The sequence below is a fragment of the Rhea pennata genome, chromosome 3, assembly GCF_028389875.1.
Source record: "Rhea pennata isolate bPtePen1 chromosome 3, bPtePen1.pri, whole genome shotgun sequence".
In the NCBI taxonomy this organism is placed as follows: domain Eukaryota; kingdom Metazoa; phylum Chordata; class Aves; order Rheiformes; family Rheidae; genus Rhea; species Rhea pennata.
In genome coordinates this window covers 2,820,871-2,892,507 of record NC_084665.1, presented here as the reverse complement: position 1 = coordinate 2,892,507, position 71,637 = coordinate 2,820,871, and the positions used below count along the sequence as shown (strand labels likewise).

The window sequence follows — 71,637 nt, the reverse complement described above, 5'->3', positions numbered from 1 at the left end:
TGCTATTCTCTCCCTCTTTCCCTCTTTCTCACTTCCTTTCATTCTCTTGTTCTCTTTCTCTTCCCTCTCTCTCCTTTTGTCTCTTTCTCTCACTCTTTCCTTCTTTCTCTCTCCCTTTCCTTCTTTCTCCCCCTTGTCTTCTGGCTCTTCTTCTTTCTCCTCATCTATCCCTGCCTATTTCTCTTCCTTTCTCACACTCTTTCTGTCGCTTTCTCTCTTCTCTCACTTTTGCTTCTCACTCTTTCTCTCTTTCTGCTTCCTTCCTCCTTTTCTTCTTGCTTTACCTCACTTTCCCTCTCTCTTCCCCCTCTTATTTTTTTTCTCCCTCACTCTCTCTCTCCTTCCCTTTCCTTTTCCCTCTCTCTTTCTCCCTCCCCTTCTCTCCTGCTCCTTTGCCTTCCGCAGGGCCCTGCAGCAGTGCTGAGGGGCGGCAGGAGCTCGGTGGCCCTGAGGGGTGGCCCTGGGCGGGCGGCATTGCCAGTTGTGGCTGCAGCAGGGCCGGGCTGGGCCGGAGCTGGCGGAGCCCCGGGGCTGCCGGCAGCGGGGCCACCAGTGCCCAGGGGCCAAGCGAGCCAGCCAGGCCAGGGCGACAGGGCTGGGGGGGGTCTCTCCACATGGGCCTGGGAGCCACGGGGACCCGTCCTCATACAGGGCTGCCACAGGGGGCTCTCGCCGGGCCCTCTGCCTCCCTCCACCCCAAACAGGCACCCCCCCCCCGGGCCTCTGTTTTTGCAGTGAAACAGCCAGAATCACCTCTCTTTCCAAGCCCCCAAAATGCAGGCTCCATTTCTGGCCCCAAACATGCGGGACTCCGCCTCTGCTTTTGCTCCCCAAAACACTCCATCTCCCCTCCCTTTTCATGTCCCAAATCCACACGTCTCATTCTCTGTTTCATGACCTAAAAACCGAGGCTTCAGTCACTGCTGCCGACTGCCAAAGCAGCCAGCTACAAGCTCCTGTTTCTGGCCCAAATGCAGGACTTCACAGCCTCTTTTCAGACACTACACAGCCAACTAAGGCTCCATTTCTGCTCCTCAAATGGGCCCAACTAGCCTGGGTTTATGGTCCCAGAAACACAGCATTTAGGCCCCATTTTGGACTCAAAAATGGGGAATTCAGTCTCTGCTCTCAACCAGGAAAACAGATGGTTATGACCCTCCCACCGCATTTCTGAGCTCAAAACCACATCTCCAGGTCTCCGTTTTCAGCCTCAAGACCTCACGACTTTCCCTGCCTGCTGCCCTGGGAGATGGCAACAGAAGCCTCCGTTTTGGGGCTGCAACCTCTGCTCGCCCCTGCCTGCCGGCCCACATACAGGGCTTGGGCCCCAATCCCCACTCGCCCCCAGGTGCCTCTGGCCCCCCACTGCCCCCACTTACCCCATGCTCCCTCCTCTCCCCAAGGGTTCCTGGGGCTCCTCTCATCCTCCGTCCCACCCCATTGTCTCCCAGTATCCCCAGTGCCCCCTGGTGGCCTCAGATCCCCAGGTGCCTCCCAGTGTCCCCAGTACCCCCAGGCACCACTCAGTGCCCTCCAGTGCCCCCCAGTGCTGCCTCACCTCAGCAAAGAAAGCCGTGGCTGTGAGACACAGGTTTCCTGAATGCGAATTCAGCCACGGGAAGAAGCTCTGCACCAGGCGCTGTGAGATGAGCTCTGCGCGGAGCAGGACGTTGTGCACAGAGCACACACAGGCTCATGACACGCAGGATAGTCATGGGCTGAGACGCCCAACGTCTCCCACTCTGACATGGACGCTGCTCTGCACCACGGCAGAGCTCCCAGGTGCCCAGGAAGGTCTCTGAAGCCCTTTTTCCGCAATGCAAGGCAGGGCGCATTCCAGGCACCTCCTGGTTCCTTCTTCACCCCCACCGACCCCGACTCTGCCCTGGTCTCCCTGCTCCCCCATGTCCCTGGTGAGGGCAGGTCTGGGGGCACCAGGGCCATGTTCTGGGGGCAGCAGGGCTGAGGCTGGCACCAGACCCCTGCAGAACCCAGACATGGCCACTGCTTTCCCTACGCGCATGGAGCTTTATTGCCCTCCTGCTCCAGGGAGCTGGGGCCCCCTGGCACAGGGTCCTGGCGCTGCTTCCTGCTGTGCGTGGGGGGCCTCGGCACACTGCCTCCTCTGCTGAGCTGCAGTGATGATGCAGGGGGTCACATTGGGGCTCAGCACCATTTACCCCATGGCCCCCAGTGCCCCACAGCACCCATCTGGGGGTGGCTTCTCCAGCCAGGAGCCTGGGGTCTGTCCGAGCCCCCTCTCCCCATGCAAGTCCACAGTTTTGGCACCAGCATCCCTGGACCAGCACCCACGGGGCCCGCAGATGCCTTCCCAGGCCTTTGGGGTGGGAGCGTAGCTACCATTACCTACCTCCCACCAGGAACGCCAGGTCCTGCTGCTGCAGCCACTCAGCTGGCACTGTGTCCAAGAGGACGCCTGGCACATAGAAAAGGCAGCTCTCAGGGCATGGTCATGGACCCAATCCCCCACCCTGGCCACAGACCCACAGCCCAACCCTGGCTGGGGGGAGGCAGCCAGGAACAGCGCCAGTGCCCAGTGCTGCCTCTGACCCAGCACAGTGATGGCTGCTGCCTGCGATGCCTGGGAGCTCCCTGTGCAGCAGCTCCGGGACGTGCTGAAGAGCCTCTGCAGCAGCGCAGGACAGTTGGGCCTGGGGAAAGCAGGGACTGGGGCGCTCATCTCAGGCTGCAAACACCCCTCTATCTGCCCACGGCCAGGTGGCACCGTGGCGCAGTGGCCATGCGCTAGGCAGCCCATCACAGGGATGTAGGACCCAGCGCAGAGCTCACTCACCAGGTGACTGCAGACCTCGTCCTGCAGCTCGGCGGCGCTCAGCCCGGTGCTCACAGTGATGTGCTGCTGCAGCCTCTTTGACCCCAGGAATGGGGCGCACAGCTGCAGAGCCACCTTGCATGTCTGGAAAAGAGTGTCAGGCCCTGTCACAGGGACACTGCACACCTGCCCGGTGTGCTGAGGGAGAAACCTCGCTGCGGCAGTGCCAGTCAGGGTCTCCAGACACATTGTCAGCCCTACGTGGACAGCAGCAGCACCACAGCTCTGCTGGCACTGTGGGGCTTTCTGCAGCCCCGCAAGATGCTCTGGGGGTTCTTACATTGGAGATGGCTGGGGCCAAGTCCTGGAGGTGCAGCACCAGGCTGGGAAAGGCTTCCTCCACCTCTCTGCGGAAGAAGGACCTCCTCCCTGAGGCAGACGAGGCCAGGACACCGTAGAGGGCGAAGACCATGCAGTGCAGGACCTCTTCCCCGTGCCATGGAAAAACCCTGTCTGGCAGGCTACTAACGAGGCTGCCATGTACAGACCGTGCGGCAGCAGCTCTCCACCAGCAGCCATTGAGTTTGGGCTGTGCTCAAAGACCAGCAAAGGCCGTCTCACCTTTGTGGGTACTCCTATGGCCATGTTTCCCATGCCTCTCATGGCCGTTTGCTGAACCATGCTGATGGGGTCTCATGATCGCTCCCCAAAGGCCTTTAACAGGGGCTTCAGGACCTTCCTCTCCTCCGCTACTTGGTCCTTCATCAGCTGTAATACAGCCACATACAGCCGCTAGCATCAAGACATGATTCACACCAGGCAAAAAACGTAGGAAACCTCTCAAGCCCTGCCCTGCCTGCTGCCTCACCTCAGCAAAGAAAGCCGTGGCTGTGAGACACAGGTTTCCTGAATGCGAATTCAGCCACGGGAAGAAGCTCTGCACCAGGCGCTGTGAGATGAGCTCTGCGCGGAGCAGGACGTTGTGCACAGAGCACACACAGGCTCATGACACGCAGGATAGTCATGGGCTGAGACGCCCAACGTCTCCCACTCTGACATGGACGCTGCTCTGCACCACGGCAGAGCTCCCAGGTCCCCAGGAAGGTTTCTGAAGCCCTTTCCCTGCAATGCAAGGCAGGGCGCATTCCAGGGGCTCTCACCTCACCAGGAGACACACACCGCTGCTGTGACCCTGGGACTCTGCAAGGGACGCCCACGCTCCCTGCTCCTGGAGCAGCTGCAGGCAGTGCTCCTCCAGGCACTTTGCCAGTACCAGCTCCAATGCTGCCACAAAAAGCCTGGTGAAAAAAAACGAGGAAATCTCCAGAGGTTTGAGAGGAGATTTCTCCTTAGCACAGCTAAACCAGCTCAGCTGCTATGGAAGCCATTCGCTTGCTCATCGTAAACTTCACCGAGGGAGAGGCAAAGCACCCTTGAAATGACACTCTGCAGTCTCCAAGTCTCAAGCTAACCAAAAACTGGCATTTCTGTCCTTTGTCCTGCCCCAAACCCATGGCCACTAGAAGAAAAACCAGGGTCCCTTGGCTGACTCCATGCCAGGCGCCAAGGCAATTGCCTCAATGCAAAGACCTGGGCTCCAGGCCAACCCCTGCCCCTGCCCTGCTGCTCCTCACTTGCCTGGCGGGTCAGCGCTCCTCGGCTCTGCAGGGGACTGCGCCATCTCCTCCCCCAGCGTCTCACTGACCTGCCCCAGGAGGCCAGGAAGCAGGTTGGGAAGCAGATGCTGCACCAGTGTCTTGCTCCACAGCACAGACACCACCTAGCAGAGGGCGCGGGCGATTGACAAAGAAATTCAGCCAAGAACCCCCGGGGAAAACAAGGGCTTTTCACACCCTCCACGTCCCCCCCCCCCCACTACCCTGGGGAACTTTTTCCATCACCAATTCTCACTGTGGCAACAGCCTTGCAGCCCCGCAACAGGAAACTGTCCCAGCACCCCATACCGCTAATGCTGCAACTACCCAGGCACAGCACCTATGAGGCTGCTTCAGCACTTGCGAAGAGCACAAAACTCCCTTGCGCTGAAGCACCACTTGAAAAGAAGATGCGAGGCAGCACTAATGCCTCTGCTGCTGACTGTACCGTGCAAGGCTCCAGGGCAGCCTGGCTGCTGCCCAGCTCCTGAATGCAGCAGTTGCTCCTGCGGCTGCTTTCTCCAGCTGCCCTGAATACGTCAGCTAAATGCTCCAAGATTTGGCATCCCAGGGCGCTTCTCCCAAGGCTCCTCCACACCTACACTGTGTCGCTGCAAGGGAACAGACATTTGCCCATGAACCACTCTCCTCAGGTACCCGCAACGTCCTCACAGGAGCCCAAATGCTCTCCTCATCACCAGCAGGACAGGCAATTCCTGGGTCTGGACAGAGACACGAGCCCACTATCCTGCAGTGCTCAGCCTTTCCCAGGGAAAAAACACCTGCTTCCACCTGGGACCCCCACAAAGATGTGCCCTGGGGCTGTATCTGATGCCAGAGGCAAGGGTGAGGGCACAGACCTGTCTGTGGGCACGTGCTTCTGGTGCACTGGTTGTTGGTGAGAGCAGGGCAGGAGGAACATCGCCCACAGCACAAAGCGCCTGGGGGTGCTCTGCCGGGTGCTCCGCAGGCAGGTGTCAAGGATGTTCACAATTTCGGGCACCTGAGAGGAGGAAGGCGAGAAAGAATGGCTTGGTGAGTCCTTTCCCCATCCTGCTTCCGAGTCAATAGCCAACATCAGAGAGCAGCCAAAGGCGAATGCAAAAAATGCCTCTCACTCCTCCTGCAATAGCTGCTCTCTGCACTCCCCCAGAAATGTGAGCGCCCAGTGCCCGGCAGCCCGTGCACACACAGGCCTGGCACACAGCAAGTGCTCCATGATAGTGCTCAGGAAGTCTGTGGCCTGGCCTAGGGGGAAGGATTTGCAAACAAGTTGGGGAGAAATCAGAAACACAAGAGGCTACCTTACAGGCTGCTCAGATCCTAAACTCAAGTCCTGACAGCAGCACTCTCACACACACGCACACATATCAGGGCATCTGCTCCTTTCGCCCTGGGTCCAAAGGACAGACCTGTCTCCAGCCTGCTGCTGCATGCTCACGCTACATGTCCCCATGCAACAGCTTGCTCAGGGAATGGCGCGAGATGCTGCTGGGAGCAGGGAGATGGGCAGGAGCCTGTCACCAGGCCCCCACCCTACTTTTCAGGGCCACTGACCTTTGCAATGTTGGCAGAAGTCGCCAGCAGAGATTCTGAGGTGACGGCACTGAGCCTCTGCTGCAGGCACCCCATCTCCTTGGTCCGGGGAGCCATGTCTGTGCTCTTGGCTGGAGCCAGGAGAAAGGAGAGTCATGTTTGCAGAGAGCCAACCTCTGACCCCACGGGTGGATCGTGAGGATCCAGGGAAGGGCAGCGAAGGCAATGAGAGGCCAGAGCCCCCCAAATGTAGTGCTGTGGATTCACGAGCCTGGCAATGTGCCAGCCACAGAGTGGGACAGCCCCTGGTGCTGGGGAAGACATCCTGCCCTCAGACAGCAGCAAGGACAGGCCCGCACCGCTCTCCTCACCTCTGATTTGGAGCAGGCAGCCGAGGCAGGTCACTGTCTGCTGTCGGAATGTGGCCGAGGTGTCGCATGTCAGAGGCCCCAGCAGTCCCGCCAGGGAGCTGAACTGCTCACAGATGCAGCCTTGCTGCGGGAGCAAGAGGCAGGCAAAAAGGTCACCGGTGGCTCTGCAACCACTAGCCCTCTCTTGGTTGGGCCACCCAAGTCCGGTACTCGTCTGCACAGAGCCCTGGTACCTGGGGTCCCTGCTCACCCTGTGCTCATGTCCCTCTTTGTATGTGCCCAGCAGCTGGATGCACACCTGCAGGGCCCTCTCCCGCTCGCACGCATGGGCAGAGGCCAACCAGCGCTGCAGGACCTGCCGGGGCAGACCTGTCTCACCACAGGCATCTTGCTGCCCAGCGCCCCTCGCCGGCCCCCTCCCTTCCTGGCCCTGCTGCCTCCATGGCCCCAATGGCTCTGAGTGCCCGGGCCCCAGGGAGGAGCCCTTCCCAATGGGACCTTCCCTGCAGGACACTGCAAGCAGCCTGCAAGGAAGCTGCAGCCAATGGGAAAATCTTGCATGTGCAGTTAAGAAAGGTGTTGCACCTAGTTACAGGGAAGCTCCCCTTCTTGGAACAGCCCCGCAGATGGGATCCCCATGGCTCTGCCCTGCTCTGCCAGCGGTGAGGCTTTCCCCATCACCCTAGGGACACTCACCTGCACCACATCCTTGAGGCGGACGGGAGCTAGCTCTGCATGGAGAAGGGCTGCCATGAGCTGGCCCAGCGCTCGCAGGGACACCTGCACACCCTGACACCAGAAACAGGGACTGAGGCCGGGCAGCCCATGCAGATGTCAGCAGAGCTAGCAGCTGCCTCAGCATGAGGTGCCCAGAGCTGGGACCCCACCGAGGGGCAGCCCAGAAGGGCCAGCAGTAGTGCACATGGAGCAGCTGCCACCATCTCTCCTCTCACTTCTGTCTGCTCTGGGCGACGAAGGCTCATGATGCCCTGGCAGCACTAAGCCAGGAAGCTGCAGCTCTCCTCCCTGCTCAGATGGGGCTTCAGCTTGCTGCCAGGAGAAAGAAGGGAGAGGAGACAAAGAGGGGCTTACTAGGTGCTCTGCACAGCGAGTCAGAGGATGACTGCCTTTGTCCCAATCCACGGCCCCAGATCCAACACCCACGGCACCAGCCAGATAAGCCAGCTCTGCTGGGACACACAATGATTCCCACAGCCTCAGGCCAGACGCTACCTCAAATACTCCATAGCCACCATGGCCCAAGGGCACACTGGGGACTGCTGGGGCTCCCCCTGAATCACCTCCTGCAAGTCAGAGGGAGAGAGAGAGACACGTGCAAGGTGTGCAGCATGCAGGGGCACTCAAGAGACTTCTTGTGGGCCCAAGTGATGGGCTCTCCTGCTAGACCCCACAGGCACAGGCCCCAACACACCCACACCTCCTACAAGGGTCCTACAGGAAGAGGTAGCAGATCCCTGGCACACAGATGCACCACGCTCCCCTGCCACGGCCCTGAGCACCAGCACCCAAGCGTCCCATTGATTGGGGACATGGCTTGGGGCCCCGGGAGACCATTGTGCCTCTGAGGAAACTTGCCCAACAACAGAGCCAAAAGTTCCCCTGCATGACAGCCCCAGCTCCAAGCACTCACCAGCAGAGTCTGCAGCAGCTCACACTTGAGCCAGCAGCTGCTCCCTGGGGGTGCGCAGTGCCATCCTGCCGTACATCACCATCAACAAAGCATGAGCAGCGCAGGTCCTCACTGAGTGCCTCCACTGGGGGTTCGCCGGAGAAGCACCGAGACTTCAGCCCACAGCCCCACTATGTCCGGGACTCTGCGCACTCCAGCGCCTGGAGCTGCCCCATGCCCAACCAGTGCCTCAGCTCCCCACGCACCTCCTGGCAGCTCCCCACAGTGACACCTGGGCCCTTCTGGTGTTTCAAAGTCCCTGTGAACTCCTGCACCAAGGACAAGGCCAGTTGGAAGTGGCTCTCGGCACAGCGGGACACAACTGAAACCATTCCCTGCAATCCAGTAGAAATGGGGAGTCGCTCCAGCCCTGAGGCCTGGCCCTAGCCAGCCCCACCAGCTGTCCAGGATCTTTCCCGAGGGAAACAGCAGTGAACAGAAAAGCAGCAAGGGCTGCAGCAGGGCATGCAGAACCCCTCCGCCCTGGGGACACACAGGGGACATGCAGGAGACACTCAAGAAAGCAAGGCAACACGAGGAGACCTCACCCTTGCCTCCCACAGCTCCAGGAAGTTGGCTGCTTTGAGATGCTTCAGGGTCTGCTCTCTCACATGGCTGAGACACCCACACGCTGCCAGGGCCATCCCGAGAGCCTTGTACAGGAACCGCTGCAAGAAAAGAGGATGAGCCCCGGCTGCGGTGACAGCCTAGCCTGGTGGCACGGGGCCAGGTTGCAGTGGCCCCACTGTGCCGGGACACACTGACATGCTGCAGGCAACAAACCTGCTCCCAGGACCACTGGGGAGAGCTGCCCAGCTGCTGGCTCAGCTCCCAGCTCAGCTCCATGGTTCAGGTCTCATTCCTGATGAGCTCCAGCGATGCTCGCAGGAACTAGGGTGCAGCAGGAGGTGAAGCAAACACTCCCCTACTCTTGGCCAGGGCCTTTTGCACATCCAGGCGGCCCTGGAGACTGTCAGGGCAGAGCTCCCCCTCGCTACAGCCCGTCTCCTGCCTGCCCCTGCTCTTGTAACCTGCCTCTCACTCTTACCTAATGTGCCACGCGAGACCCTGGGCTCAGCCCATGCCAAAGGTGGCACTGCCATGGCATGGGGCTGCACCAGAGGGCTCTGTTCTGGCCTTTGGCTGCCTTCGTGCTCAGCCATGCCCACACATTGAGCATGGCTCCTTTGAGCAAGCAGCTCTCATGGCTGGGGTGGGTGCCAGGGGCTCCGGAAGTGTCTGCGCCGCTCTGTGCCCAAACAGGGAGCCCCCACGTTTTTCCCACCGCTTGTCCTGTCCCCTTTTGCCCTATGCAGCTGGGGCCCCGCAGGGATACTACACCTCCAGCAGAAGGTTCTCCCACTCTGCCACATCACAGCTATTCCTGCAAAGCCAGAGGAAGCAAAAGCCCTTGCTGCTATTTCAGCGAGCACCACAGAAGAGCTGGGGCAGCTCCTTTGCAGTGCACCACCCCAAAGCCTCAGGCCATCCAGCTGGCAAGTGCCGGCAAACCCAGGACATGGGTTGTCCCCTGCCAGGCTGGGGAGCTGCAGGCATTTTGCTGCCCCCTCCGCCCCCAGACTCTGCCTCCCACTGGCACTTTACCTGCCAGGTGCTGCAGCAGCAGGGGGATCTCTGCAGCCCAGCTCGCCCCCACAGATCCATGGACCATGCCGCAAAGTGCCTGCAGCAGCTGCAGGGCCACGACTCCAGGGCCACCACCCACGCGCGGAGCCACTGCTGCCACCACCTCAGTCAGGGCAGGAGAGAGATGGGCTGGTGCCTGCTCCAGGAGCTATGGCCACCCTGCAGGCAGGCAGGGAGGTCGGCGCTGCCCTGGCCAGCAGCAGACAGCCGATGGCTGCTCCTGGGTGCTGCTGTCCCCCAGGAGAATCAGGAGCCCCTGACAGCCAGGGGAGGCTCGGACACCCTCTGACATGCTCCTGCCTTCTCCTGAGGTGCTCAGCACCAGCTGCAGCACCATCTCCCCCAGCATCTCCCCTTGCCCCGGCCACAGAAGCTCTTTCCCCGGGGCCCCGCTACTCAACAGCAGGCGAGCCAGCAGGGCCTGGAGAGATGGCAATGGGGCTGCGGGCACAAAGAAAGGCTCCGTGAGACACCCACCTGCCATGCCCTGCCCACCCCATGTTCCACATTCCTGTATGGGCTGAGGGGACCCCAGCTGCACCGCCTCCTCGCCAGTCCTACTCCACACTCTGCCCTGCACTGCCCTGGCCTCCTGCACGGGGCTGGCGGGGGACACAGGGACACAGGCTGCCCTGCACCCACCTGGCCCAGCACAGGAACCCGGGACTTTCTGCTCCCCACCTTGCTCCTCAGGCTCCAGGGCATTGGGCAACACCTCCTCTTTCTCGTGCTCAGCTCTCTCCCATTTCTTGGCTAGGGCACGCTGGCAGTGGCACAGTGAGACCAGCATGCCCATATACTGGGCAGGCACCACATACCGCAGCAGCCTCAGCCACAGGAGTTGCGGGTAAGAACCAGGCCATGCAATACGATGGCATTTCCACCTCTCCTTCCCAGTTCTCCTGTCGCTGATGCTTCTCCAGCACTGGACCAGCCCCTCGGCCCTGTCCCTTCCCTAACCCACTCTCACCCTGGCTTCCTCCTCCACCCTCCCTCCTGCTTGCCTCCCTTGCTTCATGCCCCTTTCCCCTCCCTTTGGCTGCCTATTTGGGGAGAGCTGCTGGCACAGCTCACCCCCAGGGCTAGGTCACCTCCCCACTACAAGGGGATGCAGGATCCGCATGGCCCCACCAATCCCTATATCTCATTTATGGGACGCAGCCAAGACATGTGCCCAGCAGTGCCCATACTGAACAACCAGGTCTGGCCCCACAGAACTCAAGCCCAGCTCTTCTCGGCTGCTTCAGTTTCTGTGAGCCACGTGAGCCCTGCAGCATGTCAGGGCAGACATTTGGGCCACCGTCAGGGCAAGGAAAAGTGTCCCCAGACAACAAGTAGCGGCATGCAGAGGATGACTTACTTTGGCCACTGCTTCTGTGGAGAGGTCCAGTGTGCGCAGCACGTGTGCGCACAGGCACTGAACAGCCCTTTCTTCCTGGGCTTCCACCACACAAAGGTTTCCTGTTGCCTACAACACAGAAGTGGGGAAAGGTAGGAAACACCCACCACTGCCTGTCCCCACAGCTGCTGGTGCACTACACGGCCAGGCTGCTCACACACTAGCACTGATGCTGCTGGTCCTGCTGCACCAGTCTCCCTGCTGCCAGGGACGCCCACTGCAGCACAGCACCGCTGGGGCATAGGATGCAGCCTCGGCACCACACTCGGCCCTCACCAGTCTGCCCGAGGCCTGGCTGAACTCGCTGAAGATGTGCCCCACCACGTCCTACATCTAGCAGCCTGGGGCACTGGAGTGCAACAGCTTCCCAATGAAATGCAGAACTCGGCCAAAGATCCAGGGGAGTTGCCTTCGCAGAGCTGCAGCCCTTCTGGCTGGGCTGAGATGACGAGGGCATAGCAGCAGCCCTTCCTCCCCAGCTGCTACCAGGCCCTGCCTTTGCCTACAGCTATGGCCTTGACAAGGTCTGCCCCAAGGAAAGGGCTGCTCTGCCCCCATGGTGGCACTATCCCTGCCCAAACCAGCTCACCTGGGCCCTGGAGTCGCAGCTCACAGACTGTGCCAGCTTTGCAAACAGGAGCAGCTGCTCCCTCATGCCCGGGGCTGCAAGAGACACAGAGAAGTGGGTGCTGAGGCTGAGCTCCCATTCCCAGCGGGATTTGTCACAGCTCCACAGCCTTTTGTACACAAGGGGATCAGAAAAGTGGGGCCAGCTTGTGACACTAGAGGAAGCAGCAGCATCCCAGAGGGACTCCATTTCTCCAGCCCATGTTACTGACCGTCAGAGTGGACCAGAGCTTGCAGCATTTCCATGGCTCCGACGAGATCGGCCTTGCTCCCATTCCTAAGAGAGGCTTAGTTATCTAGGACTAATTAAGCTGCCTAACACCTTTGTACACACAGAGGGCCCCATGCAACTTGGCAGTAGTTGTCCTCACTTCACTATTTTTCTGTTCTTTTGACTCACCCTGATCAGAGCAGCCCTCAGGCAGTAACTGCCACAGGCATCACCAGCTCCTTTTCAGGTTGCCTGTTGTTTCTCTTGGAGGAAGGGTACTGCCACAGACAACAGGTGGGTCTGCTCACACCCTCAGAAGCTGGTACGTTGGCTTTCACACTCATCTTTAGTTTGTTTTTAATCTAAATACTTACTTGAAGTGCAACTCAGTTTGGCTTACTGTCCTGAAGTGTTTCAGTACTATTACAGTGGTACTTTATTCACCACTTGCTTATAAAAAAAACACCTCTCAAAGCCAAAAAGCAATCCTCCTGGTACGCTCCCCAATTTTTTTTTTCTTTTCTGACTGGTCCCTTATTTTCCATAGACTCTATCATAAGTATTGTAACTTGAAAGACCCATGTTAGCATATCTTTTAAGCTAAGAGGATACAGAATGAATGTTCCTAAAGGAAAGCACAGGATATAGTAACATTTGATACAATAATCAAGCCACTTCAGGGTCAGTCTTAAAATTTCAATATTTTAATAAGAACAATTCATACAAGTAACTCACTTCTGTACAGTCATGGAGTACAAAAGCTTCCCTGTCTATAGGTACTAACGCTCAGACTTAAATATATCTACAAACTCTTTACATTGGTCATTGGGAATACTGAGCTTTAACAGTAACATCGTGCTTGAATAAATATTTCAAATATAACCTCTTGGAAATGTTCTCTTAAAAAAAAATCCCTTTCTGTAGATTAAGTTATAATTCCATGGTAACATCAGACATCCCTTTAAGGTTCAAAAATAGCTCTGTGCACAGTTCGGATATCTTTATTGCTTTGCCAACCCCCTAAGCCTCAGAATGGGCCATAACAAGGCTTGATTGTGCCTACCTGTACAAGCAATCTTTCAGTAAGCTTTTCTAAAAGCTTCAGATGAGAACGTTTCCGTGGAAATACCACTTTTATATTGAAATAAGGAGAAACAGAAAAGCAAAACAGAAAAATGAATCAGAAAAGCTCCAGGTTTTTATATAGTGGCATTAGAAAACTAGCCCTCGAGTCTGAAAAGTTAACCATACCATCAATTTGGTTTTGATTAACAGCTGCTTCCAAAAGCAAGAGTTGGGCCAGTTAAATGTTTCTTTCTCAGTGCAAATTATTTCAAAGATAGCTCTCCAGATTTCTTCCATGGGAAAAAGCCCAACACCCTCATGAGTATTCCAGCCAGGTAAACCTTGGGTCAATCACAATAACTTTGCTGACATTAGAGGTAAAATGATACAAGACAAGCAGCTGGCCTTTTGGTCAGCTTTGTGCTAAGCACAAAGTTCTTAGCACGGGCAGAAACTGCTTCAAAGGCTTTTGCCTGTGCAACAGCTTTCCCAGCTACTAGACATGACTGGGGAAAGCAAGAGTATGTTCTCCCTGGGGAAGGAAAGGTATGTATAAAAGGAAGATCTTGTTGTGTCAATAAGAAATGCCCAAATAGAAGCAGGATCTTCCTAAGAATTGCTGTTTGAGGGATGTAAACCCAGTGGACAATGGAGAAGGCTGTGTGAAGTTGAGGTTTTAGAGTATGGGCTGAACAGGAGTCATACTTAGGAACCTTAGTGCGTGAAAAATCATGGGCCTCACCTTGTCACACTCCTTACTAAAAAAAAGGCACATTAACAATAACACAAAGGTTATTCTACTAAAAGTTAATAGCAGGTGCTGATGAGGAAAAGCCTCTGAAATAAGTTTATGAATAACTTATGTTCTTAAACCTGCCTTCCCTGGGACAGTTAAAAAGATGCTAGCCTAAAACTGCCATTCAGGTTCCACCATATTCCTATTGACAAGGTATTCACAATTTGGGAACTAGGTGCCTAAACCCCTTGAACTGTCCAGCACACTTCTCAGTTACTCCATATTTTTATTCCATTACTTGTATAAGCACTATCATCTCCCTTTGCAACAGAATCTACCCCTGGAGACTCTTGTACTAGCAAAACTAGCTGTAGCAACTCAGCAGCAAAATAGCAATTAACTTTTCCCCACCAGAGTATTACTGATTTAAAAGGAGGTCTGCAGTTCTGAACAACAGTGACTTTAAAGTGATGGTGGAAAACACAGCACTGCTGATTTATCTGGACCAACAGAAAGCTCTTTAGGTAAGTTTTAACAAGAAAATGCTGATGGACTGTCTTTCTAAAGAGGCTTTTGTTACTCTAGCTTTTTCAGCAGAGCCCAAGTACTATTTTTGGTAAAACACTTTTACAAGACAGATTTTGACCTCCGATTTCCAAGCTTTATGTTGGCTAGAGCAGTTAGAGATGAAGCATGTCTGACTAAGTGTCAAGCTGCACCAAGTTTTACTGAAATGCAGCAACACCATCACCTGTATAGACACTTTGGTTTGCTTTGCTTTCACTTGCCTCATTTTTGCTGCTATAAAGAATCAGAACTGATAGAATGAAACTAAGTCTTTCCAAAGCTTGCTCCCACTTTTATTTCCAAAGAGTGAGCTAGCTCACTGTTTGAGTCTTTGGCAAAAGCAGAGATAAACCAACATTTCCTGAAATGCAGTTTAGCAGAAGTTTATTTTTTATGTACAAATTTCTACCCTGGAAAATGTAATTAATCTGACTGAACTACTGGGCCAAGAAACACAGTATCATTTCTCTTGACTGTACATGCGTGCAATCAAATCAACTGCAAATCAAACTTGCACTTTCGTTATAACCTGTCTTAACGTAGGTGCTTCCTTTCCTTGCAGATCACCTAGTGCAAGCCAGATGATCTGAACTATACCAACTTCCAACCTCCTTCTTTTCCTAGGATGTAAACTTGATGGGATTTTTGTCTCCTCCACCACCACCATGTTATGAGGATCTAACTTGCTTCAACTGGTAAAGCCAATTTGTATTCTGTGTTATTCTACCCCACTTTCAGGAGATGGAGCTGTACACATTGGAAGTGGATAATGAATTTTGCAGGAAAATTCAGGAAAATCCTGTGGATGTCATTCATGTCTAGCCTTGTTGCCTTTTCATAATGTTTCCTAGTTCCCTCAGTAGATTACTGGTAAAGTCAAAGGACTACACAAAGGTGTAGCTTCAACTGAATTTGTCAATATCACATTATTCCATATTCACTAAAGCATGAAGCTGTGGCTGAATAGAGTCTGTCTGTGTATGTAGTACTGTCAGCTCACTTAAAGTGGTAGCTATAAGGGCTTCTTGGGGTCCCGGAGTCCCATCTGACTTACAGTCTGTCTCTGTGGTAGAACCACTATCATGCAGTGCAGTCACACCACCTGGGACAGCAGTCAAGTTTTGATAGTGTCCATTTTCAGAGAAAGACAGCAGCTTCTCAGGCATTTTAGGTGACACATCATATTCTTCATCAGGAAGCTCTGTTTTATGACTGTCATCATTCTTAGATGCACCTTCAACAATGACAAGGAAGGATTTCCATGGGGTGTTTTTATCATGTATCTGAAAATAAAAAGTTTGAACATACAATGACTGCCAGGCAGGCAAAAGTTTGAATCTAGTTCATGTATGTGCACTGAAGAAAAGCTCTCTCTTTCCATTCCACATAAGAATCCCCAAACCACTTTGGTATGCATCAAGGCACTGATTAGTTTCCCTTGTGGGTTTTCTTCCTCTGTTTTCTTAAAGCATCAAACTGATCCAGCAGAGAGTTGACCCAGAAAGGGAAGACTCCTATCACTTTCCAGTTGTATCAGGAACAAACCTGTGAGACTGAACAGTCTTCGCGTGTGATCTCTGTGAGCTCTGCCATAATGGATTAAGAATGGTTTTACTGTAGATGCAGGACTGAACATAAACCACTCCAATATTTTTATGCCAATTTAGGCAAAGGACTATGTGCTAAAACCAACAGAAACTGGACACGAAGCTCCCTTTCAGGCCTGACAAAGTTTACACGTCAGCACCTGGACACAGAACAAGGCTATAGAGCTACAGATTCTTACTGAAGTATGTCGTCTGAGGGTGGACTTGTCAGTAAAGGTTCGCCCACATGCATTGCACATGAATGGCTTCTCCCCTGTGTGTATGCGATGGTGACGCTGCAGTGCATTGAGCTGTGTGAACTGTTTACCACACTGGTCACAGCAATAGGGTCGTTCACCTGAAAGAAATGCACAACATTAAAGTGATGACATAGATGTATTAAGAGTGTAACAGGGTAACTTCAAGTAACACCTAAACTTCACTAAATGATAAGGCAAACAAAAGCATCTTCAGAAAGCACCAAGATGCTTTTAGAACTCTCACAGTTGGGTAAGTTTTGATGCATCTGGAATAAAGAGCTACTTATAGCTTAAGGGCTAGATTCATAGCCTGCATTAATTTTTGCAACCACTGAAGCCTACATATTTTTTTGCATATATTTTACATCAGCAGCTGAAATTTTGTCTTGAAACAAGTTTTCTCATTTACATAATAGGCTGTGTGAGCACGAATATCAGAACTTCTCATAAACACTAGGTTCTCTCCAAATGTTATAAACTGAATAACACTAGATGAAAGTAAGCTATTTTTTTACATTATCAAAGTAACATGAACATTTACAAATTGCTGTAGTGCTGAATAACGTGGACTTTGAGCGAGCAGACAAGAAAACCAAAAGCATAACGAAGATTTCAGTATGGTTGAAATTTAGAACTAACATTATGAAGAAACCGGAGTTCTATTCCTCTAAAAGGGGCAGGATAAGGTAAAATGTAAAATGTAAAATGGGTAGAAATGTCAGGGTTTCAAATAGTGAAAGTGACTGTTCGCCCCTCCTTCCAGCACTGATACAGAGCTTACATGCTCCAGGCAGCATTAACTGGTCAGTGTTATTGCACCTATAATCACTGTTTTCAGTTCAAAAAACAGAGCAGCAAGTGGAAATGAAATAGAGACTGAAGAATAAAACTGAGTGGGACAGAATGCAAACATGAAAGGTGGACAAATAGAAAAGAAAGACAGCAACTCTCTGCAGGGCTCTGCTCAGAGCTAAAATGGACATATTTTTTTAGTCACTAATAATACTCTGATTTCTTTTAATGCATGAACATTATTAGCAACATCTGCACAGCTTTTAGAAATACTTCAAAGAACTGCTGTCACAGTCAGTAAGAAATACAGAGAGTACTAAGAGAAGTACATGAAATAATACATTGCATCAAGAATAAAAACTTGCACACAGAACAGAAGTTAAAGAAATGGAAAATCCTAGTCAAGAAATTCCTCGTCTGTGTTATGATACAGAGATGTATGTCTGTAAATTATGATGATTTGTGTAAAAAGAAAAAAAAAAGAAAGTGCCATTACCTGTGTGCACTTTAATATGCTGGTAAAGTGAATTTCTCTGTGCAAATGTTCTGAAGCAAACTTCACATTTAAACGGTTTGGATCCAGTATGTATTCTGTTATGGTGTTTCAAGTATTCCTTAGAGGCAAAGCTCTTCCCGCACGTTTCACACATGAAAGGCCTTTCCCCTGCAGCAAAGGTGAAGAATTCAAACAAAGTAGCATTTGAGAATGCTATTAAACATCAGATGAAAGAGCTGAAAGCTATTTTTTAGATAAAAATGAACCACAGGCCAACTTCAAAAAAGAGTCTAAATAGAATACAGTAACAAAGACCTCTGTATAAGGACAGAATTTTCCTACAAGAAATCTGTACAAAATACTCATATTACAAGGGTAACCATAACTATCTACAAGTATAGTAATATCTTTACATAGTATGAGCAAAAGCCCAGTGAGATCTTCAGAGTCTTCTCAGTATATCTGTGGTATTCTGCTTCACTGTCATACTGAATGCAACACTGCACACCTCTGATGAAAGGCCTCCATCTGAAAGAAGCCAATTTTAGTTAAAAGGCTCTGGAAAAAAACAAAAAAGTGTTCCTATAATTGTATTTCATTGTAGTTTAAAGTAATTTAAAGTTAAAGTTTTCTGTCAGTTGCATTTAGTTACATGTCACAGATGTAAGGTGGATGCTTCAATGACAAGTCAATTAGAAATGCAGAAGTACCACACAACACTGCTGGTAGGAACGGTCAATTCAAAACAGTGATGTAGACTACAAAGTATACTCTGAAGGATGAGATGTGCCTTTAAAAAAAATTCTCTGCAAATCAAGATGAGCCAAAAAAACCTGTTTTATGTTTGCTGGGTTAACTATTTCAGGCTTCCCAAGAGAAAAAAATTTCTCTATATTTCAGCTAGAACTTCTACTGATGGTAGAACTGGGAGAATACCCAAAGCGCCCTCAATTTACACTTTAGGTACTGAATCCTACTCAGAAGGAAATTTCTTCTCTTCAATAAGCTCCTTTTTACTATCTGCCTATCCACCTATAAGAAGCTGAGATCTGAATAGCCCAGTGGAAGAGGACTTAAAAAACAATCAACCAACCCCCAAATCCTTCCCCAACATTACAGGATTCCATGAAGTGCTGTATAATAGAAACCATGATAACAAAGGTTTTCTTTTAAAAATAGATTGAGAACTCTAGTCAAGAAAGAGGATTTCTGAGACCTCTGAAAAACAGCACATTTTAATTTATTAAAAAATGACAACACATTAAGAAAAAAAATACAGTGGTTATCTGCAATCTTTTTAGAAGTACTCATACAGCTATAAATTAAATAGACCATTAATGTAATGACTTGAAGTATTTTTCTAATGTACAGAGTACTGCTACAGAAAAGCCAGATTTTCTAGAAAAACACATTTACCTCATACCAGTAGTCTAGTGGTATACAAGTGCCATCAATGATACAACTGATATTTCACTGAAAACTAATTAATGTTTTTAAGGAAATTCTAACTAAATAATTCTTGCAACTTTATTTAAATCTAGCAACCTGGATCAGCATAAACGTTTCTCATAAAATTAGATTTTCTCATTCCTAGACATCATTTTACTACCAAATGTTATCAAGAGCATTTGGCTTCTGGAAAAAAAAAAAAGGATCTGGTTTCACAGCATGTCTGCTCTTATACACAGTGCACTGTAAAAGAAATTCTTACCTGTGTGACATCTTTTGTGATATATAAGCATGTGATTCTGGGTAAATCTGGCACCACATTCGTCACAGACAAAAGGTTTTTCACCAGTATGGATTCTGAAATAAGAAAGCAACAGTAAAATACCAAGGTACATGTCTCTCCTTTGCAGCACAATGCAAGTCATCTTTAGTTTGGGGTTGTTCTCTGAAAAATGTCTATGCATCTTCAACAGATTCTTTTTGTCTTTTTAAAAAGACCTTCAACTGGGCCCTATTCCGCATCATGGTTTATGCAATGCCAGGTTTATTTTAATGTGCTGCATAATCCATGCCAAGATGTAGATTTTTTTTTTTAATAGGAAAAAGAGACTTTAAGCTAGAAGATAAGTAAAGCTTAGAAAACTTATATGTGTCTAGAAAGACTGAAAGAAAAATGTAACCATCTTGGGATATGAAATAAAGCAATTATCTTTACACAACTGACACTATCAATAAAATATTCTACATTGAGAATATGACGGAAGTGTTCCCTGGCACACTACGACTGCATCTCTTCTGCAGGGTCATCAAGTAGAAATAAGTCACTGGCTACATTTGAAAGCAGTGGCACCCAAAGAGCAGAGCAAAAAGATGTCATTTTTATACAGACATTTTTCTTATTTTCATCTCAAGTTTGCAGTGAGATTTCCTAGGGAAGACTGTGTGTACATGAAAAACAGTTTACTGAACTGTTGTCTCTACCAGTGTTTCAGTTTCCTCTATCATAACTTTTCGGTCTATGCAAACTTCAGGAATCTTTCACATAGTGTTGCAGACAGACAACAGTAGGCCAGCTTTCATGGTAATACGTCAAGAAGAGGAGCTTAGACATAAAAATATGTATGAAAAGATTAGAAATTCTCATCATGAACCGTCATGAGTTAACCACATTGAATATCTAGGATTTAAGAAACAGGCTTATGAAATATTCAGAGTTGTATGCAAAGAAGGAGAAATGGTATCCTCAATTATGCCAACAACTTATTTTCAAGAAGCACAAAGCAGTCACTTAAGCTTAGAAAAGAACCCTTGATGAAAAAGAGATTCTATATAGCTTCATCAGCAATAATATATGAATACTCTAGTAGCAGTTTGCTACTAGAATAAACCCATTGACTCCAAAAGGCCTAGTGAGACAAAGCAGTGCTTAATGAACTCTCTGTACCTTGAAGGAAATGCCATCTAGGAATATGCTTACACTACTGTACTCTCTTTTTGGATCTCTGAAATAATAGTCTGAGATTTTGCTTCTGCATCTCTCTCTCTCCATGCTTTCTTCATGTCTACAATCTGCACTTTGTTTTCAAATCACTGCTTTGGTAGACTGAAGCCAGTGCTGCTCAACACCAAGCAGGATCAAGTCCTTAATGAGCAGAATTTCTGCCTTCATAAAAATGCCTCTGCCATCAACTTCTAAGACCATGCGCTTGTACTTCTAACTTCAGGTCTCACTGGAAAACAAGTGCTACAATTGAATTCATCAATTCTGCTGTGAGTATTGTCTGTGCTTTGCTCGCCTGCACAGACAGGTCTGCTTCTAGCCAAATTTCAGCTGTTTTCTATGCTTAGCTCCCTACATTTGGTGATCTAAAAAGATTTGCCCACATGTTAAATCCAAGAATATTTTCATACTTATTGCAAAACATTCTTCTATTAAATTTAGAGGTTATCAATTTAGCTGAAATCACTACAGATCCAATCCTACAAATACTGCAGCATGGCGGCTCTTCTCATGCAAACAGTCCCACTGATTTTCAATAGGTCTCTCATTAGAAAAGTTAACTGTGCACTTCAGCATTAGCAGGGTTGTGGCCCGTGCACTTTCACTTTGGCTTAGGGAGAAATACATCAACTCTCTTAATCTGAAAAGCAGAAAGAAAAAAAAAAGCTATGAAAAAGGAAATACTGAAACATTCTGGTCAGTTATATTTTACATCCCCACTTCACTTGAAGGTTCAAGATGTGTTCCAGGGGATTCTGCTTCTCCCCCCAGAATCTAACAAGGCCAGTTAAGTCTGTTCATACCTCATGTGTGTTTTAAGTGCAGAAGGCTGAGAAAATTTAGCCTCACACTCTGTGCACCCATAAGGCTTGTCGCCTGTATGCGTCCTTTCATGAAGCCTCAAGGCAGTTTTGGAGCTCAACCCCTTTCCACACTGTTGGCACTGATGACGCTCCCCACCACCCTCATGAACCTGGAGAATGTGCCTCTTGACGTCCTTCTTCCTCTTGAACTTCTTACCGCAGAGTTCACAAGGGAAGTGGCGCTCGCTGCTGTGGACATGGCGCTGATGGCTTTTTAAGTTGCATCGGTTGGCAAAGGTCTGACTGCAGGTTTCACATCGATAAATGATTTCAGCTGCAATACCATGGCTATGTTTTATGTGCTTGAGAAAACTTTTCTCGTATAGGAATTCCTTCTCACACGTGCTGCATTTGAAGTTACTGCCTCGTTTTTTTTTATGCTCTTCAGATTTTTTCAGCTTTTCTTCTGATTCAAAGTTGCCATCACATTCTTCACTTTCTGGTTTAATGCTGTTCTCTGCTTGCTCCTCCTCCCTCTCTGCATCACACATGTTCTGGTCTTGTTGGCATTTGTTTTCTTCAACAGTAACCTCTTCATTCTTCTGCTGTTCTCTCAGTCGCCTTGTGTATTTCTTTTTAGGGATTTCCACAAACACTTTCCTCCCAGCCAGCCTCCCACTTGCTCTTCTGATTTTGACATAGGGAGACTTCATCACTTCTTTCTTCTTGTCTATTTTCTCTTTTGATTTGGCAGCTGACACCTCCAGAGCTACTCCATTACTAGGCCTGTCTACTGGGGAATCTGGAAGATCCAGAGAACAGTCTGCCTGGTCAGCTTCTGCCTCAGCACTTGCCTTTGTCTCAAGCAAAATGCCTGGCTGAGTACCATTCTCTTCCTCAGAATTCTGTGATTCAGAGAAGTTTTGCAACTCCAACAGCACCGATTCAAGCATCTGCTTCTTTAACTGGAAGCAGGTTTCTGAGAGGTCCAAGCACTTCAGCTTTTCAGCTATTTCTAGCATACGCTGCACTCTGTCTTCTTCCACTTCCACCTTAGCAGTATAGACAAACTCAAGAAATGAAGCAAAATCAGCAACCTGGACCTCATTCAAGAACACATTAGTTCTTGGGCCATCCATACTCTTCTCATTAAGAAACACCTCCTTGAAAAACTTGCTTGTTGCTGCCAATACAGCTTTGTGAGCAACAAATTCTGCCCTGACACCTTGGTATTCCACGCTAACCGTCACGTCACAAAGGTGGCCGAGGAGACGCAGCTGATGCATTTCATTCAGAAGGTTCATGGGAGAGGACTTGGATTCCAGTAAAACGGCATTACTTTCCATCTTTCTTCTCTCTGCAAAAAAACTGTTAATAACATTGCACATTAATAATTTGCTATGGAAGCTAACAACACTCAAAGATTTTAGCAGCCAGAAGTCATGTCCAAACTTTCAAGAGCACTCCACTAGACAGTTAGGTACTTTAGGTGCTTGAGCTTAACTGATCAGACTTTCAAAGGAGTACTGAGAAAAGTCTGGCTAGAAGTGTGGAAAGATTTTCAAAGTATGCAGTAATACTTATAAACATGCTGTCAGTCAAATGAATAGATTTCTCAGAAGTTAATTTGATGTTAAATCTCAACTATAGCTAAGACACTAGAGACAAACTATTATAAAATGTCATAGGAACAAAGCAAACAAAGATTAAAGAAATGTTCTGATTAAAGTATATGGAATTAAGAAATTCTCTTTCATAATCAGATGATAAGAAAAAGGGAAGATTAAGTAAAGGTAAACTGATAAGCCAAATAAATGCTTCTTTAAATAGGCTTTTGAGTTAAGACTTTCAAAAAATTCTAAATGTTTCATAGCATAGAAGACTGCATAATTATATCCTCAAATCGCAAACCTAAGAAATCATAAAATTCCTCCGAAGTGGTTTTGTTTTTTTAATTCATCACTCAAAATGAGTTAATAGCCTCTAATTTTTTGAATGCCCATATGTACTCTATAAAGCTTCATCATTTTAACTACTGTTCAAGTTATGTTGTATTTCCAAGTAATCTTTTAAGTTACTCAGAAGTTTTCAAAACAAACCTCTCTCCTGGCTAAGAATTTTTTTTAAATGTCAGATCCCAGAAAAATCAGTATTTCTGTGGGACCTTAAGGAAGCCCTGAGCAAAACCCTTTTCCTTCATAATGTATTCAATTTTACTGTCTTCATAGTAACTGCATATATATCCATTTTGAATCTGAAGAATTTCTTTCCTGTTTCTAAAAATTAACAAGAGTTTCTTTTCTTTATACAATCTCTCCTACAGTAGATTTGAAGTCTTTTACACATGGTACACTAGAAATCTTGCTCAGAAAGATAAAAACAAAAAGGACACAAATGGAACAAAAATTATATTAATATAGTGTTAAGGAAACCATTTTAAGTACGAGATAGAGACATGAGAATAATGTTCATAGCATTAGAAACATCAAATTCACTTTTTCCCCCTGATACTCAACATCGATTTTTTTTTCTTTTGTTGAAACGAGTGTGGACTAAAACTTGAGTTTATAGTAATCTCACATCCTAATATAATTTTCTGATAAAATAGTTCTGATAGAATATTTTCAGGAAGTCCTAATATTTATGCTGTAAAAGACAGAGCCATAAAATACCCAACTTCATGGAGATTAATAGCAGTCATAGAAAATTAATGCTTGATGGACTTGATTCTACAGAAGCCAAAAAGCTATAGGGAGTCTCAGAACTAAAGAGTTCACAAAAAAAAAAAAAAAAAAAAAAAAAAAAAAAAAAAAAAAAAAAGCAGAGGAGGAGACACAAGAGAAGTAAAAAAGGTTTTCCCAATGTTGCGCAACAAGTATGTGAGAGAACGGTAAACACAATCCACCTCAGGCACCCAAAACACAATCTTAGATTCTACAGAAAAAGATGATCCTCAAAATCCAAACTTTCCTATCTCCTAACCTTTGATTCTTTAGCTTCATAAACTTAAATTAAGATTTAAGTAGGTCACTCAGCATTATTCTTAAAAAAAAAAAAAAAAAAAAAAAAAATATCCCTTTTAGGGAATTACACTTACCACATCTAAAATAAAAGTTTTAAGGAGGGGATGAAGAATCCACTCACCTCTTACCTGTGCCAGCTCAGAGCATGGCAAGGATCTCAGAATTCTTATTTTATTTATTTATTTTTATATATACACATTAAAAAAAAAAAAAAAAAAAAAAAACCCTCCCAGTTTTGATTATAATTTCATATAATCAGGAATGACATGATTTGGCTCTTAACTGAAAGGCTGACATTTCTTAATATGTATAAAAAAAGTGTCTAAACTTCATTTCCTTCCTCTACACTTACCTAGATATTTTTCCTTACAGTCATACGACACATTGGTACTTCATGATTTTTAGGGTGAATTAAAACAAGATTGATTATTTCAGATAAAGAATTTAAGAATATCAAAACTTAACTTTCCCCTCCCCCTCCCAAAAGACTACCTTAAACTATTTATCATGTTATTTCATAATACTCATCTATTTTTATTTGAACAAACAGAAAAGGCTGTGGTCACATACAGACAATAGCGGACCCCAGCAGGAAACAAGAATCCAAACCACAAACTTCTTCCACTGGAGTGAATGAACTTCCTAACTGTACTCAGCAGGCTATTTCTTTCAGAAGCGAACCACAGACATGTGTCAACAGATGCATTATGCCAGTACGTTTTTATTAACACTGCAAAGCAGAAGCCTCCTGTTCTTCCCACCATGGTATTTAAAAAAACAAAAGCCACTGTAAGAATACATCACCTGCTTACATCACTAGACTTGCACTCTTTTGGAATTTGTTCAAAGAAGAAACAGTAATTCAACACATACAATAAAATATATATTATACTGTGAAGACTTTTAAATCTCAGTTATCTCCAGTGGTAAGTATATTAGGGTGCTGATCACCAAACTGGCAGAATCCCGTCAACAGATCTACCTTTATTTACTTACCTTAAAAAAGACAAGGCCTGAAAACCTGCAAAGTAGCCTGCTCACATGGACTAACCTGCAGAACTGCCATTCAAAAAAAGTGACCCTTGCTTACTGTCAGGCATGATCTACCATGCTACTGTTTCCATCTAAAAGCAAAACTAGCTGAAGGGACAAAAAATAAATTAAATTAGTTAGATTTAAAATTGCCTGTAACCGAAAAGCTTGTCTCTTTCTCTGCAAAAACAGTTCCATTCAGTCCAATAGGAGAAATTACTGCTACACACCAACTTGCCTTAGGATTGCTGCAAGTACTCAAGCTGCTATAACGGTACCACAGCAACAGAAGCCACAGGCAGGCTCCACAGGGCGGAAGCAGAAGTTGAACCCGGAAGGCGAAGGAGAGCGGGCTGCGACGTTTGAGCTGACCGGCAGGAGCGCTCCGTGAAGAGCCGGCAACCCCACAGGGAGGGCGGGAGCACGGACACTGGCGCCGGACACTCCCGCAGCCAGCAAGGACGGTGCGCTGCCACAGGGCTTCCTGCAGCTCACGTGACGCAGCCACCTTCCTCCTCTTCAGCAGCCCCCCAGCGCTCTCGCCCCCCTCCCGGCCACAGGGCAGGGCGGCACGGCGGAGGCGTAACAGCGAGGACGGGCGGCGGCTCCAGGCCGGCTGCTAAGGGAGGCTCCTCCCCGCACCCTCCCCACACAAGGAACAGGGGAACGCGACCCCCCCCCCCCCGCCCCAGGGCGTCCGTTAACAGCGTGGGGGAAAGGCCGCCCGGCTCCCCCGCACTCACCGGGCAGCCCTGCGCCCGCCCGAGGGGGCCGGGCCGGGCCGCTCCTCAGCACACAGGCTCCGGGCAGCGGTGGCCGGAAGCGTTAGCGCACGCTAGCCCCACCCGCTCCGACAACGGCCGTTGGAAGGTGGCGGCAGCGACGCATGCGCGGCGAGGCGGAAGTGGCGCGGAGCAGCAGGGAGCGACGGGAAGGGCGTTGCTCGGCAACGCGGCCCCACGGCAGCCGCAGTTGCTGCCTGGCCGCCTCGGGCTGCGGTGGGCGGAGGAGAGAACCTGGGGCTTTGGCGTCCCAGGCCCCCTGCCCAGCCCAGCGGCCGAGGATTACCGCAGCCAGAAAGGGGGTGTGTTATAAATCGTGGCCCTGGCTTCTCCTTTCCAGAAGTGCTGACAGTCTGCATCACCTGCAGAGTAAAACCATGAGAACCCCATTTCCTTTAGTAGTAGTTCATATTTAGGAGCTGTGCTTGACTAGACATAAGCCATTTTATCCAGTTACCCACCTAATTATTGTCACTGCAATAGTTGTACCTATTCTTAGAAGTTTACCTCTAACTTCTGGGACTTTAAACCTTAAAAATCTCAGTCATAGCATTTTATGCCTGTTTGGGACAATAATGAAACATCTGATTTCAACTTTTTTAGATCCTAACCTTCCAAGGAAACCAAATGGAACTGTGAATTGTCAAGCATTCAGACCACTAAAAATACAACAGACATTAAAGACCAAATCAAACTTGTAAATTCTGTGTTCTGCATTACAAGACTAAGCCAGTAATTTGATAATTAGTTTATTAAATATGTACAAAGTACTGTATGTCCAATATTAAAAAATAATATTGAAGAATTATGAGAATATTATGAATATGAATATTATGACTTAAGATTGTAACAGAAATTATGTTTAAAAGCTAAATGAAAAGATCACCATATCAACTCAAAATTAAGCGAATAGAAACAACATACACCACAACATACACCACAGCTGTATCACCAGTTAAGCACTCTCTAGTCAGTTTAAAACATTCCACAGCAACATTAACAATTTTCATATTTATCAGGGAAAATCTTCTACAATCAAATACAAGCAAACATATTGGTTAGAGGATGGATGGTCATTTTATGTTATGAACATGGCTTTATTAAAAAGACAGTAATTTATAATAACAGAACAAGCCGTGCATATATATATATACACATGCAAACACAAAATATATGCTTTCACGAACAGATACTTTATCATATGATGTATTCAAGACTTTGTAAAAATAAAATTATATAAATATTTAAAATCTTAACTCGCATAAATTCTTTTAATAAGATTTACAAACTTTTTCTCTGACTACAATGTATATAATTTCAGATCACTTGTAAAAAGAAGATACTGCACTATATTAATAGCTTAATGAGGCAGTTACAATAAGCAAAGATTTGAAATAGTTTAGGCTATTATAACATGGAGAGACTGTACAGTTTTCTGGTGAAAAACTGATGTTATAAGTATAAAAGAGAATGATCAGTGTCTTGTGCATTATTAACACTAGATGGCATGTGTTCTACTCTTTTAAGCATAATGCTTTCTGGTTTATAAAGTTTACCTTGGTCAACTGACCAAATTTCAGGTCCTGAGTCTTCACTCATACAGGCTTCTGATAATGTTTCTATTTTGGACCAATTATGGTCTTTTTTGGTTGTAAGATCTATTAAGAAACTTCTCCAGTGAGCATTCCTGTCATGAATCTAGGAAAAAGGGAAAGAAAAAAAGAAAAGATAAGAAAATTTTCATTCATAATCTTTTAACAGTATTTTTAAAAACTGAGGATTTAATCAAGCTCAAAATCTAACACTATTAATGTTAACTCTCTGATACTGTGCTTGAATGTGCTAACAGGTAAAGCAAAAGCTGAACTTTGAAAGAGAAGAATGGATTTGTTTTATTAACTCTGCTCTGCTTTTCTGGCTCTGTTGCCAGGAAGTACTTCCAGAAGAAACTAGATCTTTAGTATATGAACAAACCTTAGACTTAAAAACTTGTTATTGGAAAAAAACTTGTATGTTCTCTCTTAGCAATCACTTCAAGAATCCAAAGGTCTCTGAGAACAATTAATCTCAGCAGTCCATTTTTCAGTGTATTGGAACTCTGAAAATATGTAAAATCATATTCATGTACAATATGAAGATGTTGTAAACCATCATGTTATAAGCTTTCTATCTCCAATAAGAGGCATAAAACACCAAAGAAACTTTAGTAATACAAAACATGATAGTACCCTATTTGTTAAATTAGTGGTAAACATTTTAAATAGCCACTATCCTTCCTCATATATTTTCATAAGATTAGATTTTCCTTTGAAGACAAAGATACAACTGTTTTGGAAATGATTGGTTTGACTATAGAAACTGCTGTGCTCTTGCACTGAGGAAAATTCTGCACACTTCAGAAATGTATTTTAAAAGGCCATACCAAGCTAGTATGTTAACCTCCCAGACCCAATCTTCAATCTCTTATAATTTCCTTTTCATAAAGATCAGAAGTTAAGGACAAACATGAACCCTCAGTAAGCAAAGAACCTTCTTTCAGCTCGAGAAGTGTAGTCCTAAGTTAAATGTCACTATACCACAGTTTAAGCGCCAAAAACGTATTTGAGAGGCAGCGTACCAACACATGTCTCCGCAAGGTGGACATATCTGTGAAGGTTCTCTCACAAGCTCTGCATTTGTATGGCTTTTCTCCAGTGTGAATACGCTGGTGGCGTCGCAGAGCACCTTGTTGCGTGAATGTTTTTCCACATTGTTCACAGAAGTATGGACGGGTCTCTGAAAACAAAACAGGAATCTCAGACTTCTCGGACAGGTTCTTTTGGTCCTGACTTAAATGTACCAAAAAGAGCATTCTGAACTTTTTACAAGAAGTTTGAAAAGAGCAGCATTGGGATAAAGTGGTGTATGTAGGAGGATCCGTGCTTTGGGATCTTGGTTTCTAAAGTTACATTCCTAGTTTCTAGTCTATCCTGGCTGTGAAGGAAAGCCTAAAAACTGCTCCCTGATCTTTCCAGGGAAATAGCAGCAATTACAATAGCTGCCTGTTCTAACATTTTTCAACAGCACAAAACAGGCCTCAGTCTTCTGGACAAGTGTCATCTGGCTTCTGCTCTGACATTACGCTGTCCTGCACTGACTGCCATGCAGGAGAGAAACAGCAGGGGTTTATGGGTCCCAGACTTTTATCCACCCTTTGAAGGGACCAAGAGCAAAAACACTGGCAGAATCAGGGCCTCCTAGAAGGATTCATAGTCCATAAGTCATCTTCCTCATTGTACATTTGGTCCAGTTAACATGTGTTCTCCACCCTGTATCAAAAGAGAGAATCCATTTGATATATAAAAATATCTACCTATATATGTACAAGATATGCTATGATACAAGATGATATTATATCCTGATTTAACAAGTCAGGATCAGTATGAACCCTGCTTCTCCTCATCACCTAATTCAAGAAGCTTATAAAGTGGTTCTGGAATAAAAAGATAGCACCCAAACTGAAAAAGCACTTCATATCCAAACTTCCAGTGCTGTTTATTCTCCATAACATGATTTGTTTCATTACCTGCATGGATGTTACTGTGCTGGGCTAGCGAGGCTCTCAATCCAAATGTTTTCCCACAAACCTCACATTTGTACGGCTTAGCACCCATGTGGCAACGCTTGTGGCATTTTAAGTATTCGTTGGTAGCAAAGTGTTTTCCACACACATCACATTTAAAAAGGCGTTCTCCTGAGTAGAAAGAAAGGGCATTCTAAATTCTTTCATCAGTTTCTCCCTGTAATTTTCTCCTGAACAAATTTTAAAAGATTGTTTCCTGCACGTTTATCTCCCTGTTTTTAACATATTATACATTCATATATTTCTCTTCTCCAGAATTATATACTTTATAAGCTTTTTCTAATTTCGTATGCTTTGTTTATCCCTTGATTCTGTCCTTAACCCTCTGCGTACTCTGCGTCCCTTGGGGTCTCACTCACTCACTCACTTACCCCTTATTACTGTTTCAGTGCACAGGACTCTCCAGTTCCCCATACTACATTTCTGTTCAATTATGTACTTCAAAGTTGCCTTTCAAATGTCTTTCTCTCCCTGAAAGTTCATTTCTGATACCTGAAGTCTCTCTTTTGAGTTACAAAAATGTATCTTCAATTCCCTGTTAGCTCTTTTCAGGTAGTAACAGGAATTGAGTTTTTATTTTTCCTCTGTGGATGAACTCAGTAGGACCAGAGAGAAGAAACATGGGTGTTTAATGCCTACCTGTATGGGTCCTTTTATGGCCGGTGAGTTTGCCTTTATCAGCAAAGCAGGCCCCACAGTCCTCACAAATATATGGTTTTTCCCCTGTATGGGACCTAAATGAAGTGAACCACAAATAATTATTGATAAAATAGTTCTTATATGCTGTTCATAAAATACTGCATCTGAAATTATATTGTACACATTACAGGCAGCATACTTACATATTTTAAATGAAGGAACTGCAAAGAAGTATGTTCTGTTCAGTCAGGAAATGGAGTGTTTACCTCTATATGTGCTACACTAAAAATTTCTGCAGACCCAGATCCCAATGGGTAACTTTCTGTTGCTTGATAACAGAACTAAACCATTCCTCTTCACTAAAAAAGCGGGGGAAGTTTTAGCACAGATTGTTACTTAGAATTGAGTATGTGTACTTCAAATGGAGTGAAGGACAGTAGCTCCATTAAATTGTGTCAGACCAACTGATGGACAAGTCCTCTAAGGGGACCTCTAAGTGAAGCCACACTTTGCTTCAAGCCATTCCTTTTTTCCCCTTCCTGCCTTAAACTCCAGCTAAAAGACTGTAAAAACTACCGTGTTCTGGCTATCAGTTCAGACTCATATTCTACTCTTCTGTGATACTCTAGATATCAATTAATTTTGAGGTACTCACAAGAAACTGTTTGGCCCGCCTCTGAAAGAAAAATGAACCATTGAAATATGGCAGATATCCATTTGATGGGTATTTCTGATCTCACAAAAAAAGAAAAAAATCTCACGGTTTGTTCTCAGCTAATGCACTTCAGTACAGCTTCTTAGGGTCAGCAGAGTTTTGTCAGTGAATTTTGGTTATGGTCCTAAGCTAGCTAAGCTAAGCTAGCTAAGCTAGGCTGATCTTGCCTGTAATATTGGCTTTCAAAAAATTAATTGTCACTCTGGTTTTTATTTAGGGGTCTTTTTTTACCCCACTTTCAGGCCCTGAAAAAGAACACCTTTTCTTCTAAAGCTTATCGCTCATAGCATAAGCACTGGAGATATAAGCAGGAAGATAACAAGCTGTTGCTGCGTTAAGATAGAAAGCACATCAGATTGTCTCCAGCATGATGCCAGTAGCAGTTCTCTTGAGACATTCTGAGCCATAGTCTTGGCTTCTGTAAATCCCTCAGCCCCATACTCTCTGGCCTGTAATATTTAACTGAGTAGGATGTTCTCATTTTTAAGACTACAGACACTAAAGAAAGGCAAGCTGTGTTTCAGAATACATGCTGGAAACCTGATTTTAAACTAGCTCATATCAGGGAAAGTCTGAGCTAGGGATCCTAACATTTCCTCTAAATACTGTGCTGACTTTTCTTATTCCAACCTGGACTGTATGATGGGTAAAATAATGCATGATTTTGAGTTGCTGGGTAAAATGTTGCAAATTAGAGACGACCAGTTACCAAACTCAAACCCAGGTGTCACTGCTTTGTTCGAGTTGTTCTGAATATTCAGGTCACATTTTACACTGCGGTAAGTGAGCATAGCTGTTGTTTTTTCAGCTGACAAGTATCTTGATATTTCAGATGTTTTACTTCTACAGAATCAGCAAGCTTCAAAAGGTTTTTTCATCTTTGTAAGAACACCTAGATAAAACCTACTGTCCCCATTTTTTGGGTCTGCAGTCTAATGATGGGATTTCTCTCACCTAATTTAGCCCTCCAAGAGTTAATAAGCTATCTGTGAGACTCTCTGTTTAGAAATAGATGGGAAAATCCATGGTATGATTCATATTCTCCTGGAATAGGATGCATTAACATAGATACTGCCAGAGTAATATATCCAATCTAGCTCCACTGACGACGGAGGAAGCCCAGATGAGATGTCCAGTTTTTAAATACCATAGCGGAAATGAAATCCCACACTCAATGACTTGCTCAGAGTGATAAAGTAAGAGCAGGGTTCTAAACCTTGGTCTCTGAGGTCCTAGGCTAATTCTTTGGCCTATGCTGCTTTACATCAGTGATGGCCATCATCTTATTTTGAAGTCTCAATTTCAAACATTTGGTTTTTGCTTGTAAGTTTGGATGGAGAGTCTTTTTCAAAATCCCTACTGAAGTTGATCTAATGACCAGATGTAGACAGCCTTTGCATAGAAGAATTAATTACAGATATGATAGATCAAATTACATTCCAGGATTCCTGTTAGAAGGACAGCCAAGGAGAACAACTCAGAACTGGGAAGTCAGAAAAGGAAAAAGTGATGAAGTACACTATGCATGCAGGATGTAGTAATGGGAGAAGCAGTACTTTAGGCTGACCTGGTATGGATCTTAAGTTGTGATGGTTGAGCAAATTTTGAATGACAAATGCTACATTCGTAAGGTTTTTCTCCTGTATGTGTCCGCATATGAAACACTAGTGCTGTTCGGGAACTGAGGATCTTCCCGCAGACAGAACAGAGAGGGCGTTTGACTCTGCCTTCATGCTTCCGCGTATAATGTGTTCTTACATCTCTCTTTCTTTTAAAAGTAGCACTGCAAAGGGTGCAGGCAAACTGCCTTTCTTCAGTGTGGACACAGGCTCGGTGTTCTTTCCAGCTGTTGTAACTAGCAAATGACTTGCTGCAGATGTCACACTGATAAACTTTACCAGGCAAACATTGATGGACTTCTCTGCAGTGATCCACATACTTTTTCCGGGAAACAAACTGCTCATTGCATTTATCACATGTTATTACATAGGCAGACTTCTTATTCACCCCACTTTTAATTACCTTCTTTATTTTAAAGTCTTCATCTGATTCATGTTCTTCAGCTTCCTTCTCGTTAGAGTATTCACCATTCTCATCCTCCTCCTCAGTACAGACCTCCTCATTGTCTTTACTATCTTCAGCTTCTGAATACCCTGCCTCATAATCTCCTTCCTGCTCTCCTTTCACATTCGTTTCACCTTCATCTTCTTTCCCTTCTTGATTCCTTTTTCCTCTTCTTGCTTCAGCTTCCTTATATTTCCGCTTTCTTTCCTCATGATCATTGCTACTATCTGCTTTGGTGATAGATGAATCTGCAAGTTCTTCCTCACAACTGTCAGGTTCTCTGTGCTTTGCACACCTTTGCAGTTCAGCCTCCAGTGCCCTATTCCGTGTGTCTCTGTCTGTAGCTTTTTCACGGTTTGTTGCACTTGGTCTATGAGCAGGTGGAACTACCATCCAATAGACTGGCATAAGTTTCCTTTCTTGTCCAGATTCATGGATTTTTCTGTTAAAACAAACAACAAAGCACAACTTTAATAGGTTTAATTGTTTCACTTCATATCTGAACATCTTGGAGGAAGATTTTTTTCTCTTTAATTGTTCCTCATACCATTTAGGGAATTAACAGCGTCTCTGGAGAACCAAACAATGGGAAAATTTTGCAGAGTTGGCCCAGATAAAAATTTAAATGGCTTGCACAAGTTATTTTGCAAAAACATTGCTCAAAGAGCAGTTTTCTCTTCCTTCCAGCCCCCCATGAATGTTATGCTAGACATTTGCTGACAAGACTGCAGAGAAAATTTTAAGATCTTCGAGTTCACCAAGAATGGAAACTTTTGGGTATACATATTTGTCATGTGACTAATAACATAGGATGGACTGTAAATTTTCCTCCAAGACCACAGTAGACAAGACAAGAAGTTAAGGCCTTAAAACAAGGGGAATTTAGATTAAACCTCTACATGGAAAAATAAAGCAGAATTCCTTATAAACAATCTTCTGTTGTGGTTAACTATGTTTACCACTAGTCAGGATGAGGACCATGCACTGCATAGGTTTTAAGAACAAGTTAGACAAACATCCACTGAAATAACATAGGTACAGCTGATACTATCTTAGTGTATATGGATGCATTGTGTGACCTCTTATAGGCTTCTTATGGACTTAATTTCTATGCTTCTGTGACTGGAGATTAACAGATACATTTTTCCAAATATAGTTTGAGGTCCTCCTGGTGAACTTTTGATTATTATTACTTGATTATTACCGGGGGCTTTTGATTATTTGGAGGGCTGACCTGCTGGAAAGCAGCTCTGGCTCTGTGGAAAAGGACCTTGGAGTCCTAGTGGACAACAGGTGGACCATAAGCCAACAGTGTGCCCTTGTGGACAAGAACCAATGGTATCCTGGGTTGCATTAGGAACAGCATCACCAACAGGTTGAGGGAGGTGATTACCCCCCTGTTCTGCACACCCCCCCCCACACACACACACACTCCTGAGCTGTGGTTAGGCCGCATCTAGAATATTGTGTGCAGTTCTGGGCTCCTCAATATAAGAGAGATATGGAGCTACTGGAGCAAGTTCAGCAAAGGGCTACTAAGATGATCAAGGGACTGGAGCATCTCTCACACAAGGAAAGGCTGACAGAGCTGGGACTGGTCAGCCTGCACAAGGGAAGACTGAGGGGGGATTTTATCAAGGCGTTGAAATATATGCAGGGAGAGTGTAAAGAGGATGGGGCCAGACTCTTGTCAGCAGTGCCCAGCGATACGACAAGAGGACAACAGGCACAACCTGAAACACAGGAAGCTCTATCCGAACATGAAGAAAAACTTATTTACTGTGAGGATGACTGAGCATTGGAACAGGTTTTCCAGAGAGTTTGTGACATCACCATCCTTGCAGATCTTCAAAAGCCATCTGGACACAATCCTGGGCAACATGCTCTTGGTGACCCTGCTTGAGCAAGGGGGTTGGACTAGATCTCCAGAGGTACCTTCCAACCTCAAACATTCTGCAATTCTGGGATATCAATAAATAAGGAGTGACACACATGCGCTCTCTTTGATCTCTAGTTACTCCTTAAACAAGCTATTCTGCTTGCCATTCTTGATTTAGAAGCATTTTTTTTAAAAAAAACAGTTCTCAAACAAAGAAAAACACAGATTTGGACTAAAGGTCAAAGAGGGCTTGCAAAATGAAGACTTTTTTGGAAATGAGCCAAATACTGCTTAAGTACAGGTATGATTCTGCATTTACTTGAAAACAGATGTTTCGCTTTAACTGAAGTATTAGGGATTTCATTGCATACCATATGATTTCTCCAGGAGATAACAGACACTGCTCAGCTCTAGGACTTGCTCTTACTAGAAACAACAGTGCTTATGTATAGGACAACAAAGCTGCGGCTTCATCTCTTCATTATAAACTTTAATACCTTGAGAGTAATCTGAAAAGATGAGAAATTTTTCTGGGAAATGCATGTTTGCTTGGTGTTTAATTGAATTAGGTGCATCACTACATGTCTAAAAGTCATGTTCAGCAACACTCCTAATGATGTAGGCAATCACTTCGCACAGTTAAGGATGTTTAAGGCTTCAGCTTCAATGTCAGAAGGAGCCCTAATATCAGATACAACTATAAGAATTAGAAAGTCATCCTCTGGGGAATGAATCTTCAGGAAGTTAGATGGCGTGATGATAAGATTGAGATCTGTGGAGAAGAGAGGAGGGATGAGAAAAGCAGCACATCAGGAATGAGGTCCCTTAGCTGGATACTTCAAGAATTCAAAAGCTGTTGAGCAAAGCAGCTTTTTACAGCTCTATCCGTGAATGCAAAAGGTCACTGTCCTCTGCCACTCCCAAGGCCAACTCTCAGCTAAAGGAGCAGGGATCACTGCAGCCTCTGCAGATGGAATCTGCAAACTCAGATTCCTTCATGCTTCACCTTGGGGATCTACACAAAATGAAACAAGGGTATTTTACAGCAGACTGTGAGTAAGAATCCATACTCATTACCTAGGTACAGAAGCAGCCCTTGAAACTGCTACAGAAGTTGGTCACAGATTCCAGGAAGGAGGAAATATTTTATTCCCTCTGAACTATGAGAAAAATCAGCAAGAAAATAAATGAGGAAAGGTACCTAACTCACTCTCCCTTGAGCTCTTAATATTCTGAAAAAGTCTTGGAAAGCAAAGAACATTCTGTTAATAAAGTCCCAATAGAGAACTGGGGGCAGGGAAAGGGAGTCATGTCTTATTAGCTTTGCAAAGAGTTCCTCAGATCTTGCACCCTTTGGTCTAACCTCACTATACAAAGGCAGCTAAATCACTGCCACTAGATCCACTGCACCTTGGAGTGCTGGTCTCATGTAACACTGCACAAGGATGCCTTCAATTGTTTTAAGTAACACAAGAGGCTAAATAGCCCTCAACTGACCTTAGGGAAGGAAAGTTTGCAAAGGTGTAAAAAGCTAGTGTAAAGCTATTTCTCACTACTGGGATTTAGTAAATGCCATATAGACCTTATTTTTACTTTAAGCAAAAGTCAGCCATAGCAATGGGGTCAGCCTAAAACAGCATCCAGAAAGATACTGCTTAGATTTACTCATTCAAATGTGAAGATAGCAGAGACTGAGAGTCATCTTCAGTGCAGCTCATTCTGCCTTTCTGCTAGTTCCTTGAAAGGCAGGAAATATTGCTGTATACACGCCTGGTTTTCTACACTCTTTCTCCAGGCTTCAATTACTATTCAGACAAGATGATGAGCTACCTGAACCTGTGGTCTGACCCAATGTTGTCATTTTTAAATACTGACACTATATTCCTTTTCAAGCTATCCATCCTCTGTCCCTTCCCCCATCCCTTTTCTCTCTCTTTACACTCTCCATTTATTCTCTTTGCTACAATAAGTCTCATACCTTCTATGCAATGCAGTGGCTACCAGTCAAATAGTTAATGCTGACATTTTTCCAAATATTAAAGCCTCAGTGAAAATTATAGGGACCAGCAAGTTCTCACTTTTAAACCCTGGACTACAGATGAGGCAAAAAGTCAGAGCTATATCCATTGCACTCAAGACATATTTAGAAGACTTTTTGGCTACTGAAATGAACTAGCAATAATTTTTAGACATTTTTAAAAACAAAGCTGGAATCTAGTAAAACACTCTTATATCTCATACCACACAGAGAGGGTAATGAGACTTTTGACATATGCAGTAGCTTTTGCAGCTCTGGAAACTATTGTGCAATTTCAGCATCTTGTTTTCAGGCAAGCAGTGCTTGGTAAGTCTACAGTAGAAGCTCATGCTACTTAACAAAACAGCATGCAGGATACTTGGCCCATGAAAAACATACTGAAAAGCACAAGATTGCCCTTTCATTTATGAAAAGGACATTTTCTTGTTCATTTTAAACAGATGTCACTTATTCTCAAGCCCCTATTTAAAAACCCATAACTGAGGCTTGCAAAAGATCACCTCAGAGATTTGGTTGCACAAGTCTTCTTTGATTCAATGGGAAATACTTGTCTGAATTCCATATGTAGTTTAGAAAACCTCAACACAGCATTCTGGACTGAAAGTCTGAAGAAGTCCATGGAAAAAAATCTGTGTTGATTTCAACACTCTTCTAATCAGGTCCAAGGACTTCTGGAATTGAAGCAATCAAGATTTCAAAAACACATCCTGGTGCCTAGAAACAAACACATTTTCATGTGTGTGCACACACATACACAGCACACACATACACAACACACACACACACAGAATGCTGTACCTTACATGAGTATTGTAAGTAGACCTCTGAGCAAAGCTTGCAGAGCATTGTTCACATTTATAAGGTTTCTCTCCAGTGTGCGTTCGTATATGGACTGTCAGGCCACACTTGGAACTGATAACTTTGTCACAGTATGGGCATGCCTGGGGATCCTGCCTCTTTTCATGTACTCTCCAGATATGATCACTTATGTCCTTCTGGCACTTAAATCTCTTGTCACAGAACACGCAGAAGAAGCATTGCTCATCATTGTGAGCAGCAAGCTGGTGCTGCCTGAGGTTCTGATGACTGGAGAAGAGCTGCTCACATATGTTACAGCTGTACTTGACAGCAAGATTAATGTCATGCTTGAGCTCCATGTGTGACCGATACTGCTTGACGAAATGGAACGATTCATTGCACTTCTCACACACAACGTTTGGTAGGACTTTTGCCACATGCTGAAGTGACTTCCTATGTTCAGTTTTACTGGAAAATTTGGAAATTAAACTGTTTTCATCTTCCCATTGCTCAGGCAGTGTGTTTCTAATTACTATGCAGGCTTCCTTTGAGTCAGTCTGACTTAAGAGAGACTGACTAGCCTCATTTTCAAGACTAATGATGTCCATGCTGATTGTCTTTTTAGCATTTGTCTTGTTACATTTTGGTAACTTTGCTGTCCTAGGTTTTGATTCTGGAAAGGCAGTGCCTGCTTGCTCACGATTTGATGGTTGGCCTTCAATGAGTTCATAGCCAGCCAGCAACTTTTTATGCTTTTGCCCATGCCAAAGTTTTCTCTGCATAGGCATAGCCACAACTTGGGAAGAGTTATTTAGCTTGCAGTCTTCCTCTTGCTGGATGTGAGTCCATTGTGATCCACCATTTTCACATAGCTGACCCTTAAGATGGAGGCTCAAATCTAAACCTTTCTTGCCCTCTGCCTTCACTTCTTCACAAATATCAAGCAAATCCTTGCACTCAAGTCTTTCAGCTATTTCCTTCATCCTCTGCAATTTTTCTGCTTCAATCTCTACCTCTGCAGTATAAACAAACTCCAGAAAGGAGGTGAACTCTTCTGTGTAAATGTCTTGTAGAGTCACTGTGCAATTCTTAGTGTCCAACATTTCATCATGCAGAAAAAGCCCCTTAAAATAATTGCTTGAAGCTGCCAAGACTGCTTTGTGAACCAGAAACTCCTCTTGAATTCCTAGATGTTCTGTGTGAACTGTCACATCACAGAGGTGACCAAACTGGTACAGAGAATGCAGTGCCTGTAAGAGGTTTGAAGCAGCAGCCTTGGATTTCATTAGAATCTTCTTCTTCTCCATCCTGCCAGAAAAAATAGATTTTTGAATGTTCTCCCACTTCCATGAGTTATCTTTTCATTCATATATGATATCAATCACTTACCTAAAACGCTCAGTAGAGATCTAATGTGCTCTAATTTCAAATTTACAAACCATAGCAAAGACTTCTATTAAAGTAGCTGCCTTCAACAAACACCCTTGATTATTATCACAGATTTAGAGTTACACTTCAGGTTAATCCTTCAGAGTGAATATTCTGTAGCACACTGGTAACAGTAATGAAATGTAAGACAATAGGCCCAGTTTAAAAATGAAAAGTGTTTAAATGAAGAGTGTTTTAACAGTAGAGATCACAACAATTTATAGTAAAAACAAGCATCTTTCACCATCCCTCTTGCACTGATAGAGGAACTGAAGCATGGTATATTGCTTCAAGTTGTTTCCAAGCTCGAGTTAGGAATAGAGTCTATGTTTTCACAGTCCTGCACTCAAGCTCTACTCATTGCACTAAGCTGTTCCTTGTGCCAGAACAGGCAGATAAATCTGATTCATTTTTATTTCTTTTCTTCCATGAAAACAATCATACCTAGAGATTAATAATTTGTAAGCTTCTACTGTATTTGGTCACTTAAAGAAATATGGACAGTATAGCTAGAATTTATTGAGGAGGTAATAGTATTTTATTTGAAAAATATTTCAAAATTGTTTGGTCATTTTTAGTCAACAAATATAGGGCTCAAAAGGCTTCAGACTTCCAAAACCATTTTTTCTCAAAGATTTTCAAAAGAAAAGTTTGCATTTTCAAATCAGTTCTTTCACATGGGTGCTAATGATACAGAGAACAAACTAGAGACAATCAAAGAAGACTTCAAGGCCTTGGGCACGGTGGTCAAGGGTCTGGGAGCCCAGGTGGTCTTCTCATTGGTCCTGCTGATTAGGGGGAGGCATGGGAGGAGGAGGAAAGTTTTGCAAATCAATAACTGGCTACACGGCTGGTGTTGGCAACAGGGTTTTGGATTCTATGACATTGGAACATGGTTTGAAGACCAACAACTGGTGGGGGGAGATGGGATTCCCCTCACCAAGCGGGGCACATTTGCCTTTGCCAACAGGTTAGCCAGCCTAGTAAAGAGGGCTTTAAACTATGTAGGAGGGGGCAGGGAGGGTGTCATACAGACAGGGTAGACAACAGAACACACATTGGGTTGGGGGGGCCTCCAATGGGTGCATGCAGCTGGGGAGGTACACGTGGGACATGGCTATGGTACACCCTTCCTGGGAAAACTGCACCTCTTTGAAATGCCTGTACACCAATGCATGCAGCATGGGGAACAAACAGGAGGAGCTGGAGATCTGTGTGTGGTCATAGGGCCATGATCTCATTGCAGTCACAGAGATATGGTGGGATAGCTCACATGACTGGAATGCTGTCATGGATAGCTATGTGCTTTTTAGGAAAGACAGGCCAGGAAGGTGAGGTGGTGGAGTTGCTCTTTATGTGAGAGAGCAACTGGAATGCATCGAGCTCTGCCTAGGGGTGGAGGAGGAGGAGGCAGTTGAGAGCTTATGGGTAAAGATCAAAGGGCAGGCCAACATGGGGGACACTGTTGTGGGTGTCTACTACAGGCCACCTGACCAGCAAGAGGGAGTTGGTGAGGCCTTCCACAGATAGCTGGAAGTAGCCTCACGGTCACAGGCCCTGGTTCTCATGGGAGACTTCAGCCACCCTGACATCTGCTGGAAGGACAAGACAGCAAGGTACAAACAGTCCAGGAGACTCCTGCAATGCACTGATGGTAACTTCTTGTCACAAATGGTGGAGGAGCCTATGAGGTAGGGTGTCCTGCTGGATCTTGTTCTTACCAACAAAGAGGGACTGGTTAGAGATGTGAAGGTTGGGGGCAGCCTTGGCTGCAGTGACCATGAGATGGTGGAGTTGAGGATCCTGCAGGAAAGAAGTAAGGCAATAAGCAGGATTGCAACCCTGGACTTCAGGGGAGCAGACTTTGGGCCCTTGAGAGACCTAATTGGTGGAATCTCATGGGTTAAGGCTCTAGAAGGAAGCGGGGTCCAGGAGAGCTGGCTAGTATTCAAGCACCACTTCCTCCAAGCTCAAGAGCGGTACATCCCTATGAGTAAGAAGTGCAGCAAAAACGGCAGGAGACCTGCCTGGGTGAGCAAGGAGCTCTTGGCCAAATTCAGACAGAAGAAGAAAATACACAGACTGTGGAAGAGGGGACAGGCTACTTGGGAGAATTATAGGAATGCAGTCAGAGTATGCAGAGATGCTGTGAGGAAGGCTAAGGCCATGTTGGAGCCTGGCAAAAGATGTTAAGGACAATAGGAAGGGCTTCTTCAAATACATCAGCAGCAAGAGGAAGACTAGGGAAAATGTGGGCCTGCTACTGAATGGGGCGGGGGCCCTGGTGACAAGGGATCCAGAGAAGGCAGAATTACTGAATGCTTTCTTTGCTTCAGTCTTCACTGCTAAGGGCAGTCCTCATGAATCCTGCAGCCTGGATGTGAGGGAGAAAGTCTGGAGAAGGGAAGACTTTCCTTTGGTTGAGGAGGATAGGATTAGAGACCTTCTGGGCAGGCTAGACATCCACAAATCCATGGGCCCAGATGGGATGCATCCACGGGTACTGCGGGAGCTGGCAGATGTTGTTGCCAGGCCACTCTCCATCACCTTTGAAAGGTCCTGGAGAGCTGGAGAGGTGCCTAAGGGCTGGAAGAAAGCCAGTGTCACTCCAGCCTTCAAGAAGGGCAAGAAGAAGGACCCAGGCAATTATAGGCCGGTCAGCCTCACCTCCATTCCTGGAAAGGTGGTGGAACAGCTCATTCTGGTTGTCATCTCCAGACATATGGAGGAAAAGAAGGTGCTCAGGAGTAGCCAGCATGGATTCACCAGGGGAAATCCTGCTTAACCAATCTGATAGCATACTATGATGGAATGACTGGCTGGGTAGATGAGTGGAGAGCAGTGGATGTTGTGTCCCTTGACTTCAGCAAGGCCTTTGACACTGTCTCCCATAACATCCTCCTAGATAAGCTCAGGAAGTGTGGGTTGGATGAGTGGACTGTGAGGTGGATTGAGAACTGACTCAAAGGCAGAGCTCAGAGGGTTGTCATCAGTGGCGTGGAGTCTAGTTGGCAGCCTGTGGCTAGTGGTGTCCCCCAGGGCTCAGGACTGGGTCCCATTCTGTTCAACTTATTCATCAATGACCTGGTTGAAGGGACATTGTGCCTCCTCAGCAAGTTTGCTGATGAGGAGCGGCTGATACAGCTGAGGGCTGTGCTGCCACTCAGAGAGACCTGGCCAGGCTGGAGAGCCGGGCAGAGAGGACCCTCCTGAGGTTCAACAAGGGCAAGAGCAGAGTCCTGCACCTAGGGAGGAATAACGCTAGGCATCAGTACAAGGAGGGGGCTGACCTGCTGCAAAGCAGCCCTGCAGAAAAGGACCTGGCAGTGCTGGTGGATGACAAGCTGACCATGAGCCAGAAATGTGCCCTTGTGGCCAAGGCGGCCAATGGTATCCTGGGGTGCATTGGGAAGTGTTGCCAGCAGGTCGAGGGAGGTGATCCTGCCCCTCTACACAGCACTGGCGAGGCCTCATCTCGAGTACTGTGTCCAGTTCTGGGCTCCCCAGTACAAGAGACATGGAGCTACTGGAAAGAGTCCAGCATAGGGCTACAAAGATGATCAGAGGGCTGGAGCACCTGCCCTATGAGGAACGTCTGCGAGAGCTGGGCCTCCTTAGCCTGGGGAAGAGAAGACTGAGGGAGGATCTTATCAATGTGTGTAAGTATTATAAGGGAGGGTGTCAAGAGGACGGGGCCAAACTCTTTTCAGTTGTCCCGTGTGACAGGACAAGAAGCAATGGGCAGAAATTGAAGCACAGGAAGTTCTGCCTGAACGTGAGGGGGAATTTCTTCACTGTGAGAGTGATGGAGCACTGGCACAGGTTGCCCAGAGAGATTGTGGAGTCTCTTTCTCTGGAGATATTCATGGCCTGCCTGGAGGCAACCCTGTCTACCATGCTCTAGGTGACCCTGCTGAGCAGGAGTGTTGGACTAGATGATCTCCAGAGGTCCCTTCCAACCTTACTGAGTCTATGATTCTAAGAATTATTCCAAGAAAACAGATGCTTGAGAGCTCTGAGGCTTTCCCCTCTCAACCCATATATGACACCCATACTTCTGGAACAAGAAGTACCAGAAGTACTTCTTTACCCTTGCCTATAAAGCACAATAACAATGCTATGAGACTTCCTGAGGAATTTAGGTATTTCCATAATAGCAGATGCTTATTAAAGTCCATTATTATTATTCAGCAGCAAATGGTAATTTTAGTATACTTCCACTCTTAAGATTTTTATTGATGAAGAATTACAAGTATGCTTCTACTACATAACTAAGCTGAGAGAAATGATAAAATCAGGGCTTTCGCCTCTTCAAGGCAGAATATTTTATATAAATCCAGTCAATGCATGACACATCTCAGAATAGAAACATTGAACTAGTCACTGTTCGTGGGATTCAATTTACTGAGCTGAAGAGGTCTAAGCTGCAGCCTCAAAAGGATGGCAACAAGGAAATGGTGAAAGCTCAGACTCCAAATACCATTGTCATGGAAAATATCTGTAGGAGTCAGAGACACATAGCACTTTTCTTGGGGGGATTTCTTTTTCTTTGTGAGAGTAGATAGAGCTATGCACCTGAACTAGTCATCCTGATTCCCTTTAGCTAATGTGAAGAAACTGGCTCCTCTAAGGTGAATCACTGCCTCCCAGTGGGGGTCCACAGTGAAAGCACATGGCAGGTTCTGCTTTACTCACTGTGCTGTTCAGAGAGATTCTAGACATCTCCACTGCAACGGCCAACCAATCACTGCTAGCTGTTTTAAAAACCCAAGTTCCTTTGAACCTACGTTCAAAGCAGCTGTCTTAAATCATTCCATAGTCACCCAGGATGGGATTCAGTTTCCAGAATATTTATCATTTACAATGTAAATGACTCATCTCCGAGCTCATCGCTACTGGTTCCTGTCACAGTGAATGGGCAAAAATGAGCAGTTTATCTGATGTATTTTATGTATTAACTGTAGAATGACAGAAATTATGCTTGCACACCTTTGACTAAACTGCTGTTCTATATGAAGTCAGGCTACAAGGACTAGGTCACATGTAAACTGTCTACATTTAATCAGATAATCCCACCCTACCTTGCTAAGGACATGAGTAAAGCATACACAGCTAGGGGCTTTATTTGTTTGCTTACTGAAGCTCAAAACTGTTTTTACTCCAATGAGTTGAACAGATGTATTCCTGATTAATACTTGAAAAACAGGCAGTAGAAACAACCTCAAGCTTCACATGAACTAGACGCCTTGGGGATGTGCAGCTGGACTTGGAATTGACTTTAGCAGCAACACAGACAACATTGAGCACTTTAGAAGATCCCTTCCTTAAAAACAAAACCTCAGCAAGCTAGGAAATAACACATCCATCATAAGAATAACAGATATTTGAAATATTATTCTGTTCCTCACTACTGCAAAAGCTATTTTAGTAAACCTGGGTCTCTGCTTTCTTGGGACAAGATGCAGGGTTTTGGTGCATTGTTTGGTTAAAAATCCACAAGGAGAGATTATCTGAGAGGTGCCACACTCTCCCCACACAATCAGCTGTCTCTAACTTAAAATAACACTGGCAAAATATGGCATGGGCTAGTCCAGTGAAATGGTGAAACACAAATATGCTTTCTTGCTGCAGTAAGTAAAGGTAAGTCAACAGTGTATTTGCATAACCCAGGTATATCAAATAAAGCAATTAACTGTTTGGCATAGTGTGGTCTCAGTGATCCAGCTGTGTTGCTGCAGCATGTTATACTGTATCTATGTAACAACTTCACATTGCCATTACATCTTCCAGATGCAGCGCCCACAGAACAAGGGCTTAATGGAGAGTAGCAATTGCTAAGGCACAATTTCAAGGTTGAGTGCTCACTGAAAACCCTTTTCTCTAGCTTTAGGAAACATTCATCCTTTACAGATTTAGATATAGACCAGCTCGAGGGAGCACTGTTCTCCGTACCAAAGATCTCACCCTTAAGGAAGCTTGAAACCCAGCGCTGCAGGGAGCTAAACTAGAGGCTGTGCACACATGTGCTCTCTGGGGCTCCAAAAAAGGTGCATGTGAGGGACTTTCATTTCATTAGCAAATGTACAGGGAACCTACATGAATTCAAACAGTGAGGCCCCAATTGTCCTTTGCCTTAAAGCCTGTGTAGTTATTGAGTTATTTCCATGCAAAAGGAGTGTAAAAATGTACAACAGTAAGCTCATACTATATTATATCTTTACTGCATGTTTTATAGGATAAAGTACAGAATTAAATTTTAGGTTATTTCTCTTAGACTTGACATATGCCAGCAGGAATGAAAGTGGCTATTAGAAAAATTTGTATTCTGATAATTCAGTCAATAAAAATCTGGAATACCTGCAGTTACTTCCTTGGTATCCTGATATACACCAACTGTGAAGGAATCAGAATTTGCTTGTAGACAAAGATCTACATATAGACAAAAATGCACTTTTCACAGCAACTCTTCTAGTCATCTGATTTTCATCCTCTTGCTTCATCCTCTATTATCTCAAATCCTTTCCCGCACAAGTTGGAAATCATGTGTCAGGCTCTGAGAGCTTACTTTCTAATCCATATCATCACTTTCATTTGAGGGAGAGACTATGAATTCTGTGACCCAATCTGTACTGTATGGCCCTTCAACATCTCCCTCCCCATCCAGTGGGCTTAATGCCATTCACACAAAAACCTCCAGGGAGTATTTGGTAGCATTGAACTAGTCTAACTGCAGACAGTGATGCATCAGTTTTTAATATGTCTATGTGCAACGAATAGCATTTTAAAATCTAACAACAAAGCAACAGAACTATTTATCATCTACAGTGGTAGCTAGCATGATTTCGTATCATCACCTAGTCCTAAACAGAATAACTCTGAATAGTTCCATTGTATATGAGCAATATAACACAATGCCTGCATTCTGGTAGTCTTCTACAGTGTTTATTTTTTGGTCTCTCTGGAGCTTCAGGCACATATGATTTCACAACCTTTAGTCCACTATGGTATACTGAAGCCTGGGAGAACTTAGTGAACTCTTGCAGCCTGTGTGTTATCATCTGAAACTTTACTTCCCTACAGTAACATATTCACTCCTCATGCTAGATAAATAAAAAACTCTATCCCAAGTCACATAATTTTAGCCTTGTGTCTCTCATGGCTAATGTACCCTTCTCTATAATGAATCCAGTGCATGTAAAAAAATAAATCCCATTCACTTCAAATTCCTGACTAGGAGACAACTCAGCCAACAAGTGTTATCCTAATGGCAAAACTTGGTCCACTTATATCAGATGTTACTTTTCCACCACGTTTAATTTCCACACAGGCTAAGTAAGTATTTGTTACAAATGAGCATACAAAGCTATTCCATTGCAAAATCAAGTCCAGATGTAGCCACAATCTATATCAGTGATTCATGGCTACATTTGTGAATGCGCAAAAAATTAGAAGCAATGACTAAGAGCTGTAGATTTCTTCACTGCTGTTCCTCTTATTGGGAGTTTGACCTTTGAATGGTGAACCTATTCACCATTTATTACTTTATCACACGAAACTCATAGAGAAGAGGGAGAAGATGATGACCATAGGAAGGCCCTTTATTGTATGTGTATATAGGGAGGAAATATAGAGAAATGACAGTAGAAGACATAAGGAGAAGAAAATGTTGAAAGAAAGGAGGACTGATAAAGTAAGGGAGCATGACAAAAACAGCTATAATCCTAAGGATGAACTCACATATTCCCATCCAGCAATGGATGAACAACACTTCAATAATAAACGCAATACACAATTTAGTGACCACATTAGGAACAGATTGTGTTGTCTGTATTCACCTATCACTAACAACAGAGAGAATGACATTAAAAATTGGGAGAAGGGAATCCTCAATATATATACCTACTCTATATACCATAATTAGAAAGAAAATTTGTGCCCCCAAAGCTGGTACTCCTGATCTAGCATAGTATTTTAAATGTCTGTTATTTAGCACATGTTTATAACAGTTTTGTAATCAAGGGAGGCACACTAGGCCAAAACAATCAGCTAAAGCAGCTTGCAAATACTTAAGGCTCTGTTTAAGCTCAGCTTACTGTACTTGATCCTCACAGTATTACATCAGACTATACTTTCATTTCTCATCTGAATTACAAGTTTGACATTATATTACAAACATTCCAAAGCACATATAAACTGTGTAAGACGACAAATTTGTCATCAACTTACAGTACCATTAAGTCAATACAATATACAATACTGAGTGACTAAGTTTGAACAGCAAGCTTAAAAGAGTTTTGAGAATACTCTTCCTGTTACAAGCTACTGCAGAAAGCATCACAAAGAATAATCATCTTTTAATCTGAAGGACATTAGTAATTCATAACTTGTGACATTCCAAATAACGTTTTAAAAACTGCATTTAAAGTTTTAAAACTGTATACATCCCTTGGTTTTAAGATTTTCTAATGACCCCATTAGCAGTGTACATGACATGTTCATAGGAAGCGTGTGATTTCCACAAGACAAAGTGTCTGTAAATTTGAGCTATGCAGAACCTTAAATACTTGTACTTAACTCAGGGCTCGATCCAGAATACTCTTCCCTATGAGATCCTGTGGTAAATCTCACCCAAATCTGTGGGACAGCTTGAGACCTCAATCTTCCTACTTGATTGGTACAGAACCTCCTTACCCCATATTCCTCACTGCTGGTGAGTTCAAAGATGTTTACTCAGAAAAAAGGAAACAAAATGTTATTATAGATAAAAACACTTCAGAAAAGTAAGTAAAAGAATAAGATAATACGTGTTGAAATATCCCATAGAAGCTAGAAATTGTGGGGAGCCTGTAAAAAATAGCATTACCTAAATTCTATCAGACCAGGATTGTTCATTTCCCAATTCTCATAAATGTACAATAAATAACACAATCACATTATATATTCTTGAGAACAAATAACAATCTTTTCAATAAATGCACAAAGCATTTTTATTTTGCACCTTGCTTTGGCTGGAATTTTTGCAAACTGATGTAAGCTCTATCTGTTGCTTATCATTTACACTGCAGAAGCATACAGGGGATAGCAGTTCACAGTTTGCATGTGTCAGATGTTATAAAAGGAAACAGTGAATTGACCACTTTGTTCCAAGGACTAAGCAGCATCTTCAAAACACTTTCAACTCAAAATCTGACAACTATTTCTGATCAGTGAACACCCTCTCTGGGGAGACATAACAGATGCTACAGCATACTTGCAGGCTGCAGAACAAAATGCAGATCTAGAGGTTAATACTGTGGGTATATGCAGAATATAAATTTTACTCACGTGCAGATGAAACAAGGTACAGGATAAGTTCGTATCTCCAATGGATTAGAAAAGTTGTTTCCTTCCTTGCTCTTTACACTTCATTATAACTTAATGACAAGAAAAGATGCTCAAAGAATTCCAATCCAGAGCAACTGGAATAAGGATGACCAATGTTGCAATAAATCATTTATTTATTGAACCAAACTGAAGGAGATGTTTTATTGTAAGAAGAATTACAGGTCAATCTTGGCTTGAAATAACAACTAATAATAAAATAGGAAAAATAATGACAACATCACTGTTAGTATAAGGCTTAATTCTGTTCCTCCATCTCCAAACACAAGGCACCCTAGACTGCATAATCTCAACTTTGCCTCTCAACTTCATGCACAAACCAAGCATTCCCACAGTTGCATCCTGTCTCTTTTGCCCTCCATCACTATAGCCAACCCAATCTCATAATGATCAGCACTTCTCCTGCTTGCTGTTCTTCAAATATATCAACCTAACCTGGCAGTCTGGTGTAACTAGTTCCTTAGTGGTGACTCAGGATGATTACGAAGGCAGGAAAAGGGCAATGCAGCAAGACAATTGCTCTCTGGTGCTCCACACTCTCCACACTCTCTTGGTATTTTCTCACAGCCTTGGAACAGTTCCCTGAGCAGCTCCAGGTGGAGTTCCTGCTGTGGAAAAGATCACTAATCATTGTGGATCATCTTGAAGAAGTTATTGCTCATGAAACCAGCAGTCAAGAAAGAATTGATTATGTGTTAACAACCTTAATAAATATATTCTGCTGTACCCTGAAGCTCCTTCTGAAACAAGGCAGCAAGTTGCCAGTCTCTGAGGTAATTTCTCCCCAGTGGCCAGTTTTAAGTACAGTATTTTTTCCAAATGTTGTGTTTTATGGCTTTGTAAGTTCTTTCAACTCTTTTTTTTTTTTGCCTCAACATTTAAGAGAATTCTCATGTAAACAGGACTTACAGAAAACATAATTAGTCTAACAAAACCACTACAAAATGCAAAGCATACTTCAATTCAATTATAGTACTTAAAATAAGACTTTTGGAATATGTCCAGCTCTTTTCAGAAGTAAAGCCTAATACTACTTTCCAAGCTCCAAGAAATTATTTATATTTATGCTGTGTTATAGCACAGCTCTTTTATGACACAAGGAAACAGATAATAGCAAGTCTGTTATTAAAGATAATTGACACAGTGAATGAAAACAGGAAAACTAGGTTTATAAAAACGATAGCAAATAGTAAAACAGATTTTTTTCCTTAGACATTAGCTATTCATATTTACTTTCAAATTTCTACAGGCAGAGCCCTTTTGAAATGGAAGCACTTAAAGTGCAGTGGTTTACACACAAAGTATTTGGGAAAACAAACAAACAGAAGACCAGAGAACAGAACTCTTCAGAAGTATGCAATTCAATTTATTTCACATACATATGTCCTGCTTTTTGCAAAGTACACATAATCTAGTTGCCTGATCTCCCCTAAGCCTTAGATCTTAAGTTTCTCTTAAGAGAAGAAGATAGACTTCTTCCTTAACATGCCTCATTTTTCCAGCTAGTGTTCTTCTAAACTCATAATTGCTGCATGTATATGTGCAACAAAGGGCCCTGGCAAGAGTCAAAATGACAACATTGGAAATATTTGTAGTATTAGGAAAAAACAAACAAACATACTAAAACAAATCAGTGTATCCTTTGCAGAAATCATCCAAACACCTCATTGAGTTGCTGGTGTGGCATAATGGGATGAAAATGTTCCTTTTAATCCCTGGGCTGCAACTTTGCAAAGACCAACATGGATAGCTCGTATCAACAGTGTAAACCCTCAAATTCTAAATGATAAAAAAAAAAAACACTGAAAAGATGGCATTATACAGTCAAAGCTGCACTACAGTAGATAAAATATTTGAGAACACACAAACTTGCATGAATAGAGTGCAGTAAGACTCACTGTCCTAAAATTCTAAGACTTAGTTTCAGTTCTCAAACTGTCCAGAGACTGTGATTTTTTTTCTTGATTTTTGCTTCAGTTATTTTTCCGTGAAATCAAGTTACATTTCCCTGTCCTACAAAGATACTGTGATGATAAAATATATTAATGACTGTGAGATACTAAGCTACCACGACAGCAAAAGAGGGCATAAAATAACAGCTGGAGTTATCCAGATGTATTTATCATCTGGAAAATTGACTTCATTCACATAAAGTCCCACACAATTCAGGTAACTAAGAAGTTAGGTGTCCGTACATCAGAACTCCTAGTGAATAGTAAAAATAACAACTGCACTTCTCCTGCCACAGCTTCTGGCCTATTTGTGTATTGCTATGCATTAGGGTCATGTAATGAAAAAATATTTTCTATACAAAAATTTAAAATTCTATCTTGCTAAAATCACAAAGCAAAACAAAAAAAAAGTACACTACACTAGAGATACAACTGGAAATGCTTGAAATGGATTCGAAATGGTCTTCCCAAGAGAAAAATCATAGCTAATGGTGTGGTAGATAACTAAGCCTTAAAGACAATTGTGAGAAACAGCTAGGCCTTGAGATCCCTCAGCCAGACTCAACCAGACTATAATCATAGAGACAGCGACAAGAAGACTGCACAGTTAAAGCAAAACGGACTTAATTGACCTGAATTGTATCACCAAGAGGCACAAGCAACAAGTAGAGCCAAGTCAAGAGTTTTATGGAACTTCTGGGGAAGAAAGTACAACCACGGGTCAGCCTAGTACTCCTGGTATGACATCTACTTGGTGCTAGAGACCCCTGCAACCCCCCAGAACAGCCCCTCATGGACTCAATGCACATGTGTAATAATATGTAAACATACAAGCAAATTCCTGGAAAAGTAATGAATACTCAAATTAATTGTAATGAATATGTATGAACTAAATGATTCACAGTCTCGAGGAGTGTATGAGGTGGAAGGATCCCCTACATCCCCAGTGCCTATTAAAGGAATGCCTGATTCTTAATGCTACATTCGTGCTACGGAGTTTTATTTTCCGATTTTTGGTAACAATGGCATTTTTTAGACAGAACAGCATTAATACTCACATTTCAAGGACACTCTTTTAATACTCACAAACAACGATACCGGACCCGGGTTATTCCACGAGTCACTAACAAGGCACAACAGAGTTTGTATGAAGGAGACTTGCTCCTCAGTTTATACTATTTACTTCTGTGCAATCGTTGTAACTTTACATGCACGCCCACCACTTGCAACCCGCAAGGGCCCACCTTACACCCCGAAAGAGGAAACAGCCGCAGCAACAAAAGGTAAAAAGATATAATGCCGTGGGCCTCAACAGCAACAGCCACAGCCACAGCCACAGCCACAGCCACAGCCACCCCCTGCCCCTGCCCCTTCAACGGCGGCCGCCGCCGCCAGCCCCAACGGCCGCCGCGGCCCCGCCCCTGCCTTACCCTGCCGGGCGGAGCGCCCGGTCCCGCGCGAACCGCCACTGCCCAGTCCCGGCCGGGCGCCGCGGGCAGCCGGCGATGGGTGAACCCCCCCACCTCGAGCTCTCGCCGCGCAACGCCGCAGCACAGCTCGAGGCAGCCGGGCCGCCCACTTACCTTTCGCGCGTCGGCCGCTCCGACGAGCTGCCCGAAAGCAACATGGCCGCCCCGGCCTCGCCGCCTAGCTCATTGCCACGCCTCTCTGGACGCCATCTTGAGTGAGGGGAGTCACTAAGGCGGTAGCCATCTTGGATGCGGTCCTCGCCTGTCTCCAAGGTTCCCGTGCGGCCGCCCTTGTGTCTCAGCAGCGTGTCCCAAACGCCTGGCGGCAGCTTTCAGCCTGGAGGCGCTTGTGCTGGGGTCCCCACGTTGCCCATCTGCAGGGCAGCCCCCAAGCGGTGCCCTGCAAGGGGTGAAGGCTGAGGCATCTTCCTGGTGGGGAGCTGCCCCGCATTGCTGTCCCTGTAGCTCTCTGCCAGGGTGCCCTCTCTGGATGAAATGTCCCAGGCAATGTGTCCTGCTCATCCCATCCTTGCTGCAGGCAGCACTGGGCAGCCAGGTCTCTCCTTCCCCTTGCCTAGCAGCAGCCCTGGAGTCATCCCCAATGCTGGCTCGAGCCTTCCCCAAAACCAGCTCCGCGACCTTCCCCAAAGCCAGCTCCAACTCTGAGGCCTCCAGCTGGCAGCCTTTGCCTCAAGGGGTAGGGGAGCTGTTGGTAGGGAGAGAGATTCCTTGTCCCTGGAGAAAGAAAAATGCCGCAGCCCTCATTTATCCCCTCTGTCTTCAGATGAGAGTGTGATGGCCCCTTGCCTAAACTGACTTTTTGGTATATTTTCATGATCATTTAAATTTAAATTAGTCATTTAAATTAGGCTACATCCTTCACAAATACATACCTGTAAAAAGGGTTTGACTGAGGACCCCAAGCAGTAGTCCTCAGCAGCTTGTTTTCACAGAATATGTGTACATACCTTTATGTTTGTTTTCATACAGGTTTTCAAACACTTTCTGATCCATAAGAAGATACACTACTCAGCCCTGAAGAGGATAATCATCTCTTGAAGAGGTCTTCTGCCAGTATTTGAATAATGTGAAACCTGCAGGCTAGGGAATACAGCCAAACAATATAAACTTGAAAAACACAGAGAGCATTATAAAACTAACCCATGAAGTAAATTGTCTTTTTTTTTTTCTGTTTTAATCAATATTTATTGCATGAAAAAAAATTACACGTGAAATAAAAAATCCCTGTCTCAAGTTCTTTTCGAATAAATGTCGAGTTACTTACCAAGTGAAAATATGCAGAGCAAGGGAGCAAGCAAGCTGTTTAGAGTAAGAAGAGGTAGTAGCCCACACTTTTCCTCCATACACTGTGGAGCACCATCACTGTTTATAGTACATTTACTCTGGTTGCTACAGAGAATGGAAATGACGGCTCTGAGGGCCTAGAAGCTGGCCCCCCAAAGCCATTATCTGTCAAGCTTCAGCCATGATCTCTTTCCATTCAAGAAGCTGTGCACATTAGCACTTTTCTCACTGCTCAGAGAGGATCTGTCTGACAGGAAAGAGCCCGTACATCTGCTTTTACATACAACTATGTTATCAGCTCAACCAGAATGTTCCTGCCACTCAGCAACTCCTCCGAAGTGCATTGACCTTTCACCTTCCCCAAAGTGCCACATTATTATTTCTGATGATCAGCCTGTTTTCAGTACAAGGTTGCTCAGCAGGATCTCAGAGTCTCTAGGAATTGTGGCCATCACTCAGAATTTTAATTCTGAGTAACTCTTGAGAACAGGAATGTGACTGGAAATACTCCATTTTTTCAGAGGAAAGCAGAAATGATTAGATGGGGGTGATTAACTAGAGCTGGGAATTGTGGGTTTAAGTTCCTCTCTAACCCTAAAGATGTGCCGGGAAGAGCAAGTAGCTGTAATGTAGTTAGACAAGTCATGCTTATGTAGATGTGGAACAAAATTAAAACAGAGGTTGGCTGAATCTGCAATGACTTTTCTGAGGAAGCCTTTTCTACAGACTGAGAGCAACATGTGTGATGGCTGTAACACTTAATCTAGTGGGTATCTCAACAGACAGGTGCAGTATACTTTCTGTTCCACTATACACTCTCTATTCCATGGTGTTGCCATATTGGCATGTGCGTCATCTGCACTTAGTGCAAGACAGAAATAATTTGATAGAACATTAAAAAGTTCTGGTGGGGATGGAGCCTGTTATCCTCAAGAGCTGCCCCTGAGTGCTAGCTTACTGTCAGTAAACCAAAATTGGAAACTTGTGATTAATCATCATTCACATTATCTATAAATAGATGAAGACAGCAGGTTAAGGTCAATCTTACTGAAAAATGATGTTAATAACCTAAGAAGAACTTTATCTGTCTCACAGAACCAATGATGTGCATGGAGTCCAAGGTCAAAGCCTGCACAGTAAGGAGCTGCATGTACATCTGCAGTCCTCAACAGCATTTTGGCATCTGTAAAGACAGTCCTGATTTAAGTGTTCTCTTAATTCTGTAGCTACTGGATCAAGAAATGTTTCAGCAACGTTGTCACAGAGCTCAGGAACAGGAATGCACACAGCTCAGCCAAATACTTTGCCATCTATCAGCAGAAATAGACAGCTTCTGATGCAGATTAACTTTCCATGCTCTTTCATTCCAAGCCCTACGAATATTTCTGCAGGTTTAGGGAGAAAAAAAATGATGATGGGAAAGGGGATAGATGGGTAGATCTCTTGCTCTCCAGTTTCAACTCAAATGTAACATACTCCAGCTGCATCCCAAGACTGACCCTACTGAATTCTTCAAAATTCCAGATGAGAGTCATTTTTCCCCCCTATTAACTTACATACATATATGGAAGGTCTCCTGCTATGCTTTTAAAATATTTGAGCTCAAGAAACTACAAGATTTCCCCACAAGCAGAGCTCTGCGATCAAGAATATCACAGAGTATTAGGCAGTTCCTACTCTTACATAGTATATAGACCAGCCAGTAGATCCCTTTTTCAAAGAGTGTCTGCCCAAGGCAGAAGTGGGATTATGAATGCCAGAGCTTGCTTACTGGCTGTTTTGTAGGGAAACTAGCAATACATCATTTTCTCTTGTTTCCTCATGTGAGAAAGATCGTCAGATGGCCCTGTACCATCCTGTTCAGAGAAGACAACAGATGGATGATTCCTTTTTCTGGGGATAGGCTGTAGGAAAATGAGGAAATACTGTACTGTAAAATACTTCGTTACCCTTACAGGTAACTGGGCAGTGTTTTTGTGAAAGTTGCATGAAAGGGGCTGAGCATATTTTTCCTCTGAGAAAAAAAAGCCAGCTTTATCGAAGTCTTCCACAGGATCAGGCTGCAGAACCTAGTTGTGAAAACTGATTCAAGCTGGTTGACAATTTGTAATTCATTCTTACTTGCTCCATTGCTGTCTTTCTCTGCCTACCGGCTGAACCACAGCAAACTTAAGAATATCAGTGGGCACTTTTTTTTCCCCTGTGATCAATATATATCTTCATTAGCAAGGCTGATTGAAAAAATCTATGAATTGATATAGCTTTTTCCTGTTTCCACAAAATGAAAAAAATACAATAAAGTCAAAACAATGTTTTCACATTTGCAAAAAGTGTTTCAGTGTTTTTGCTCAAAACACATTAAAAACATTGCATTTTCCATTTTCTTCTATTTTCTTCTATTCTTCAATTTTCTTCTATTAAACAGTTCTTTAAACTGTTTAAAAATCCCAGGCAAACCACAACAAACTCAAAATCAATACCTAAGCAAATTATTTTATTTTATTTATTTATATATGTATATTTTTTTGGAGTGGCACATGAAAAGACAATGATTTGTGTAGTGCTGTTCAGGAGATGGCTGCCATGTCTGTGCATAACAAAAAGGATTTATTTCACTCAGGGAGAGCTGCTATAGCGTTTGAAACAAAATATCTGGATACAGTTTCTGCTGTGGACAATATGCCCAGCTTCCAGGACTCACATATGCAAGTACTTGTCTGTATATATATGTATATATTTGCTGCTGGTTGTTGTGATCTCTGGGCATTCAACTTTGGATTTTCTTTGCCACTAGTAACTTCAGGGACTAAAAATTTCTCTTTCTAGAAAATGGGCAGCCTCTTTATGTCTGGGAGTCAAACTCTGACAATGTCTGAGCCTTGCTTATCATGAGGTCCTCTTCAAGTATTCATGACCTATAGACTCCTAAGAGCTGAAGGTGTGTATAAACAAACCAGACAAGCAGGTTATTCCCTGACTTTGTATCTTTTCGTCTTCTGAACTGAAGCAAAGCAGTGATTCATGATGGCCATTATTATCACAGTGATCTGTGTATCAGTAGGCAATGAGAAACAAAATCCACATCTTCCCCACTTTCACCTTTGTCAAGGAGAGCTGGGAGGTTTTAAGAGCACTATATTGCTCTAAATTATTTCAGGTGACTTCTCTTACTAACTTTCAAAATGTTTTGTGGTTCCACAACAGAAGGCTGCTTACAACTGACGATCAACAGTCAGATATTCCTCTCCTGAGGTCTACCCTGTGGACTATGTGCTGCAGAAGACATTGAACAAGTTGCAGGCTGGGCTTTAGAGAAGGCTAGGACAGTGTCTTTGTTAAGTGGCTCTGGGCTCTAATGATTTCTGATTTCACTCAGATAAGGTATACACTCACTTGAAATGAAAAAGATAATGCCCACTGTAGAAGACTTACTGGAAGAGAATTACTTGCTTGGTCCTAGTGTGACAGTTATTCTCACTCACACATCTGATTCAGTAGGATGGATTTGATCCTTGAAAAATTCATCACTGTGGGAGAGCAAAGGCCAAGACATTATCGAGTGACAGAGCACTGGAACAGGTTGCCCAAAGAGGTTATAGAGTCTCCTTCTCTGGAGATATTCAAAACCTGCCTGGATATGATTCTGTCAAATGTGCTCTGGGTGACCTTGCTTGAGCAGGGGGGGTTGGACTAGATGATCTCCAGAGGTCCCTTCCAACCTCAACCATTCTGTGATTCTGTGATTCTGTGATCTGTATGTTAAACAAGGACAACTCTTCAAGCTTGAATATCATTGGGTACCAGTGAACATACAGACATTCCTTGTCCTTACTGTTACACAGCACAGGACCATCCTGGGATGCAGGGGTGTTCTGGCCTTTAAATCTTTAACCATTGGAGCATAGGGACATACCAGGCACTAGTGTGGGCTGAGATCACAATCTTGGCTCAAAGAACCCAGGCATATATTCACAGAGCATGGGTATATAAGAGTCCAGTTTCTTCTAAAAGAGGAGCCTCACTCAGGAAAACACTTACCTGAGTTTTTGCCCTACAGTCAGTAGACTGACAAGCTCTCCTTTTGGACTGCTCAGTCCACCTAAGATCTACATTTCCATTGGAAAGTGATTAGAGAGAGTTTACAGTGATTAGAGTTTAAGGTGACCAAGCACCTTAATATTTAGGAATACCTAAATGTTGGTGGAATTCCAATCTAAATCTGGGCTAAAGAGGATTACAAACATGAGCATTACATCTCAAAGAACTGCTGTTCCTGCAAAATAAGTCCCATGAAACAAAATCAGTAACCCAGCATTATCATCTGGACAAGCGCTCACATTACATGCTGTCATTTATCATATGAAGTAGATCTGACAAGTCACTCTGTGGGCTGCTAAGTACATGAGAAATCCCCCCTTGAAAGCATTTATATTTAAATGCAGGTTTAATCTTTTTTAACTTCTGGCTTATAAAACATTTTGGATGATAGTTGTAATTCCTCAACATAAAGTAAAAGAGATTTCTCAATTAAAACAAAAGCAAACAAAAAAGAAGAGACAGATATAATCTAAAGTTATACTGTTTACCCTTCCTCTCTGTACTTTAATTAAACAAGTTTGAACCTGGATCCTATAATTATCAGGTTACTTGCCATATACATAAAATAAATATTCTTACAGTTACATGAAAATGAAGCTTCTGTAGGAAAGGTAGTATAAAAATAGTTAAAATAAAAATAGTTAGTGCAGATTCAATTTGTTTAGACTTGTATAGACCAAGAGCCAAATCTAGCCTGATGGATAGTTCCCACTGAGGAGTGCCAGCTTCCACCATGAATTTGCTTCTCAACACTGATTATTTGGTTTGTATTTGGAGAATGTTTCTATTATCAAGACACAGCTCTAGGAGTGGAAAGAGTGAACAGTAATACGAGTGATTCATGCTAAAATGTCAGGATAATATTCCTATATATTATCACAAGGTAATGGTGTTTGCTTTTACTTTATCTGAAACTTATTCTACTCAATTTTCACCCAGAGGAGTTGGGAGAGAAGATAAAGTGCAGACTTCTATTGAGTTTAGTCTTGCTTTCACAAAGATTGAATGAGTTGCTACAAAAACTTGGCAACACTGTTACAGTGGATTGTATTGTGTGTCAGTCTTTGTGGCTCTGCTTACAAGGTGTTCTCTGTTACTGTCCTTTCACATGTCAGTGCTGGCTCACATGAAATATAGCAGCATTGCTTTGGTCATTGGACTCCCCAAAGGAACAAGGAAGTCTGGATTCAATATTACCCTCTGCCATGAATGGAATTCTCAGGCCAGAGGAACTGAACTTGATTTTCCAAATGTCCTGAGTGCTCAGCTACATTTCAAGGATTACTCATGCATTTTTCCACATAACTTCTTGGAATTGAAGATCAAGCTGTCTCGCTCCTCACTGCTCAGTGCCCTGATTACTTAGAGGAGAGAGGGAAGGCAGGATGTTTTCTTCTCTCTCTCTTTTTGGCTTGGTGAATCATGAATTGTTTTCTGCTCAGTTTCAACAGGAGATGAAATAGTTGGGAGGTGGGGAAAAGATATCTAAATCCTCTCAGACTGAGGAATGAGACACTAAACCGAAGCATCTTGTGCTTGAGATGAGTGATTTAGATGGAGGACTATTGTTGTAAGACAGAACACAACAACTTGTTTTGTCCTTTAAAACCTATTTGCTTTAAAAGCCAAAAAACTACCTGCGAAGTCCAGGAGAGACTTCCAGCCTAAGAATGCAGATTTTATCTGACTACTTCCTTCACCCTGGAATGAAAAAATGCCTAGACTTTGATCTCAGTACCTAAGATCAGGAAAAGGGTAGAATTTGAGAATCAGTTCTATCATGGCCATTTCTGCCAGCTGGGTTACATGGTTCTGTATTCAGCTGTGAATACAGGTTCAAACTGCTAGATACTTACACTTCCTCAAGACCACCCTGTATATCTGTAGCAAAACAAGGAATAGAAATATAAACTCCCAAGTCAGCTAATTGCTGGGTTGCCTCTTCCTCTCGGAAGCACATGGAGTAACTCCCCATACACAAACTTAAGCACAAGGAGGAAGCAGGGCTCCTGAATCTGACAGAAAGAAGAGATTCTGGACTGGCCACAGGAAGTGATTTGTAAGATCCTTCATGCTTGGCGAGACCCAGCACTTGCATGAAAATCCTTCAAAGTATATCTGTTCTCAAAACTCTTCCCAGTCTGGTTGCAAATGAGTGAAGCTGGGATACATTTCTAGCAAACTCAGCCCTGATAATGTAGAATAAAACCTCTTCATCTATTGGATGGCAGTCTTTTCCATGTGGGTCCTTTAGAGGATGCTGTAGACTTTGGAAAGAGCTCTTAGCTCAGCCTTGCCTGGACTGCAGCTTTGCTCATCATTTTCAGGATCTGTGATGGTTTGCTCATGGACATACAATTTCAGCATCCTTACATGCAAAATTTAAATACACAAGAGATGAAAGATCTAGAGCAGAGGCAATTAGAAACTCACCTTGATGCTGGGGAATGTTCTTCCCCTTTAGTGTTTTGCTCAGGCTTACTGCCAACTCCCAGTGACCTTTCCCCTGTGATTCATGGACTTCGTCTCTACCGCAACTTGGCAACACTCAGGTGTGCTGTTAGCTTTGTCAAATTCCCAGGAAGGCAGGAGGTACCTGCCAAATTCCTAGTGTAGAGAAAGGGAATGGAGAAGAGTGGAGCAGGTCTATTAAGAGTATCCTTAAATGGCAACTTTGCACCAGGAAAGCAGTCAGAGTTAGTGCTGGGCTGCCCTTGGGGAAGAAAGGCAAAGGAAAACAATGAATTAAATGGTTAAGGAGCCAGGAGTGAAAATATAGTGGAAAAAAAAAAAAGAAAAATGTTCCTCTGAACAGTTCCCTTGGTGGACAAATTCATCACCAGTGCTGTTAACTGAGAGGCCAAGTGTTACATCAGGGAGGAATCTGACCTTGAGGCTGTGTGCAGAGCCTTTGAGGAGGAGGGGTCTTCAAAACATATTTTTCCCAAGTTTGGAGTGGATGGAACTGAAGAGTTCGAAAGCTTTCCTGAATAAGAGCCAAGCCACCACCCAGCAAACCTTACTGCTGTCCCCAAAACAGAGACAGAGCTTTCAATGCAGACTGAAAATGCAAGTTCCAGGCAAAATCCTAATGAGAAACAAACAGCAGACTCTTGGTCTGTAGGTTGATGGTACATACTGGTTAGCCTCTAATGCAATTCTACATAATACATTTTGGCATATGATTTTGCTACAGATCAGAAATACCATACACACTCCCTCTTAAACTGCTTATATGTTTGTCTCAAGAAGCAAGAGTTTTATATATTCTGGCAAAAAATTCCAAGCTCTTGCTGTCACTTGATAAATACATGAATTGATAGAAGTTCCCTTCCAATTTTCCTTAAAATTAGATATTACAATACTGAAATTAAGGCCACAAAAAGATATTAAATAACTTCAGTAGAAAGATGATTAGAATAAGATCCTACTGAAACTTCTATTTCTTTGCATTTGTTAACAAAATTGCCAGTTATCATCTGCTGTGAACAGACATTCTATTTCTGAGTTCAGCAGAGCCATACTTTCATCTGAAGCAGGAATATACTAGAAACTACAGAAAAGCATAATTTAATTCTTAGCAAGGTGCTGTTTGTTTCTCTGGAGAGAGACTGCTCACTGGAACAAACCAAAAGGAAATAATGGCTTCTTCATCTCCAGATGATTACAAGTGCCCTTCTAGAGGGGAAGCTATAGATAAATGCAAGGAACAGCACTCAATGACTGGATAACATTAGATAGTCTGTGCTAAGCAAGAGATCAGATTAGATGGATTAGCAGCCTCTTCTGCCTTTAAAAATGTATGAATCTGCAAATTATGTAGATTGCATAAGATTTATGATGTTCTCCAAGCCTGTGCAAGAGATGGGTCAATTCATCTGGCTAGTTAAAATTGCAGTCCCTTCCTGCCTGAGGCTTGGCAATCTAGATCCCTAACCTCCTTGTACATGGGATCCAATCCCTGCTGGCTGCTCTGCTGATCCCTATTACCATAGCTGTTGACTCTATCATGAGAACTTGGGGCTTTGTAATGCTCACGTCTTGAACTCACTGCCTTCCTGCTCTGCCTTATAACAAGACCTTCTGCTCTGGGTCTCAAGATGATCAGTGCTCATTTTTGAAGTTCTCACTTAGAACACATAACCATGTTTATTACCTTTTGACTTTGAAGTACCCAGAGAGTGCCTATACCTGACATGGTGCTTACTTAGACCAATGCAAGAAAAAGTTCTGAGTGCTATTGCAAAAAAAAAGGATGAAAAGGATGAAAAATAACTACCAAATGATATGGGAAAAAAGTTGATAAATGATCCAATTGCATACCTTTTGCATAGAGTTTGTGGAAAAGGTCTGATGTGCTGGAATGGTATGAAAAGGTCTTTTCAACACTTCTTGTTCTGCTGTGCTATTGAGCTAACAGTTTCGATATTAAGCTAATGTTACTGGTGTGAGGACCCATCCAGAACTCATAAAAGTCACTGGAGAGGCTTCCACTGAGGTCAAGGGACTCTGAGCAAGACTTTTATTAGACAAGGTCTCCTAGAAATTAACTTTGATCCAGGACAGTATCACCTGATTGGCATTAGAGCATCTGCAATTTTGGCTCTTGCATGTGAATCACTGGTGCAGAGCAGCACTTTTTCCACAAATTTTTTTTCTTTAGCTCATTCTTGTATTTAGGCATTTGTGATACAATATATTCCCTAGGCTTCAGATAGGATTGCCTTTGAGTTAATTCACTACAATCTTGACACCATACTCTTGACAAGTGGTGTGTTAGGTCAATGGAAAATGAAATGTGGGAGGTGCATCAACGGATGGTTTCCCTTTGTTACCAAATAAATCCTCTACACAGCTCATTTTTTATATACTCTTGTTTATTACACATATTTAAACTGTTGGCACATTGTAAACTTCTGTTTCTCCCTGTACCTTTGACAGAAGCAATATATTTTAACCCATACTAAGGTAGGCACCAAAACCAGCAATTGCCTTTGAGTATGTATGATTTTCTATCATAGTCTAGGAAATACTGAAGTTATGCAGCTCCTCTGGAGATCTCAAGCAACTTTTCCCTCTGTATGCAAATCTTCTTTACTCCATGGACATACCTGGCTGCAGATAGCACTATTACAAGTACAGCTGAATGTCTAAAGGGAGAGAGAGGGAGTGAAGGAGAGAGAAAACAATTTTGGAAAGTCCTGGACAGTAGCATTTGCTAGAATACCTGGATTTGAAAGTGACAGGTTATTAACCTGTGTGTAAATTTGAGCAGAGGCCCTTCACTGAATAGTTACCAAAAAAGAAGTGTCATCTTTTTACCACGAGAGTTGTCCATTACAAAGACTAATGATCCTTTGCATGGCAGGTTGGCCTGTTCGTTTTGGACACTACTTTGTTTTACCACGAGGTAAAGCAATGAGGCTGGCCTTGCTCCTAGCAGAATGTTATTCTCTGTATTGGGCTTTGGTGAAGGAATATGTCAGTATTTGAAATACCAAGTCTCTTTCTCTGGCATCTGAATCAGAACAAGGCAATTGGAAAAGGACAATCACCATACCTAGCATTATTCAGCCAATCTGCAGCATGTAAATTAAGGATATGATTTTCCTAGTCTTCCTACGTTGGTGATGGAAGCATCTCCAGAGTGTGAGGGAGCTTAAGCTTTGCCATACTTCCGTGCCTGTTATCCCAGCAGTTTCCCCTGGAATAATAGTGAACAGATTTTAAAAGAAGCAGGCAGACAGTATAATGAAAATACATCCATTAACTTATCAAGGGATTCATCTCAAATTCATATAACCATCTCAGTTCTAGCCTGAGCTAGCTACTAATGCTTCATATATAGCAGATGGATATATTACTAGAGGACAATGTATCCCAACTCCAAAAAAGAGAACACCCTGAGAGGATCCTCCTCTATCCACATCAGCTTAGATAAAGTCCTTGACTTTTATATACTTGAATTAGCCTATGCATTTTTGATATTAATATTTCCTGTCTTCACAGTGATAATCTTTATCACGGTTAGTATTTTCTGTAGTGATGAGCCCTCATTATGATCTAGAAGTGCAATTTTTTTGGGAAAAAAGAGATGAGAATTCTAATTGGATCTCATGTCCCTCTCTAGAGGAGATGGGATCTATGTGTCTTTAGGGAGTTATGATCTGCCTCTGAACTTTTCACCTTTGGCTTATTTGTAACTTCAACAGCTAGTGCTCGTTCCTTGCCTGTGATGAGAAAATGCCCTTTTTATTACTAGATTAGGTGTGGAATCTTAGCTTGTGATGAGTAAATATGCAAAAGACTGCCTTGTGAAATAAACACCTGAAAAAATATTTTTTGAGGATTCATGGTTAATCATTGCCTGTTTTGTGAAGTCATATTGCAGCTACTTGTACCGTGGAGGGCATTCCTGAAGCTGCATCTTCATTCAACAGGTTTTATACAATAGTGTGACCTTGTTTCTCAAGCATAGGTGCTAGTCTAAAGAAGTTCCTTTATTTTAGTATTTGGGGCTTTGGGGGACAAATTATTACAAGCAACACTTTCTTTAGAACGGATAGATTGACTCTCTTGGTTGGAACATACATGCAAGCAATTTACTCAGCTCTTGAATCCCCAGGAAGAGTGAGAATTGATTCTGTAAGGTACCAGTGAGCGAGTACCTTTCTAGGGCTTCCTGCAGTCTTAAAATAAAGCATGTGCTTAAGAACTTGCTGATGCATGTCAGAGTTCACAGCCTTACAGCAAGTATGAACTTTACCTGCTGAAAAATATCTGAGATGTTATCTGGGGATTGCTCCCTCTGAAGTGAGTGGCAACACTCCAATGGGTGTCAGAAACACTGGGCTGGAGCAGTAATTAGTGTGCTGCTGGTGGGTGTAATATATCTTTCTGGGAAAACACGTCACTAAATTAGACAAAAACCCCAGGCCATCAGCCCCTGCTTGCTGTTTGTGGCTTACAATAGTACGCACAAGTCAAGCTGAATGCAAAGGTAGATCTTAACCTTTCTTGGCTGCTATATAGAAGCCCTGACCTAAATAATTTCCTTGGGCAACAAGAGATACCAGGTAGGAAAATGAAGGATTGTTTTTCCATTTCAGATAAAACAGGGCTAAATGTTTTATCCAACATCATCCAAGCTATCTGTTTCAGACAAAGACCTGTGAGACCTGGAAGGCAGATGACTTTACAGCATGTCTGAGATACCTTCCTCTGGAGGTACAATCAAAAGGAAGAGGAGCTTTGACAACTAAAGCAAAAGCAGCAAATGATGCAGACTCAAGCTGGGATTTTTGCAGGAGTATAAAAGGATCAATCATTAAATCCTGTGGCATGTCAGTGGAATTTGGGTGCCTATCTTCTTTCAATTACTTGGACAAACCCCACTCATAACTATCAGGATCCTGCAGCAGCAAGTTCTTCCTGCAACAGGATCTTTCATTTGACCAGAAATCTGTGTTAAAGTCAGCACAAGTAGCCACATGTGGAGCTCTGGGATTTCATCCAAGAAATCTGATACATATACTTTGAAATACAAATAAACAGGCAAAAACACTACAGAAGGGGAAAGAAGAAGAAAGGAAGAGACAACACAAAGGAGACACAACAGGAGAGAAAGATGATAGAACAGGAAGAGAGAAATAAATTGAAAACAAGGCATTTCAGCCAGTATATTCAAAAAAAAGCTGCCCTATTATGACTTTCACTGGTGATTTATGCCTTCCCGCCACATTTTGGAGTCATGTCACCATGCACTGACCTCCTGCTTCTCTGTCTTGGAGGTGCTCTGAAGCACTAGACACACTGCTATCCTCATGGTAAGCCATGTTGAAGCTTTGCAAGAAGGGCCTTGGATGATCCTTTCAGCCCAGTCTCAGTCATGTGGCATCTGTGGAAAGGTGAACAGGATACCAGAAAACAGTAGCACAGAGCTAGTGAATGACCATACAGAGGGAGAATGTTCTCTTGAACACAATCCTATCCATAGTGTGCACCCTTTGGCTTCTCTTCCGGGAGAATTAGCTCCCAAGGGAACCAAAAGCCTGCTCCAGGAAAATTTTGCATGCAAGAAATAAGGAAGGCACATGTTGCTGGCCTTCAACCCAGTTCCTATGGAAAAGTAGATATACAAAGCCAATGCATCTGATCAAAGTCATCATGTAAGTCTTCATTTTAGGTACTGTACTGCTATCAAACTTTCAATTCTCTCCTCTCTAAACATGTTGGGCTGGATATCTCACTGAATACATCCTCAGTCCTTGACTCCGTCCTGTGTGAGCTGGTTGTGGGAAACATTCCCTATGGTAAATACAAAATGATATGAGGCACTCTTGGTGCTAACCCTACAACAGTCTTTGGTTAAGTTAGATCACAGTGCCATCTCTAGTAAGCACTGAATTGAGATGTGCACTGAACATGTAGGACCAAACGGTGAACATGGCATCTGCCATGGCACCCCACACAGGTATAATTATCTGGCAGATATCAAACAGCAAAAGGAGAGACAGACATGAAAACTTGTTCAGACAACTTATATAATACTGGTTCCATATTTCCTATAGGGTTATTAGGTTAGCAGACTAGTATAAATGGAAGTATATGACACATTCAGTCTATCTGCAATAATTTACTGACATGAAAATCTAATTTAGATTTACTAGATGCAGAACCAATCTGATGCAAGTTTATCCTCTACTCCTATCTTTTACTGATCTTTATAAGTTCTTTTTAGCTTCTAGAGTTTAGGCACATAAATCTACCTGTTTCTGCTGAAAAATACACATGCTCTCTATTGAGCTGACTATTGAATCTGGAGACCTATTTCTGACCACATTACGTTGGAGTCTAGAGAAGTTACAGAGGTCTCTGCTGGATCTTAGATGTCTTCATTGTTATTGCATTGTGAGTCTTCAGTCTTCCTCAGCTGCATATCCTGCCTTGCCAGCCTTTGAAGATCTGAGTAAAAAATGCCAATATTTTCAAGATAGGAATTGTTTCTTCTAAAAATCCTACATTTATCTTTAAATCTGATTTTGTATGATTTTCATCTTCAACACTTAATAAGTAGAGTGAATGTCATATCAATGATATTCACTATGAATTGGTCTCCTTTATGTCAAGAGCTGCACAGTTTCAGAGATTAGTAGTCGTTTGAGAAAGATGCTATTTATTCTAAACAGTCAAAACAGAGCAAGATAGAGTATTCTAGTAAGGTGGGCTGGAATTCAGCTCTAACTAAATATTTTGTTAATGGGAAATGGAAACTTGAATGACTATAATGAATTGGAGCTGCTGCTGAAGTACTCTTTGATGATGCATTGCAGCCATCAGCCTGAAACCCCCTGTGCCAGAGAGGGTGTCTTTTCATGCTGGAGGAAATGAAGCCTGATACGGACACAAGGAATAGAAACATGGTGGTTGTCTCCATAGTCTTTTTCCTGCCTAATGATAATAACTACTATGAGCATCACACAGGAAAAATGTCAGGATTTTTTTTCCCCAGATGTTTGGAAGTGAATTTTTTGTAGTAGATCTAAATATTAACCACAGTTTCCAAGTGGCAAACAAAGCTGGACAGAAATGAAAGGAGAATTTTTGGAAGTTTTCAGTTATTCTTCCTTTAAGATTGTTCTGGCTATAGCCTTTCACTTCATCCTTGTTTTTGAATTCTAGCACAGCACCATTTACACTTTCTATTATTTTATCTATCTCTTTTGGAAAACAGGTTTGTTTGTTTTTCCCCAATCCAAGCTCTTTTCCCCTTTCTCTTCCCTGGATATATTCACATTTTAGCACTTAGCTAGTTGACTCTGCGCTGAGTGATACTGAGTTCTGCTAGCTTTTCCCAGGAGTGATCTCAAAATTCAGTTGCCGCTAGCCATTCCTTTAGATCCAGTAGTTCTGCTTAAGGATCACAGTGAATTGCTATACTAAGATATATATTTGTAACCACTAATAGGGAATACTAATAGGTCATCATAATCTCTGCATAGCTCACAGCACCCATCAATTTCTGTGCAAATGGACTGTTAAGCTCATTAAAAATAGCATTAATCCCTTTTTAACCATTAATATTTGTTTCCGGCATAGTTGTTAAGCACAGAAACAAAGGAGGTAAGTTTTGTGCCGGAAGCTAAAAAATTAATTATTCTTTGACTCATACCAGAGACTTTCCCATTCCCTTTGAGCCTTGCCTGCCCTCTCTCCCAGTCCTGAAGACTCCCTGTTTGAATGACAAATAATTAATTATTTAGCTCATAGAATAACAGCAAAGAGGAGTAAAGGAAATAAATGAGTTTCCTACGTTGCAAGAAAGGTTAAAAAAAAACATTGGGGGAGGATGCTTAAAAGTGCCACAATGGCCACCTGTTTGGGAGACAGAGTTTAACAACATTGATGCAGGCTGCTCCATGCTTCAGTCCAAAGAGAGGTCTCAAGCATATTTGAATTGTTATTATAAGCATAGTCTGAGCATTTTACGGCTGTATTTTCCTTATGGAAACTTAATTTGTGTACCCTATAGGCAAAAGTTACCCCCAGTGCTTCGAGGACATCACCGCGTCACCAAACTTAGGCCATTATAAAGAATGGGAACATCTCACATTTGCACAGAGTGTCATGGTCATGCAGGCAAAACCAAGGTCACACAAACAACTCTGATTTTTCATTGGTTCAATGAACTGAAATGTTTCTTTGTGCATCAGCCCCAAACAAAATACATCATTCATGTTTCCTCATCATATAATGGAAACAAGAATTGCCACAATTGGAATTTTCCTACAGGCTTTCCATCTGAAAGTACATTTTGCTGTTCTGTTTGAAAAGTGCTTTACAAAATATTACCAAAGGGCTCTCTATTTAAACTTTATGAGCTATCCAACCAATACAGCCATACTTACCAGAAATGAGTACTGGAATAAATGTTACTGTCTTCCCCAAAGTTAAAAACACACCTGCACTAAAGCAGTGCTTCAGATACAAAATGATTAAAAGTTGTCAAATGTATTCCACATCTATGAGGTGCAAGAGAAGAGGAAGGTGGCTGAACATGCAGCAGCATCTCAAACACCAGGAACTAGGGGACTGATGATCCTGGGAGGTCCCTTTGAACTCTAACATTTCTAGAATTTATGTTATGTTATGTTATGTTATGTTATGTTATGTTATGATTTCCAAGAAGTATCAAGGGTGTTACCCCAGGTGTTTCAAGACTGCAGCACATGGGAATGAAGGAATGAAGGGGTGTTTAAATCCAGATGGGATGTACATATTGATTGAGGTGTTTGAAGCTAACCTTGAGATTTAATACAACTAATGAGAGTATACATTAAAGTCCTCCAAATGGCACTGACAAATGCAATCAGTAGCTCTTACATACCCCCCCCCCAAAAAAAAAAAAAAAAAAAAAGCCCATTGAGCATTTGGATAAGTAATAGTTCCTGATGACCTTTAACAAATATGACAGCACACTTCCTTTCTGCAAAGGTCAAACAACTATCTGTTTCTAGACGCTGATCTTTGTTAAAGTAACACTACTGAAACATTTGCTGATAACACAAGCAGAATGATTATGACTAGCGTTTTCCGTCTGTATCCTGAAAGTGGTGCATTGTTTTGTAACTCAGAAAGAGTTATGTCAACTGCAGCGTTAAAAGAGTAGATTATGAAGGGAACGCTAATTGTTTGGCTCTCCAAGCTCTGCTTTAATTTTACCACATTTTTTATTGTTTTTATAGCTCATGTCCTTGGCTGAAGAACTGCTTGTCTTACAGATCAGCAAATGGCACTTGCTTTGCCAAGAACTTGCTACGTACTACCCCTGCTCTTAAATAGCTGCTCATCATCCGTCAACAGAGTTATGCATATGTTATATCAACATCAGTTTCAGAAATTTTGAAATAATCAATTGGGGAAAAAATAAAAAGGGAAATATAAACCATCCAACAGATAAGCAGACTCCCTTCTCTCCCCAGCGATACATCTAGAGACTGGTGTAAACTGATATACCTCCAAGATGAGGATGTGGCCTGCAGAGTTGAACTGGATTTGATATCAAGGGTGCCAATGCCTTTTGAAACAGCTATATGTTGAGATTTCAGGTCTGGGATCTTGACATGATATACCCTAATGAAGCCTTCATTTCAGAAGGCAGATGCTTTGTATTTTGTTGTCATTTTAAAGATATTTTTGCACACAAACCTACTAGTCACTTACAAAATTTGTATGTTGATCTATAGGAGTGGGTGTGTGGAGGAAAATACAGTTCTGTAACAGCATCTTTCCTAAAGAAGGGAAAGTGGGAAAAGAGAAAACAGAATAGGATTTTCAGAGCCAGGAAGGAAAGTGGAAAGGGATTTTTGTGGAAGGAGGTAGCAGAAAGTAGGAAAATATGTTTGCAGTGCATGTATGGAAAATACAGTGAGCTAGAGATATATTCTTACAGCTTGAACATATGAATAAATAATGAAAGGGAGGGTTGATCTGTATAAGAAGATTAACATGGATCAGTGAAATGAAATGTCTACAAATGAGTTAATAGACAAAATATGCAGAAGGACAACTTGAAATGAAGATTGTTTTTTAAATCTGTTTTTGTCAAAATACGGCTTACGGTGTAAATTATGAGAATCAAAAATAATCCAAGTCCAAAGCTGGGGTATTATGAAGTCCAGCTGAAAAGAAGAGGAGAAGGGGCTCTAAGGTTGTTCATAATGGTCACAAGGATTTGCTAGCTTTGTGCTTACTTCAAGTAATTACTCAGTTCTAGAAATCAGAGATAATTCTCAATGTGGGAAGCAGAATCTAGTGTAAGCACGATTGAAACCTGCTGTTCTGCATTACAGAATGTTGGCCACCTTTCTCTTCAGATATGCAAAATAAATATATAGAAATATTTCCAGACAACTATCTGAACTTTAGAAAAAATATTTTGCCCAAGTACCATAAAAAATTACACTGTATATTCCAGTATAGTGACTGTACTAGTAACAAACCGTACACCTTTTTTTATAAAATTGGTGATTTTCATTCAGGCCATGAACTCTTTATTACAAGCATGTTTCTACTCGAGAATATTTAAGGAGTGCAGAACTCCAGAAATGTGAAAAATTGCAGAGCTGTAGAAATCCTAGAGTGGAAAAGAAAAATATGCCTTTAGATAGAATTCAAGTTTACAAAATTTTACTTCACCTTAATTAAAATATCAGACCATAATGCACTGATGGGTTTTTTTCATTCGTATTTTATTATTCTTTATAGGATTAATAGCTAATACTGCAGAGAAAGAAGAAAACAGTGTTACCACACATGCTATCTCACAGGAATTGTAATGAAAGTGTTAAGTCTTTTGTATCTGAGGGAGAAATTCTGCCTAAATATGCATGGCTTAGAAATACAAAAAGATGTAAATTCAGTCAATCTCTTGACTGTTATAGTTGAGCTACTTCAAACAAGCAGATGAGAGACAATGTCAAACAATGATATTAGGGATGCTGTAATGGACAGGAGAGATGACATTGCAGATGCTGTATTTTTCAGGAAAAAAAATCAAAAAGCATACAGAACCAGCTTTATTTGCATTCTTCCATAACAAGGAGCTTTAAATACAGTAAATTGGACAGTGATAATGTAATTTGGAAGCAAAGCCCAACAAGAAGAGGGGCTGAGAACAGGCAGAATGGGAATGAAGAACCATTAGAAAAACTGCAAAAATTCCCTTTGTCCTGTGATTAAAAATCTGGCCAGTGAGGTCATGAACGGGAAGTTCCCTATCACATACATAAAATATATTGTTAGTCTGCTCTGTTTAAATTGAAGATAAATCAATACACCCTATATGACTGGAATAGTCTGGGGACTTGTTACTAATATCTATCCACTGCTTGTGTGACACCAGTGTTCCCTTCCAGTTGTGGCCATACAGCAGACATATTCACAGCCAGGCAGTGACATTGCCTCTCTCCATCTCCGTAACACACCAGCTACCCTGGTATGAAGATCCCAAGCCCTCTTGGGAAAAAAAGCTCTTGTGGAAGCATATTCCAGCCTGAAGATCTGTGGGTTGCTGGGAGTGAGTGGGAAGGCTACTAAGAAAGCTGCAAGCAACCAGGTGATGTCTGCTGCCTCTCTGGGTCTGATGCATGGGGACAAATGTCTTCAGACCTCCCACCTACATCCCATCCACTCCAGAGGTGCAGGAAGCTGGCACAGAAATCTACCT

The 71,637-nt window shown here is 43.5% G+C and overlaps 2 protein-coding genes across 4 annotated transcripts; both read right to left on the bottom strand.

The window, feature by feature from the left end:
* Positions 1 to 12,612: 12,612 nt before the first annotated feature.
* GZF1 (GDNF inducible zinc finger protein 1) lies at positions 12,613 to 26,051 on the bottom strand. 3 transcript variants are annotated; one of them, XM_062571354.1, is made up of 6 exons: positions 25,984 to 26,051; positions 21,186 to 22,542; positions 19,144 to 19,238; positions 17,433 to 17,600; positions 16,085 to 16,242; positions 12,613 to 15,581 (listed from the first exon to the last, which is right to left on the bottom strand). In XM_062571354.1, exons 2-6 carry the CDS (start codon positions 22,529 to 22,531, stop codon positions 15,225 to 15,227), a joined length of 2,124 nt encoding a protein of 707 aa, XP_062427338.1. In that variant the 5' UTR covers positions 22,532 to 22,542; positions 25,984 to 26,051; the 3' UTR covers positions 12,613 to 15,224. The 3 variants fall into 3 exon arrangements, with proteins under 3 accessions (XP_062427338.1, XP_062427337.1, XP_062427336.1); XM_062571353.1 differs by having other exon boundaries at positions 21,186 to 22,553; positions 25,984 to 26,039; XM_062571352.1 differs by lacking the exon at positions 25,984 to 26,051 and adding an exon at positions 25,479 to 25,813 and having other exon boundaries at positions 21,186 to 22,553.
* A 1,319-nt stretch (positions 26,052 to 27,370) lies between these two features.
* Positions 27,371 to 39,319, bottom strand: LOC134139082 (GDNF-inducible zinc finger protein 1-like). The gene is made up of 6 exons (XM_062573452.1): positions 37,778 to 39,319; positions 32,566 to 33,504; positions 30,284 to 30,378; positions 29,588 to 29,755; positions 28,640 to 28,797; positions 27,371 to 27,720 (listed from the first exon to the last, which is right to left on the bottom strand). Exons 1-6 carry the CDS (start codon positions 39,082 to 39,084, stop codon positions 27,475 to 27,477), a joined length of 2,913 nt encoding a protein of 970 aa, XP_062429436.1. The 5' UTR covers positions 39,085 to 39,319; the 3' UTR covers positions 27,371 to 27,474.
* Positions 39,320 to 71,637: the final 32,318 nt, after the last annotated feature.

What these genes read in the sequence shown, in the direction of transcription:
- GZF1 (XM_062571354.1), bottom strand. Translation starts at nt 22,531, where the DNA reads ATGGAAAGTAATGCCGTTTTACTGGAATCCAAGTCCTCTCCCATGAAC. An exon ending in GCACTTAAAACACACATGAG is followed by an intron (nt 19,239 to 21,185) that starts GTATGAACAGAC and finishes TTCTTATTTCAG; the next exon opens with AATCCATACTGGTGAAAAAC. An exon ending in TCACAAAAGATGTCACACAG is followed by an intron (nt 17,601 to 19,143) that starts GTAAGAATTTCT and finishes CCTTTGCTGCAG; the next exon opens with GGGAAAGGCCTTTCATGTGT.
- LOC134139082 (XM_062573452.1), bottom strand. Translation starts at nt 39,084, where the DNA reads ATGGAGAAGAAGAAGATTCTAATGAAATCCAAGGCTGCTGCTTCAAAC. An exon ending in CAACTTAAGATCCATACCAG is followed by an intron (nt 30,379 to 32,565) that starts GTCAGCCTAAAG and finishes CACTTCATTTAG; the next exon opens with GTCCCATACAGGGGAAAAAC. An exon ending in GCACAGTAACATCCATGCAG is followed by an intron (nt 28,798 to 29,587) that starts GTAATGAAACAA and finishes TTTTGTTTTCAG; the next exon opens with AGACCCGTCCATACTTCTGT.